General features: G+C 46.7%; 3 protein-coding genes across 3 annotated transcripts in view; 2 read left to right on the plus strand and 1 right to left on the minus strand.

Moving 5' to 3' along the window:
- The first annotated feature begins 18,172 nt into the window (after positions 1-18,172).
- PRNP (prion protein) lies at positions 18,173-33,716 on the plus strand. The gene is made up of 2 exons (XM_053269659.1): positions 18,173-18,377; positions 28,425-33,716. Exon 2 carries the CDS (start codon positions 28,435-28,437, stop codon positions 29,218-29,220), a length of 786 nt encoding a protein of 261 aa, XP_053125634.1. The 5' UTR covers positions 18,173-18,377; positions 28,425-28,434; the 3' UTR covers positions 29,221-33,716.
- Positions 33,717-39,494: 5,778 nt separating this feature from the next.
- Positions 39,495-52,867, minus strand: LOC128333888 (calcium-binding protein P-like). Its single transcript, XM_053269930.1, has 5 exons — positions 52,718-52,867; positions 49,362-49,601; positions 47,118-47,213; positions 46,955-47,028; positions 39,495-43,547 (listed from the first exon to the last, which is right to left on the minus strand). Exon 5 carries the CDS (start codon positions 43,535-43,537, stop codon positions 41,675-41,677), a length of 1,863 nt encoding a protein of 620 aa, XP_053125905.1. The 5' UTR covers positions 43,538-43,547; positions 46,955-47,028; positions 47,118-47,213; positions 49,362-49,601; positions 52,718-52,867; the 3' UTR covers positions 39,495-41,674.
- Positions 52,868-65,518: 12,651 nt separating this feature from the next.
- Positions 65,519-71,395, plus strand: part of LOC128333999 (prion-like protein doppel) — a 6,344-nt gene continuing 467 nt past the window's right edge. Inside the window, exons 1-2 of the mRNA XM_053270169.1 lie at positions 65,519-65,936; positions 71,111-71,395. The exon at positions 71,111-71,395 is cut by the window's right edge and continues 467 nt beyond it. Coding sequence (XP_053126144.1) covers positions 65,825-65,936; positions 71,111-71,395 — 397 coding nt within the window. The 5' untranslated portion in view covers positions 65,519-65,824. The remainder of the gene's footprint in view (positions 65,937-71,110) is intronic.

Consider the following 71,395-nt stretch of genomic DNA (forward strand, 5'->3'; position numbering starts at 1 on the left):
TTATTATTATTTCAATTTCTATACCGCCCTTCCAAAAATGGCTCAGGGCAGTTTACAGAGAGAAATAACAAATAAATAAGATGGATCCCTGTCCCCAAAGGGCTCACATTCTAAAAAGAAACATAGGATAGACACCAGCAACAGTCACTGGAGGTACTGTGCTGGGGGTGGGTAGGGCCAGTTACTCTCCCCCTGCTAAATAAAGAGAATCACCACGGTAAAAGGTGCCTCTTTGCCCAGTTAGCAGGGGCTAAGATAGATAGATAGATAGATAGATAGACAGATAGATAGACAGATATTTCACTATGCTTTTTGTTGCCACTATTCATCCTCATTTAAGATTTCTTTACTTCATGAGCTGAGCTTCAGTGAGGGGGGGCTCATTTTAAAATCTTGTCTCTGGGCCCACTCCAACCTTGCTACTCCCCTGCCTAGAAATGTGGGGCGGGGGGGGGATGGAGGAGAGGTTTGCAAGAGGATGTGTTCTTGCACTCTGAAATTGGAACATGTAAGTTGCTGACAATGCTTTGCACTGTCAAGGACCACTTGAAATGTGAAGGTTTTTAACATTAGACCTGAACAAAAGCAGGTTGCAACATCAAAATAATATGCACATCTAGAGAGATGCTATTGTTTTGTGTTTCCTCTTCAGCCACTAGCTGTGATTTTAATTGTGCTGGAGGATCTTCATTAGTATTTGCACATGGAGAGATTTCACAAAGCTGCTTCATTAGGTGGAGCAGGGACAGCTTAGCAGACAAGGTCTTTTTGCATGCAATGAGACTGTTAGCCTTAGAATGTCAGCTTTACAATGTCAGCCAACATTAATAATAATATTGGGAGGAAGCTGAGAACAGTCAATTAGTTTAGAATTATTAGGAGGAACAACACCAAAACTTAAGAATAGTAATATTATGACAGTATAAGACTTTTTGACACCGTCCTAAAAGTTGCTTCTCTGACAAGGGCATAGAATAAGATATACCATGCCAGTGGCTACCTTTGTGCTGTCTCAGAAGCATGATGTGATAGCAGCTGCATTTTGGGGACTTCGTAGATTAATAAATAATAATAATAATAATAATAATAATAATAATAATAATAATAATAATTCGATTTCTATACTGCCCTTCCAAAAATGGCTCAGGGCGGTTTACACAGAGAAATAATAAATAAATAAGATGGATCCCTGTCCCCAAAGGGCTCACAATCTAAAAAGAAACATAAGATAGACACCAGCAACAGTCACTGGAGGTCCTGTGCTGGGGGTGGGTAGGGCCAGTCACTCTCCCTCTGCTAAATAAAGAGAATCACCCATTAAAAGGTGCCTCTTTGCCAAGTCAGGGGTTAGGGTATATACCCCTGACAATACTCATTTACTTTATCCAGTAATGAAACATTACATTACTCCCCCACAAACGCCACACTTTCCCTTCTGCAAATAACGTTTAACAAGGAATCTTCTGAATCATTAAAGAAATCAAACGCTACCTCTCTCAATTCACTGGAAAGCAATCTATTGATTTTGGCTTCAATTAGCACTTTAAAATATAGTACACTGATGCCATCTGTAGTCCAAATCAAATGAGATTATTCTTTTAAGATAAATGGTAACTGTCTTTTGGTACCAACAGCTAGTATGGACAAACTAGTTCTACTAAGACACAGACAAACTTTTCATCTGAAAAATGCTTATTATAATATGATTTTAACATGCTTATTCAACAACAGCGCAGACAGCATGATGCCGTCCAATCCCCTCTGGCAATTGTTACCACAGAAGAGCAGTAACTCTTTTTAAAGTGTGATCATCTTGATTGCAGTCAAGATTCAGAAGTCTCTTATCTTATTTTAACCATTTTTTGAGCTGATATTATGGTAAAGTTGTCGGAAAGATGGGTGTCAGATGTTTGGACAGGGGGGTGGGGCAATTTCATTGCTTGTCCTAGGCACTATTTTCCCTAGATATGCCTCTGCCTCATAGTCTCCACATGGCTATGGGGAGGCACAGGCCTGGGGACAATTATGTGGAGGGAATTTGGTGCAGCCTTTATTAATTCTTGGTTAAGGCGGCTGAAGAATCCCAGCAATTTAAAATCACCTTTACTCTTTGCTTTCTCCTAGCCTTGTTATGAGAAGTTAGCCTAAGTATTCCCTCCTGATATTTTCTCTGCAAGGTTTTGTGACGGTGAAAAAGAGAAGTATGGCCGGCAGAGGGCCTCTTGAGCCTCCGCAGGAGGAAAGAGGGCTCTTGCTCCTTTACAGATTCCCAACTCTCCCTCCGACCACACCGAGAGCCACAGAGCTTCTTCCTCGCCCCGCTCCGCCTTCCTCTGCCTTTTAATAGCTTTCCAGCCATGTCCACTTATCTCTTTTGAGGACTGAAATGAGCCAGATTGAGATGAGCAACAGCTCTGTTTTTTCCACCAAAGTCTTTTGGGATACGAATCCCAGAGAGATGACATCATTTACAAGCTGATGTAAATCAAGTACCCAAAGGAGTGACAGGCTTCGCCGCCAGACGAAATTAAGAAACTGTTTAAAACACAAGAGCTTGGAGGGCGAGGGAAGAGAAGGAGATGGCAGGAAGATCTCCAATCAGGCATTAATGAGTGCCGGATAGATTTGGTAAATGTTGGGCTTCAGCCATGGTGATAGGACTTCACAGAATGAGGCTATTTTTACAACCAGCCGAACCCTGCTTAGGGAAGCCCTCCACTCCCATCCCCATCTGCCTAACCCTCTTAACTATCCTGGCTGTTAGCCATGACTAAGGGTGCATTTGAACCCTCACCCCAGCTACGTGGTATTGTATGTCTCCTCACTGGCAGGGGCGTAGCTATAATTGAGCAAAAGGGTTCAAAGAACACGGGCCCCCCAGCTCCTGAGGGCCCTCCAGCTCCATCCCTCCCTATATTCTTCATTATCTCCCTCACTCTGGGGGGCCGCCAGAGAGAAGGATGAACACGGGCCCCCTCTCCCCTAGCTACGTCCTCAGGTTGAAGAGCCTGAGCTCTTCAGAGCTCAGGGGATTCCCCTGTCAGAGTGTCCGTCCAACCGGAGAACCCCCAATGCAGTGCTTGTGTCACGCGTTGCATTGTGGGATGCCTGGAGCCCAGAACAACATGTTCCGGGCCCGGATCCCTCCACCCTGCTCCATGAAGCTCCAAGCAAGACTGCCCATGGAAGGCGTGCCAAGGACAACCTGCCTGGTCATCTGCGGGGAGGTCAGTGCAAGCAGCCTTCCTCCCTGCTCTCCCGCGAGCCTCTGTTGCCAGATTTGGCTTTTTTTAAGCCAAATTTTGGGTTACGGCCCATTTGACTCATGAGTATACCCCTGGGCGGGGCCCTTTCTCGCCGATCACACGAAAGGGCTTAATAGCTTGTGGCATTGACGTCCCATCTTTCATCCACAGGAAGCTGCTTCCTTCTGAGACTGTTGGTCCCTCTAGCTCAGTCCTTACTGTCTACTCTGACTAGCAGCATCTCTCCAGGTAGGCAGACGTGTCTCTCAACCCTACCTGGAGATGTTGAGGATTGAGCCTGGGACCCTCTGCATGCTAAGCAGACACTCCGAATGAGGGGCCATGAGAACAGGGCTGCTTCCCCCTGTTTTCCGGCCTTCTTTTCCACAAGGGTTCGCTCTATTCCAGGGCATCATAAAAAGGCCCACCAGCATTCCAAGCTGAGTCACACGCAAGATTCTTCCCCATGACACACCATCTGCAGAACCTGTATTTGTAAACTGGCCCTAAACGATTTGGAATCACAGAGACCCATTTCTTCCACAGTTGTCTGAAGTTGCTAAGGAACACTTCCGGCAGGCAGGAAGAATTCTGCTTTCTTTTCACCAAACAGCATGAATAAACTACTCCTCTCTCTCCAAACCCTTTCAGCACACCAAAATGCCAGACTAAATTGAAACATTTAACTGTTCCCTGCCCGGCTTTTTCACCCTGTGTAGGACTGAGTGCATTTCCCACATTATCTTCATTTATTATTCTGTGGGTTGGAAATAAATGACACAAGCCAGTCATGACTAATTAAGTCCCATTCATTTCGATAGGACTTAATCACAACTAAGATGGTTTTTAAAAAATAATAATAATAATCTTTATTTAAAATAATAAGTAACACTACTAAAATTGATGTATGATCAGGTGTGGGCTTTTTTAAGGGCAAAAAATGAAATACACACACGGACATAATCCCTCCCTCCTGGTCTTCAAATTTAAAATTAACTATTGATGTCAATATCCCCCCAAAAGCAGGAGTCAAACAAAAAGAAAAAAACAAATGGAGGGAACAAAAAAGTGTTTTTAAACCCTTGTTTTAAATATATAATATTCAAAATCCATATAATTCCTTTAAATTAGACCAAATGGGAGGGGGGAATCCTCTTCTTTTCCATTTTGTTAAAAAAAAAACAACCTGTTCAAACTATGCTTTGAAATACATATCCATAACTGCATATCAGGCCTAAACATGTCCTTTCCAGTGTTGTATAGCTAATCTGGGAGAAAATCCCATTGAATCCAGCGGGACCTCCTTTTGAGTAGAAATGCATAGAATGGTACAGTTCAACATGTGGTTGCAGCAGGAGCAGAGGTGGTCCTTTTATGCAGCAAGGTGAGATGGTGTCATGAACTACTAGCCCGGCTATCCCTACAGAATTTACAACCCCCCAGAGAGAGTGAGAGAGAGTAAACAAAGCAGCAACGAAACTGGATGAAGGAAAATAAAAGGCTCGCAAAGAAAACATTAAATGAATTAAGTCCCCCTGAACTAAAACTAGGTACCCCCCTCTAACAATAACTGAGTAATAAGTGGAAGAAAAGACAAAACAAGGAATGAAACAAGCGAAGGACACAGAACAAGGAATTAAGGGAACAATACAGGGAAGTACAGAGAAGACAAACTGGAACACGGAAAAGATATAATTCCAAGAGCATAGTATCTGCTGCCAGCGAAGTTGCAAACAGCAACTCAGCCATGAGAGACTGCTAAATATATATGACTCAACAGAACCAGGAACCAATCAGGCTTCCCTGAGTGAGCAGTTTGGCTTTCTTCCCTGTTATCTCCTGCACCTGCGTGAGTCCCTCTGAGCCTGACTCTTGATACTTCGTCTCACTATAGGTGGAATCCCAGGCTCTTCCACATCAGAATTCAAGTCTGGCAGCTGTTGAGAATCCTCAGGTCCCGAGTCTGGTTTCTCTGCCAAATCTTGCTGCTGTGGCTCACTAGCAGGCGAGTCTTCCTGTTCTGAGTCTTCTGATTCTGAAGTCTGAGCCATGGCAGATGGTCACATCAGGTGGCAGGTTTTGGGGGTGGCATCAGGGCAAAGAATTTCCTCCTGCTGACACCATTGGAGCAGCTCTTCAGAACCCATCTGATCCTTGCAGGCTTTGGGAGGCGCCTCACATTCCTTGCAAAGCTTGCAAGAAGCACAAGGGGGGGAAGAAGAGGCTGTTGGCAGCCATCCTTCCTCCAAATGCTGCTTTGCCCCATGACCCTGGTGGGGCCAGCCCCCTTTCAAAACCGACCTTTGCAAGCTCCACCTTTGCAAGCCATCCCTTTGCTCGCAGTTCCCCATGTAGTTTAAGTGGGCAAGAGAAGACATCAATTATCTAGTATGGAGCAAGTTGCATCTTTCACTATTTGATAACGAAATAACATTGTAGGACAATTCTGTCATTTTAATCTCAAACATGGAAGATTTTGAAGAACAGAAGCTTTAAATTCATGAAAATCCATGTGTCGGTTCTGTCTTGCTTATTCCAACGCAAATTGCTTGACATGATGGGTGTGAACAGGGGCATCCCATAACTTGCAAGTTCCAGCTGTCTGAAGGCACCAACTGTATTATAGTTATACTATAAGGAGCCGGGGGGGGGGGGGGGCAGTTATTGTTTGCATGGTAAACATGCCCCTAAAGCATTGTCTGGTAATTAAGCAATAAATTAATAAGGCCATTATAAGACCATTCCACTGTTTTCACTCCCCCCCCCCACTATAGATGCACCTGTCTGAGATTATACTTCATGTACCCAGTGATGTGGACTGTACTCCATTAAAACTTGTGCTATAATCCATGTGTTAGTCTTTAAGGTGTGTCACAAGACTCTTTGTTGTTTCTAGATAATAAAGAGGTCGTGGCAAAATAGCAACCTGGAATAAAGCTAATGTGGTCAGGAAATTCTCACCCAGCCAAGCCTCATTGAATCATGCAAATTAATTCATTCTCAGCCTTTGCTTCCTATCTGTAAAAGGGTGCAACACTAACCATAGACTGTAGACACATTGCAGCTCTAACTACATGAAGTTTGATGATTTATCCCTTAACAAACTCCCTAGCCCAGGTACGCTTCCTGCCATCCCTCTATTCTCCAGGCTCAACCCGTGCTCCGCTCTACCTGCTATTTTTCTCTTCTTGTCAAACAACTTCCTCAAACCAACCTCCCCTCTCACCAGTCTCTGGCACCCTCTGTACCAAATTCCTCCCTCCTTTGTTCCTTCTGCAATGGTCCACTTCTCTCTTCCTACTCTTAAAATAGCCAAGACCTCAGGGATGTTGCAACATATCCTTTGCTTTGGGGGGGCCAACACCCCTTCCAGTTAAAATACTAATAATTATGCAGTAGGGCTGGGAGAGGCCTCTGCCTAATTTAATATCAGCATTGAAAGCTAAATAAACTTCCTTGTATAGAGGCAGTATGCCTTGGAAAGCCAGAAGCTAGGGACAAACACCAGGGAGGGTTATTACTTTTGTGCCCAGCTTTTAAGTTCCACAGAAGCAACTGGCTAGCCCTGTAGGAAATTGAGTGTTGGGTCACAAGGACTGTTCATCTGTGCCCACAGTTTTCTTGTTATGATTTTTTTTTTTTTAAGAAAAAAGTCTGGAGTTACAGTTTTGCCTGTATCACACCGCTCTAATGTAGGTGCATTCCTCCTTAATTCCAGACCTGGGGGGTGAGGGGGTGGGATAGCCACAGTGAGGGAAGGAAAGCACTTTGCATATACATGGATCAGCTGTAATCTTTTCTTTTCATCTCATGTTCACGAGAACAGTTCCATGGGATTGTTGTTCTCCAGGGCTGAACATGTTCACCCCCATCCCGCCCCGCCCCGGTCTCTGATGCAGGAAAACAAAAGCAACTCTTGCAGAGGAGGAAGTGACCACAGTACTCTTAGCTCAATTAAGATTACTCTTGGCTCCAATTACAGTGATCGCAATTAAAATAATTTGACACCTGTGATGCCCCCTTCTCCCACCCCACTGCCCCAGATTTACTTCCTCCAAGAGTCCTGTTTGCTGCTGCCAATCCTACGTGGGATAAGGATTTCTGGAGAGTTTTCTCTCGCAACTTCGGAGTTTGCCAATAGCCACTAACGATGCAGGAGGGGAAGAGCAGCTCAAGCTGTGGAGTGTGGAGACTAAGACATCATGGCCCACCCTCACAGCAGTCCCTACCCTGCTTGCTCTGGAGCTTCTCCTCCTTGTCTCCTCCAGGACCTTCGTTCAAGGTTTTTTGGCAATGCCACTGGCCGGGTCGGCTGACCTTGCCGCTGCCTAGCTTCCCACGCACATCTCCCTGCTACTCGCGGCGCACACGAGGCAGGCAGGTGGCTGCTGACCCACCACGCTGCCCCGCCCTGTCCAGAACGGAAGAGAGAGGGTGCACTGGCACAGCTGCTCCGGTCTTGCCTTGAAAGCAACAGAAAGCCACCATCACCATCATCAGGTGGCCGCGGGGGTCACAGGTGTGCATGACTGGCCTCTGGGGGGCCCCTTGAGGCAGCAGGCCAGGAGACAACTGTCTCCCCTTGCCTAATGGAAGGTACACCCCTGGGTGTGAAGAACCCATGTGAAGAGGGGAGCTGGTCTTGTGGTAGCAAGCATGACTTGTCCCCTTAGCTAAGCAAGGTCCACCCTGGTTGCATATGAATGGGAGACTAGAAGTGTGAGCACTGTAAGAGATTCCCCTCAGGGGATGGAGCCACTCTGGGAAGAGCAGAAGGTTCCACATTCCCTCCCTGGCAGCATCTCCAAGATAGGGCTGAGAGAGATTCCTGCCTGCAACCTTGGAGAAGCCGCTGCTAGTCTGTGTAGACAATACTGAGCTAGATAGAGCAATGGTCTGACTCAGTATATGGCAGCTTCCTATGTTCCTAACCTTTGCATTGAAATAATAACTTATGAGTTAGTCATTCTTCTTCCCATGTTGCTGTGCCTTTTTCTAAAGCAGTTCCTGGAGAAATAGCAGCTATGAAGGTTTAGGCAGTCATTCTATAGGCATCTTGTTGCATCACTGTGCCTTGACCTAAATCAAGACTACTTTAGCTCTAACCTTAAGGAGCTTACCTTCTTTCCTGAAACAGCAACTGGCATATGGGCAGGATTGAAATTACTTGCAGCCATGATCAGAACACTGAACGCTGTAGATTTTGAATACCTCATGGAGAAAAAAGAGACAGGACCCCAAGCTTGGATTCAAAGAAATGCTGCCCATTTCTACAACATGCTGGCTCCCAGCATTGCTAATTGGATTGCTAATTGGGCCATTAACCCCAGTTAACCATGATAAATTATCCCAGGGGTTCTGAAATATGGGCCCCCAGATGTTTTGGGACTACAACTCCCATCATCCCCCACCAGCATGGCCGAACAACATCTTAAGAAAGCAAGTTTAAGAAAAGAGAGGAGAGCTGGTCTTGGGGTAGCAAGCATGACTTGTCCCCTTAACTAAGCAGGGTCCATCCTGGTTGCATATGAATGGGAGACTTGATGTGTGAACACTGTAAGATATTCCCCTCAGGGGATGGAGAAGATCATCTAGGTTCCAAGTTCCCTCCCTGGCATATCCAAGCTAGGGCTGAGAAAGATTCCTGCCTGCAACCTTGGAGAAGCCGCTGTCAGTCTGTGTAGACAATACTGAGCAAGATGGACCAATAGTCTGACTCAGTATATGGCAACTTCCTATGCTCCTACTGTAAGTTCCTAAGAATTGCTGGGTTAACCACTGCCAACAACTCCTGGCTAATTGGTCTAATAGGCACTTTTTAAAGTAATGGCTCTTTTAGTCATAGGAACATAGGAAGTTGCCTTATACTGAGTCAGACCATTGGTCCATACAGATCAGTATTGTCTACACAGACTGGCAGTGGCTTCTCCAAGGTTGCAGGCAGGAATCTCTCTCAGCCCTAGCTTAGAGATGCTGCCAGGGAGGGATCTTGGAACTGTCTGCATGCAAGCAGGCCGGTGCTCTCCCCAGAGCGGCTCCATCCCCTAAGGGGAATATCTTAGAGTACTCACATGCTATCTCCCATTCAAATGCAAACCAGGGCAGACCCTGCTTAGCAAATTTATGCTTGCTGCCACAAGACCCAGCAAGAGTTATAGCAGCTTTGGCAGCATCTAAAAATTTTGGCAACCCACCACCACTGGCCTTAGCAGCCCCCTCCCCACTGCAGGTAGCCTTTGTGGCCCCCACTGTTGCAAATGGCTTGCTTCCCTTTGTTGACTGTGATGCAGTACAGTGATGTCATCCCTTTGACACTGCTGGTTATTTCGGACAGACAAAAGGACATTCAGACAGTGCATAATTTATCTGTGGAATTCTCTGCCACTGGATGTCATGATGGTCACCAGCTTGGATGCTTTTAAAAGAGAATTAGACCAATTCATGGAGGACTGGTCAATCAGTGGCTAGTAGTTGTGATGGCTATAGGCTGTCTCCAGGCTCAGTGGCAGGAGGCCTCCAAATATCAGCTTTTGCGGTGAGCAGAGGTGGTGGCAGCGAGGGAAGGCAAGCAGACGTTCCCCATTACCCAGCCGCCTGCCCTCCCCAACTCCACCAAGCAGCAGGCAGAGGTGAGGTGTGCAGGCATGCTAACTGAGCAAAGAGGCACCTTTTTTAAAGTGGTGATTCTCTTGTATTTAGAAGGGGGAGAGCAACTGGCCCTATCCATCCCCAGCACAACATCCCTCCAGAGGCTGTTGTTGGTCTCTATCTTATGTTTCTTTTTTTAGATTGTGATCCCTTTGGGGACAGTGAGCCCTTTTATTTATAGTTATTTATTTATACCTATGTAAGCCACTTTGGGAACTTTGGCTGAAAAGCGGTATATAAATATCCATTGTATTTGTTGTTGTACTCTGCTGCCCACCACCTCCACTGCTGCCAACTGCGGTGGAGACTGTGGCCAGGTGGGTAATGGGGGGGCCGCCCATGGGGTGCCCGTGCAGGCTTTTCCCGGGGTGCCCCTGAGCCTTGGGCCAGCCCTGTAGTCTTGTATGGTATATCTCAGAGTGAGTCATGCATCTAAATATAAGCCATGCAACATATGGTATCTCTTCTCAATGTGATATACTGATGGAATTATTGATTAACGAGCACTGTGCAATTCCAGTAATGATTATTTGCTTGGAATCCCTGGCCCATCAAGAACAACCTGCTTTGTGGTGCTGAGAGTTCAATGATCCCCTGAATGAAGATTTCCTCCCCTCCGTACTTCTCATTTTCTGATGATGAATATGATACATTATCGCTCTCCATCAGTACCTTGCAAAGCTTTCTGTGGTTGACCTCCTTTCCTACGTCCTTTAATCACTGTTGGATTCCTGCTCTGAAATAAAAGATCTCTTACCACTCAGATTACGAACGGGCATTCGCTTGGCTGTTAAAGTGTTTCCATTATTTTGTCCATCAGCTCAAAACTTAAGAACTTAATTATTAAGAACACTCCTCTCTGGAAATTAAAATGAGCCTTTTTTCCCACTGACTCCAGTGAAATCAAGTGAAATGTTTCCTTAGGGGCTTTGATGACATTTCTGAAACAACTAGTGTGTGGGAGCAAAGGAGTGGGAAAGAACACTCTTCAGGGAGCAATGATTTTGCTATATGTTAAACTAATAGGTGAGGCCTGTTGACTGATGTGAGGAGAGCTGTTCTTGTGGTAAAAGTAAAGTGTGCCGTCAAGTCACTGTTGATTTCTGGTGACTACAGAGCCCTGTGGTTGGCTTTGGTCGAATTCAGGAGGGGTTGACCATTGCCATCTCCCACGCCATGTGAGATGATGCCTTTCAGCACCTTCCTGTATCGCTGCTGCACGATATAGGAGTTTCCCATAGTCTGGGAAACATACCAGCGGGGATTCGAACGAACCGGCAATCTCTGGCTTGCTAGTCAAGTTATTTCCCTCTGCACTATTAGGTGGCTTTTGGTCTTGTGGTAGCAAGCATGAATTGTCCCCTTTGCTAAGCAGGGTCCACCCTGGTTTGCATTTGAATGGGAAACATGTGTGAGTACTGTTAGATATCCCCCTCAGGGGATGGAGTCATTCTGGGAAGACCACCTGCGTGCTTGCATGCAGAAGGTTCCAAGTTCCTTCCCTGGAAGCATCTCCAAGACAGGGCTGAGCAAGACTCCTGATTGCAACCTTGGAGAAGCCGCTGCCAGTCTGTGTAGGCAATATTGAGCTATATAGACCAATGGTCGGACTCAGTATAAAGCAGCTTCCTATGCTACTATGCCTGGGCAAAGCTATTTGGTATAGATTACATTTATAGGAAAGTTCAAGAAAATAAATATATGTACTATATTTTTTAAAAAATTATGTTCTTGCAAAGGGGAAGTAAAAGAACAGTTGGAAACACGTAGGACTTTTAAGTTCAAACGTTAATGACCATTTATGGTAAATTTGAATCTGAGAAAGATCCTCTGCTTCTCTGGGGTATGATGTTGTTTTGGAATTATTTATCTGATAATTGAGTGTTAAGCATCTGTTGAGAACAACGCCAGTTAAAATATGATAATTATATTCAGAATTTCTTCTTTAAAATCCCCCCAAAAATATTTAAACCTTTCCCCAAGCATATTCTGGTGTAAAAAGCCATGCATTCAGGTAATTTCAGTGGCAGGATTGTGTATGCAAAATTTGGTATCTGTGAGTCATCACTTTATTTCACACAAGCATACAAACAAATTCTTCAAAATATGTAATAGATACCTATAGAATTAATGTTAGATTATTTACCTTATTAATGAAGCTGAACACACCTGTTGTTGTGACAAGAAGTGAATCTATCTGCAACATTCTTCAACTCAAGAGGACTTTGACTATGTTTTTTTCAATACCCATGATAGCCAAGTCTTAACTGACCATTTGCTATGCAGTGCAGAAAATGGATCGATTCCTAGAAAATAGTAGCTCTATGGATGTGGAAACTGGACTTTGAAGAAGCAGGATAGGAAAGGGATTGGTGCTTTTGAACTTTTGAAAGGGAGAGCTGGTCTTGTGGCAGCAAGCATGACTTGTCCCCTTAGCTAAGCAGGGTCTGCCCTGGTTGCATTTGAATGGGAGACAAGAAGTGTGAGCACTGTGAGATATTCCCCTCAGGGGATGGAGCCGCTCTAGGAAGAGCACAGGGGCGTAACTACTATTAGGCAAGGGGAGGCGGCTGCCTGGGGGCCCCCACGCTTCGTGGGGCTCCCCAGAGGCAAGTCACATGACTATATATTGTGGTGTGTGTGTGTATCAGCGGGGTGCCCATTTTAAAATTTTGTCTCTGGGCCCACTCCAGCCTTGTTACACCCCTGGAAGAGCAGAAGGTTCCAAGTTCCCTCCCTGGCAGCATCTCCAAGATAGGGCTGGGAGGGACTCCTGCCTGTAACCTTGGAGAAGCTGCTGCCAGTCTGTGTAGACAATACTGAGCTAGATAGACCAATGGTGCGACTCAGTATATAGTCGCTTCCTACATTCCTAACTTTGGTGCTGGAGAAGACTTTTGAGGAGACCATGGACAGTCAGGAAAACAAACAATTGATCCTAGGACAAACCAATCTAGAACTTTCACTTGAGGCACAAATGACCAGGCTCAAACTATCATACTTTGGACACATGATGCGAAAACCCAGCTCCCTTGAGAAGTCCATCATGCTGGGGAAAGTGGAAGGAAAGAGAAGAAGAGGACGACCAGCAGCAAGGTGGATGGACTCGATTACGACAGCAATGAATGCACCACTGCAAGACCATAAAGGCCAAGCTGAAGACAGATCATCCCTGGGAGATTCTATCTATGTGGTCGCTAAGAGTCAGCACTGACCTGACAGCACTTAATCAATCAATCAATAATCAATACAGATGTAGAGCACAGCAGTACTCATGCTTGCAATGGGGAAAGCAGGGAGGAAATTCCACCTCCTCACTGTCATTCACCGCCTTCTGCTGGGTGCAAATGCTTACAATGCCGTTTGTTTGAAAGGGAAGGTGTTGTAAGCATATTCTCCGGTTATTCTGCTTGTCAGATGGGAAGAGGCGACTGACAACAGTGTGGGTCGTCTCTGTATGTCTAGCAGAGAAACACGGAACCTCTGCTCGTATGTTGGGAACTGAGTGTGGGCTCATCTCTCCCCCACAAACCACCCCACAGATGGTGTGTGACTTTATGGACTTCTTGGAAGTGTACTTCTTCCCCGCACTTTCCCCTCAGAGCTAAAGCACTGGGGCTTGAGAGGGCTCCATTTCCCTTAAAGAAACCCAACCAGTGCTGAAAAAAAGGCAGTACTGTACAGTGGGAATGGTTGTCTCCACATAGAGTGGGGGTGGCTGGTGGGGGGTAGTATTCGGCTTTGGATGAAGCTTCGCACAAGCCCTTAGGGTCAATGGGAGCTGCCACTGGCAGGCCAGTCCGGTTCACGATCGAACCGCTCCAACCGACCTGGTTCACAGAGGACCGGCTTGCTTCAAACCGTTCAAGCACACCCCTAGTTATTTATTTGTTTGTTTATTTGATTTCTATGCCACCCTTCCAAAAATGGCTCAAGGCAGTTTACACAGAGAAATAATGAATAAATAAGATGGATCCCTGTCCCCAAAGGGCTCACAATCTAAAAAAGAAACATAAGATGGACACCAGCAAGAAACATAAGATAGACACCATAGTTCCGATGCCGTGAGGGGCTTTAACCCTACCTCCTACCAGATCGGTGCTCCCCACGGCTGCTGTTTGATGTGCCTCACAGATCACAAGAAAGGAGCGCCTCCCGGGTAGTAGTTTTCCTCCTGCCAGGCTCACAGGTGGGACAAAACGTTCTAATAAATACATACATTTATGTCAGCCTGCCACAGGCCCGACAAGCTCTTTGTTTTTGCAGTTTCAATAGGCAGCAAACAATGCATTCGACTTGATTCAGCCTGCAAGTTCTGCAGGTCTCCTCTAGAAACATGCAGAATCTAGTCTTGAACCTCTGGCTTACTTGAAGAAGCAAGCATCAATGGCAGGCAGTGAAGAAATGGCGTAGGAGGACTTCAGCATCTGCCCTGAATTGCCCAGCTTACTGGCAGGCCTCCCCCTGCTCTTTCATTACTAGCCGTTTCACTGGATTCTGGCAGAGTTCCAGTGAATGTCAATAAAGAACTCTTGGCCTGCGCAGCATGTGACTCATCCAAGTGATGTTGCCGTTCTAGATACATGATGGGCAACTCCAGGGAGCACTGCACACACAATTCAGGTGTTTCATTAGAATTGGAATGTAGTCCAATATATGTCTGGGGTAAAATCCACTATTTGTTCAGTTGCGGGGGGGGGGGCGTAACTTCAAACTTGCAGTAAAGGCTCACAGTAAATGTGTAGTAAACAGGGGCGGAGCCACCACTGGGCAAACGGGTTCAAAGAACCCGGGCCGTCACCCCCAGGGGCCGCGCCTCACGGCCCTGGACACACACTCCACGTCTGACGTCAGATGTGGGGGGGAACGTTATTTTGCTCTCAAACAAGGCCATGTGGCCCCGTTTGGGACCAAAATCGGTGGCCGGAGTGACTCTCCCTGCTTTTTAAAGGCAGGGAGAGCTGCTCTTGGCCTCGCTGCCAAAGTAGTGGGGCTGATCTCCCTCCAAAATGGAGCCTCACGGCCCCATTTGGGAGGCCCCTTTAAAGGCAGGGAGAGTCACTCCAGCCTGCTGAAATCAGAGCCTCCCCATCAATCACAACTTTTAAAAGGGCAGTCAAGACACATTTTTCACCCAGGCTTTTAAACAGATACTGTTTTAATTGTGTTTTAATAGTTTTAACTTTTTAAATTTTAATTGTTGAAAAGTTTTGATCTTTTATTGGTAGTTTTTATTTTCTTGTAAACCTCCCAGAGAACTTGTGTTTTGGGAGGTATAAAAATATGTTAAATAAATGAATACATACATACAGGTATTGTTGTTGACATGGCCTCGAGTCGGTGTCGACTCCTGGCACCCACAGAACCCTGTGGTTATCTTTCGGTAGAATGCAGGAGAAGTTTACCATTGCCATCTCCCATGCAGTAGGAGATGATGCCTTTCCTCATCTTCCTATATCGCTGCTGCTGGGAAACATACCAGTGGGGATTCGCACCAGCAACCTCTTGCTCCCTAGGCAAGTCATTTCCCTGCTGTGCCATTAGGTGGCTTAAATATCCTGTAGTTAACCTCTATTTTTTAAAGGGATTGTCTTCCATTCAGAGTTGTCTTCTATTCAGGTGAATACAGTACACCCACCCAAAAGGCTTACATTGACCAGGTCCCTCCCACCAGCCTGTGGTCATGCCCTGATTTCAGCAAGTGGGTCACTCACCCACACTAATATGGCATGAGAACTTCCCCCTCCCAATTAATGTTGAGGGGTCATACAGGACCAATCGAGTAATATTCTCCGAGGGCGGGTGTGTGAGTGTGTGTGGCCCCAGTGATGAGCTTAGCAGGCTTAATTGGGCTCTAACTGGTGGCAAGCGCAACTTCACTGACGCATAATCTCCACCGATTTAGAATCGGTGTCATTTTTCTGCCGGAAGAGGGAATCTAACAGCAATGTCGCCTTTAACATGTTGGTGTCTTGCACCCCCCTTCTCAAAAGTATTTTGGTAAACACAAGGTGCAAGACAGTCAAAAGTCACATTCAGAGCTGTAAGCTTCAGGAGACGACAGGCTTCCTTCGGGCTCTTCAGCCCTGCCAACTGGGCAAAGACTAAGAGCCACCTTGCCAAGTGGTGGGTCTCTTATATTTAGCAGAGGGAGAACAACGGTCTTTAATCAACCCAGCACAGCAACCCACCCAGTGGGCCTGATCTGGACCCTCGTAGGGGGTGGGATTCCAGACTTTTAAGGCAGGGCCAGGGTTCTCAAACCTGGTTTCCTAGAAGCTGTGGAGCTACAGAGCTCATCATCCCCAGTCACAATGGGCTCCTTGGAGGAAAAGTGGGATAGAAATGCAAATAAAATAAATAAAATAAAAATATCCAGTCCCAGCACAGCATCCCTCCATATCTGCCTTATGTTTCTTTTTAGATCGTGAATTCCCAGCATCCTCTGACTTCACCAGCAGGCTATAGGTTATTACATTTTGTGCGGGTTCTTTGTTAAATTATTGCAATCCATTGTAAGTCGTCTTGAGAACCATTTTGGTGGAAAGGCGGGCTACAAATCCAGTAAGTAAGTAAATAAATAAATAAATGTTCCTAAGCCTCCCCTGGCTTAGGAACGTAGGAAGCTGCCATATACTGAGTCAGACCATTGGTCCCTTCTAGCTCAGTATTGTCTTCACAGACTGGCAGCAGCTTTTCCAAGGTTGCAGACAGGAATCTCTCTCTGCCCTATCTTGGAGATGCTGCCAGGCAGGGAACTTGGGACCAGTAGATGCTCTTCCCAGAGCGGCTGCATCCCCTAAAGGGAATATCTTCCAGTGCTCACACTTCTAGTCTCGCATTCATATGCAACCAGGGCAGACTCTGCTTAGCTAAGGGGACAAGTCGTGCTTGCTACCACAAGACTAGCTCTCCTCTCTTCATCACTTTGTTCTTTTTGACACCAGGTAAAGACCCCTTTGTTCACTCTAGCCTTTAAAATTTGATTTTAAACTGATTTTTAAAGAGTTTAAAAATTGCTTTGTATTCTATTTTGTATTTTCTTGTTTCCCTCTGAATACCTTCTCTTCAAACCATTGTTATTGGGGTTTGTCTCCAATAATCCTGTGAGGATTTCTACCTGTTGCTGATATGACCTGTACTCAAGTTGACTGTTCCTTTTGTACAAAGCAGTATAACTGTACCCTGTACATATCTGGCCTAAGGCCTAGTATAGGGGGCATTCATACAATACAAAGGTTTAACTTGTCTGTTATGGTTTAATGTGTCATCTGTTTTTATTTCATGTTTTAATCTTGTGTTGTGAGCCGCCCAGAGAACAATTTGTTATGGGGCGGCTAACAAAAAAAGTTGTTTAGGAACATAGGAGGCTGCCTTCTATGGAGACCATTGGTCCATCTCGCTGAGTATTGTCTACCCAGACTGGCAGCAGCTTCTCCAAGGTTGGAGGCAGGAATCTCTCTCAGCCCTATCTTGGAGAAGCCAGGGAGGGAACTTGGAACTTGGATGCTCTTCCCAGTTTGCTTATTTATTATTTATTATTAAATAATCCAAAGTAGGCTTACACTGATTGATTAATGGGATCAGATTGTGCACTACTGCAAATGCTCTCTGTATTGACTTGGACAGAGTGCTTTCAGATTTATGCCCAAATAAATGATTTGTGCGTATAATTTGTGGAGTGAGAGAGAGAGAGAGAGTGCATGCCCGTTTAATTATTTTAAATATCCTCAAAATAGCTTTCAAATAAATAATAACAATGTATAACTTCTACAGGATATAAACATTCTGGTAGTAATTACAATGGATAATTAAAAGGAGATCCACCCAGTTTTTAAAATATCTGATAAACAATGCAACACAGTCTTGGCATGTTTACTCATATTTGCAGGGGTCTGTGTTCTATGGGGGGGGGGTCTATGTTTTGAGTGAGTGAGAGAGTTGCTTGTCTGCTTGGGGTTGTGTTGTTGTTGTTGTGTTGTTGTTGTTGTTTTTAAACGGCCATAGAACCTGGCCCATCCCCACTTTTGTTATCCCCTCCCCAAGACTTTTAGGCTGGCTACAGGCCTGCTGGGGGTGGGGGGCTTTGATCCCCCACTTCCATTCTATGCCCCCCTCCCTCCCTTTACCCCAAGCTGCCTAGGAGGGCAGGGGTCAGGGCAGGGGTCCCCCCCCCTACGCAACCCCTCGAGGCTCGCGGCCCTTGTAAATGTGCTGCTGCTGGGTGGGGCCCCCTGGCGGCCGGGAGCGGAGCCTGGCGGGGGAGGGCGGAGGCGAGCGCTGGGCCGGAGCTCCTCCTCCTCGCCTGTCCGCCCCGCCTCCCCTCCGGCCGGGCAGCAGCGAGCGCAGGGCAGCGGCGCCTGGTAGAGCCGAGTCCGGTCATTCGAGCTGAGAGCCGGCGCGCGGAAGCCGAGAGTGCCCCCCCGCATCAGAAGGCGCCAACCGCTCCAGGAGGACCGCGCAGGGGAGGCAAGCAAGGCGCAGGTGGGTGCAGCGCCCGCCGCTCCCGCAGACCCAGGGGCGGCCAGCGGGGAGGAGGAGCAGGAGGCTGCGGGGAGGGGGGGGCATGGAACCGGGCGGCCGCAGAGGGGCCGGGGGGGGGGCGGTGGAGGACAGGAGGCCGCCAGGCAAGATGGCGCATCGGAGACAGAGGATGCCGCCCGGGCTGGGCGGGGGGGGGGGGCGGGTGTAGATCCAGCGGTGTGCAAGCCTGCGGGGAGAGACAGAGAGCTTCGTTGCTGGTGCGCGGTGGGATGCGGCGCTGGGCGCTTTCCAGAAGGAGCCGCCGCTGCGTCGCTTCTTCAATCGCAGTCTCAAATTCGACCCGGAGGAAAGGGAAGGGCACGGGGTGGGGGGAGGGAGGGAGGGAGGGCGGGGGCGAGAGAGAAGAGAGCCTGCCTTTGTCCCAGTGGCATCATGCATTTGGTTGCGGGAAGGCAGAGGGGTTCCCAGCCTTGTTCCAGCCCAGCAAGGTCGGGAGGGGACGGCAGAGAGCAAGCTGCCCCCTCCTTCAGGGATAGCTGGCCCCCGCCCCCCACTCGCCCCATTCAGTTGTAGCCACGCCCCTGATCCTCGGAGGTCCTTAGACTACAGCTCCCATCATCCCAAGGGCATTGTGGTTGGGCAGTGATGGGAGTTATAGTCCAACAACATTGGGGGGTCTCATGGGCTGCAGAACTTTGTCCGGTGGAGAGGGCAAAGCCAGCCATCGAATACCTGCTCCCTGTGAGTCTCCCCCATTGAATTCAATGGGAACACTCTCAGTGGGGAGGGGGCAACTGCCCACTTCCCCCCCCCCCATGCCCATGGCTGTGCCAAAACGGCTTAAGGGGGTGTGCTGGCCCATATCAGGGCTGGTGGTATATGACCCCTCCATGAAGGATGCTGCCCTCACACCAGCTCCCCACTCTCACTGTTGGCAAATGACAACTGGAATCTTCCTTTGGGCCACCAATGATTTAGGCTATTTAACACTTCTATTTTGGATAACATACAAAAGAATTACCTCTTGTGTACAACCAGGGTGGCTGCATTCTGGGATAATTTGAGACACCTCCTTTCTGCCTTGAAGGAAGGCAAGGGAGCATTTCTTGGTTGCAAAAATCCTGCCATGCTGCTTTTAATTATATAACAACCCTTGATGGCAGAAAACCCCATTCTCCGTACATCCTGTCTCTGAAAGGCAAAATGGTGCTTGTGAGGGCAAGGCGTGTTGCTTTTTTGCTGCTTGCATCCTGAGATCACTTGTATGAGGAACTGGAGAGATGCTCACGGGATGTACAGGACAAAAGGCAATGTCACAATGCGATAGCTTTATCTCTGTGCTGCTAAATCATGATAGATTTAGTGGGAACTCAGGCTCATGAGCCGCAATTTGCATTGATTCAGATGAAGTGAGGAAATGCATCTGTAAAAAAATGTACCAGTTTTTGCCCAGACCTGTGCCCAGGTCTTTCTGGGCGCAGAAAGCAAGCCCCACTTCTCAGCAAGCAAAAGGAGACGCCTAGTTCTAACTCAGCAGTCTTGTGCTCGTCCATAACCTGGTTCGTAAATAGCGCTCCTCCCCTCTCTTTGCCAACATGTGATGCTTCCCTAAAGAACATCTCCCAGTGTTTTGCTGGAACGCTCTCGTTGGTGATCTCAAACGTACTGCACTTAAAAATAGGGTCAACCGCATTAATGAAACTGATCCCTTGTTGCCTGCGTTTCATCTCCAAACACAAACACAGGCATTAATCAGAGCTGTGCACCTCGGAGGCCTGCTGATGCTGTGCATCGTCGGCTTTATGCAGCGTTTCCAAAGAACGGATCATTTTTTGGAGGAAGGCTGGATGCTTGGATAGATCAACTGGTACTCCTAAAGCTTTGATCACAAATTTAAAAAATTTCCCCAGTTTATCAGAGAGCAAAGATTTGCAGAAGCAGAGACCCTTGGAAGGTCATCTTTATACACAGATGCATCACCTCTGCTCTGCCTCTGATCCAAATCTGATACAGATAAAAGTCCCTGTATTGCACCACCCAGAGCCGTTTGGATGGGGCGGTATATAAATGTAATAAATAAATAATATAATGCCAGTTCATAGACTGCATACAGGATGACTGTATTGTGGTCCCTTTAAAGCTATAAAGGGCCCTGCTAACTTGGCAAAGAGGCACCTTTTAACATGGTGATTCTCTTTATTGAGCAGGGGGAGAGTAACTGGCCCTATCCACCCCCAGCACAGGACCTCCAGTGACTGTTGCTGGTGTCTATCTTGTGTTTCTTTTTAGATTGTGAGCCCTTTGGGGACAGGGATCCATCATATTTATTATTTATTATTTCTCTATATAAACCACCCTGAGCCATTTTTGGAAGGGCGGTATAGAAATCAAAATAAATAAATAAATAAAATAATGCCAAAATTTATTATTTTAAAATAAATAAATAAAATAAAAGTTTCCTTAAAAGAGTTTTATTTAAAAACACCAGACACCATTACAATACATTTATAGCTACCATCATTAAAAAAGAGAAGAAAGAAGAAGCCCAAGCCTATGACTACAAAACATTAAACATATAACACTCTACAACATCATTCTTGGTCATTCTTAAACAAATATATCTTTCCAAACTTCTCAGCACAGCTGAGAAGAACCAATGTGGTGTAGTGATTAGAGTGTCAAGACTAGGAGTAGGGGACTTGTGTCCCCCATTTAGTCATGAAACTCACTGTGGGGCTTTAGCTGAGACACTCTCTCTCCCCTCTCCAACCTGCCCCACAGGATTGTTGTGAGGATAAAAGTGGGGAGGAAAAACATGTACACTACCCTGACCTCCTCTTTGGAGGAAGAACACACACACATTAATTAGACTTTTAGCCATATGTACTCCAATTGTAAGCAAGCATGTAAACTCAAGCAAATTCAAATAGCCTTTTTTACACCAATCACAGCAACATGCAATCCAGTTTGATCTCTTTTATTGACTACATTTCATTTAAGCAAAAACTCATATGCAACAATAGTATATGTCTATATACTACAGTATATATACAATATATAGTGTGTGTCTATACATTACAGAAAGAAAAGCTACCATTTTGATTTCACATAGGACAGCAGAATATCATATATGGAGTTACCCCACTTTTGCAGAATTTAAAGACAAAGAATTTAAAGGCAAGGGAGTTTTAAAAATGTGTTTCTTGTGAACTGATTTGCAAAGCCTTATTTTGAAGCAAGTGTACAAAAATAGACTTTTGGTGGGGGAGCATGTTACAAGCACAAAGCAAAATAAAATAATAATGTTTAAAAGGGAAAACATGTTAAGAGAACCATTTTCTTATATGTTGCTATCTAAGCCATTTTGAGAACTCTTGCTAAAAAAGCAGCATATAAATATTTTTAAGGGTGTGGGGGAGAAAAAGAAACCCAAACACAGAGACCAGATTAGAGCTATAAGCAGTGTATCTTCAGGAACAAGAACAAAACCAGATCCATTTTGTCAGAGCATCCCCCCCCCTTCTTTTCAAACCTTTTAATACTTTTGCACTGACTAATTTCCTCACAAGAAGGCAATGCATACTGTTGGGATAGGAAGGGTTTTTCTTACAAGTTTGCACTAGAACAGTTGTGGCATATTTGGAACTGGGCTTTTTTTTTTTTTTTTTAAAGCTTAAAACTCACTTTCACATGTACAACACACACACAGTTGGTAGCGTGGGTGGGAGAGAGCAACATGGTAGCTTGACCAAGGGGAACAAATCACACACAAACCAAACAAACAGCAAAGGGTTGGTTTTTACAAAATGTTTGACTTTCCTCCTTGGAGGGAGCCCAACAGCCAGCTTCCTTGGCTCTGCAGTTACATACAAATTCCAAGCAGGGGAGGGGAACAAGACCCCAGGAGAACCAATAGGGCTGGGAGAAAAGTTAACCCTTTTTTTGCTCTCTGCTACTGCTGATCTCCAAGAGACTCAACATTAATTCACAGGGGGTGCAATTAATCCACCCCACCCCACCCGGATCCGCCCCTGATGGGAGGGAAGAGTTAAAGGAGACCATGAACTATATTGCCTATTAAGGAGTATGTAATGAAGGAATGAGTCACCTTAAGTGGTGCAGTGGGGAAATGCTTGACTAACAAGCAGAAAGTTGCCGGTTCGAATCCCCACTGCTACTATATTGGGCAGCAGCGATCTAGGAAGATGCTGAAAGGCATCATCTCAGACTGCGCGGGAGGAGGCAATGGTAAACTCCTCCTGTACTCTACCAAACACAACCACAGGGCTCTGTGTTCGCCAGGAGTCGACACCGACTAGATGGCACACTTTACCTTTAATGAAGGAATACAGAAACACAGCTCCCTTGGTTCTTGGTTGCCTTGGTTCCCTTTATCCTGTTTACCTCATTTGTTTGATTGAAATTACTGCCAGTGTGTGTATAATTAAAGCTGTGAACATTATAAGCAGGTGATCCACAGAAGATAAAGGGACAACATTGAGGCTGGCGTTTGACACCAAAATGTTTGTTTGTTCTTCACATGCTTTTAACAACATTTTTACAAGAGACCTTTTTTTACGTAATAAATTTGAAGGACTTAAAGGAGCATCTGTGCTCTATAAAATGTTATTTTATTTGATCAAATGTCTTACGTTCACCTTTATGGTATACATCTAATGCCCATTTGAGACCGCTCACCTGGAATGCAGTTTATTACACCATTCAAATATTTATCTCTCATAATACCAATGGGCTTTAAGTTTGCACGATTTGCTTCGATTTTAAGTTTGCACGATTCTGCCGTGCCAAAGTAAACTGCCGCTGAACAATCTGGAAAGCACCCAGCCATTTTCTCTAAAGGAGCCTTTTTGTGTCTTGTTTCTGGAAAAAATCTGGCTTTTTCCTGCAATTTTTTGCATTTGGCGGGGGGGGGCATTCCTGGGCACATGCAGGGGATTCCTGGACATATGCAGACCCCCGCGGAGCATGCCACAGTAAGTTTTTTGGCTGGTTTTGGACTTTTTTTGCCCTTTCCCTACACTCTGGAACCTAACCCCACTTCCCCCATAGGCCTAATGCCTCGTTTCTCGCAGTTCCATTACTTGTGGTAGTAGGCAAGGAACAGAACCACCGTGAGTAACGGGGTTTTCCTGTATTCCCTGATATAAAGACAAAGCAGGCAATGGGCAATATTTTTCTGTAACACTTACCGGTAGTAGTTGCTTAGTTTATTAAGTTATTGTTATTCTTCTGGGAAATTTTCCATTGCAGTCCTCAGGAAGACCCCCTTGTTGAGGCTTTGCATTATGATTACTTTCATCACAGTTAATAGATTGGTTTTATTCCATTTAAAAACTCTTAGTTTGTCAGAGGAGGAGACCTGGTCTTGTGGTAGCAAGCATGACTTGTCCCCTTAGCTAAGCAGGGTCTGCCCTGGTTGCATATGAATGGGAGACTAGAAGTGTGAGCACTATAAGATATTCCCCTTAAGGGAACAGAGCCGATCTGGGAAGAGCAGAAGGTTCCAAGTTCCCTCCCTGGCATTTCTAAAATTGGGCTGGTAGAGATTCCTGCCTGCAATCTTGGAGAAGCTGCTGCCAGTCTGTGAAGACAATACTGAGCTAGATGGACCAAGGGTCTAACTCAGTATATGGCAGCTTCCTATGTTCCTATGTTAACACCCTTAATAAAAGAAATGTGTCACCATTAAAACCTTCCTTGCATCTCCTCACCCACAACACCACGACTGCCTGGCTGCAATGTCAGCCCGTCTTTGCATCCCATGCCCTAATCTCTGACTTTCCCCACCACACCTAGGACTTCACTTGCCCCTCTATTGTAGATTATAAACATTCCAACATGGGATCACTTTGCTTCTAAATTCTGCACAGCACTGAGCACTTTGTTAGCCTGAAATGAATGCTAAGTGGTTGTAGAAGCAATAAACGTATTCAGAATACAGTTTGCCTTTACCCCCTGCCAACTGAACAAAAGAGGCACCTTTTTCAAAGTGGTGATTCTCTTTATTTAGCAGGGGGAGAGCAACTGGCCCTATCCATCCCCAGCACAACATCCATTTTATTTATTTATATCTATGTAAACCGCTTTGGGGACTTTTGTTGAAAAGCTCTATGTAAATATTCATCATATTCGTATAAATGTTTGTCGTATTCGTACCACTACTGAAATCAATAAGTTAAAAGTGGCATTGTTAATCAAGTAAAGAAGATCATATTTAATCAATTCTGGCATCCCTTTCCCTAGTCCTTCTTTTAAAAAGAGCTTATACAGCATTTTTGTCTCTAAACTTTATAAGTTGCTTACCAACTCTTTGTTTCATGCTTTTTATGATTCAGTCACAATAATATTAGTATGTATGTTTTGGATTCCACTGTTTTGATTTTGTCTTTTGCCGGCTTCTGTTGTCCTAATTCGCAAATTGCTTTGGTGGTTTGGTTTTCTTGAGCTGAGAAGTGATATTTCAGTGTTTGATATTTCGATGCTTTTCGGTATACAACTGCTCGATGCTGTGATTGCCACAGCAGAAGGAAGAATCTTCCCTGTTACTCAGTCAAGGAAATGGCACCATTAGCCTTGCATAAGCAGTACTGGTTGAGGGGCCCAAATACTCCATTGTGACATGGTGTATCTTTAAGTGCCTGTGACCTAAATGGATCACACAGAAATTCAAAATTTTAAAAGTATGGATTTTTAGCATGCTTTAGAACAGGAGTGGGCAACCTTGGTTCTCCAGTTGGTTTTGAACCACAATTTCCATAAATTGTGCCTGGGGATGATGGGATTTGTAGTTCAAGAAGAGCTGGAGCGCCAAGGTTGCCTTCCCCTGCTTTAGAATGTTCAAAGTGCTTCCCAGCTGTTGTTGGACTACAACTCCCATCATCCCCAGCTACAGTGGCCAAAGGCCATTGTGGTGGGGGTGATGGGGATTGTAGTCCAGCATCTGGGTGCTCAAGTTTGAGAGCCTCTGCTTTGAAAGACTCTGTTGCAGGATGCTGTAAACATCAAGGATAGGTTTCTACATGTTCAGCTGTAGGTTTGCAAGCAGGGTTAATTTCTGTGCGAGATCCCTGCTCAGTTATGTAACCATACAGAGCCAACCCACAGAAGACGGAAATCCCATTTGGAAGGTGTATCTGGCGATCCATTTAGGAGCACAGGAAGCTGACTATTGGTCCATCTCGCTCAGTATTGTCTACCCAGACTGGCAGCGGCTTCTTGCTACCACAAGACCAGCTCTCCTCTCCTAAAGTGCCTCTAACCTTAGGTTACAGGCACTGAAAAAGACACCATGATACAATGGAGTATTTGGGACCCTCAACCAGTGCTGCTTATGCAAGGCTAATGGTGCCATTTCCTTGACTGAGTAACGGGGAAGATTTCTCCTTGTGCTGTGGCAATCACAGCATTGGGCTGTTGTATATTCAAAAACACAAGGCTCTCTTGAAAAACACTACTGTATATGAAAAACACAAGGCCCTTTCATTGTGGAAAGGTCAAGGCCTGCAGAGGAGAAGGAGCTTTTTTCTAAAATCCAACATATTCTTTTGCATGCTTTTCAACATCCACTTTGCCCTTCTCCAATCAAATCTTGCAAAATGGCAGGGGGGGGGAATTAGATGGGGGCAGACGTGCACCTAGGTAATTTTGGAGCCTGGGCCTAAAGGCCTTTGTGGGGGGCCCACACCCAGAGAAGTTGCAATGCAGTGTTTTTTACACTAGAACATGCTCAGGGAAAGCTGAAAATGCTTTTTTTTTAAGAGAAAGAGAGAGAGATTCTGAATAAGAGATTTCCCACTGACTTTATTTATTGTATTTATTTTATTATTTATTTAACATATTTGTATACCGCCCAAAATGCAAGTCTCTGGGCGGTTTACAACAAAACAATAAAAACATCAAGTAAAAAGGTTAAAACATTACAACTATTTGAAATTTAAAACTTTAAAACCATTAAAAATCAAACAATTAAAACAGTATCTAATTAAAAGCCTGGGTGAACAAATGTTTCTTGGCTGCCTTTTTTTAAGAGATGGGGAGGCTCTTATTTCAACATGGAGCGCGTTCCAAAGCCTCAGGGCAGCAACGGAGAAGGCCCATCCCTGAGTAGCCACCAGGCCCATCCCTGAGTAGCTACTCCCTGAGTAGCCACCATCTGCAATTGCAGATGAACCTCTCCTGATGATCGTAAAGGGCAGTGTGATTCATAGCAAAGAAGACGTTCTCTTAAATACCCCGGGCTGAAGCTGTTTAGGGTTTTGTAGGATATAACTAGCACATTGTATTTTGCCTGGAAACTTATTGGCAGCTCGCGTAGCTCTCTCAATACTGGAGTGATATTGTCTCACCTTTTCCAGTTCTGTACCTTTTGTAGAACTGGAAAAGGTACAGAAGAGGGCAACCAAGATGATCAGGGGCCTAGAGCACCTTCCTTATGAGGCAGGGCTACAACACCTGGGGCTATTTAGTTGAGAAAAAAGACGACTGCGGGGAGACATGATAGAGGTCTATAAAATCATGCATGGTGTGGAGAAAGTGGATAGAGAGAAATTCTTCTCCCTCTCACATCACACTAGAACCAAGGGTCATCCCATGAAATTGATTGCCAGGAAATCTAGGACCAACCAATGGAAGTACTTTTTCACACAACGCGTAATCAACTTGTGGAATTCTCTGCCACAAGATGTAGTGACAACCAACGACCTGGATGGCTTGAAGAGGGGTTTGAATAACTTCATGGAGGAGAGGTCTGTCATTGGCTACTGGTCGGAGGGCTACAGGCCACCTCCAGCCTCAAAGGCAGGATGCCTCTGAGTACCAGTTGCGGGGGAGTAACAGCAGGAGAGAGGGCATACCCTCAACTCCTGCCTGTGGCTTCCAGCAGCATCTGGTGGGCCACTGTGCGAAACGGGATGCTGGACTAGATGGGCCTTCGGCCTGATCCAGCAGGGCTGTTCTTATATTCTTATGTTCACTCTTAAGATCTAGTTTCAGACCATTTTTGTGGCTCAGATCCAAAACCGAATCCCTTTGTCACTTTGAATGCTGGCAAAAGATAGTGCTGAGCTTAGTAGTATTGAAGTGAAATGATGATGCGTGCCAAGTTCACACTCCCTTCTAGCACTTCAGGCCCTGGCAGTTGCTTACCCAGAGCAGAGCAAAATCCAGCTAGCAGAGACACGCCTGGGATACATAAGATCTGTTTTGCAGGCAACCCAGAGTGAAGGGACTTTCAGTGGAACACAGGATCATGTCGGCAGGAGGGCAAAGATTAAAACAAAGAGAAGTGTAGTCGGAAATAGAAAATGAAAGCAAAGGCACAGAGAGAAAGGAACAATGCAGACTCAACAGAGGAGTTGGGCTAATTTGGAGAACTAAATATGGACTATTCAGCAGGATTCCCTCTTGCCCTCCCCTCTTCCCCAAGAGCCATGAGTAAAGGGACTATTCTCTGTTCTGCCTGCCCATCATTTCTAATAAGAGCCAATGGCAACTGGCATTGATCCCTAAGGATTATCTAAACCAGAGATTTTCGACCCGAGTAGGGCTGGAGCTTCCCTGCCAGTTTGGGAAGTGATATTACAACTGTATCCACAGAGCAAAGTAGAGCTTCTCTCCTAGCTGGTGCTCCAGGTTGAGTGATGGCATAGTGGTTAGAGCGTTGGACTAGGACCGGGGAGACCTGAGTTCAAATCCTGATCAGCCATGAAACTCACTGGGCAGTTATCTCTTGGCATAACCGACTTTACAGGACAAACATAACCCCGGACATCAATCTGGGCTCCTCATCCTCCTCTTTAGCCTGGCTTTTAATAATATTTAAATGGTTTTAATGGCTTTCGATGAGTGTTATGCTACTATTTTAAAAGGTCTCATTTCCGATGGTGTGCTGCCCTTAGCTATTTTTGGATGGGTGATATATAAATGAAATTAAGAATAAGAATCATCATGCACCTCCAGTGCCACATTTAGTCTGACCTACTGACTTTTCCTTATTTAACAAGATTTTGTCCCCATTGTCTCTTGCAGAATAACTGCCATGGGGAAGTATCTGATGACCAGCTGGATCGCAATCCTCTTGATCTTACTGCAGAGCGATGTCTCCCTTTCCAAAAAGGGGAAGAATAAACCTGGTGGGGGCTGGAATACAGGTAGTCAGCGTCAGCCAGGCTACCCTCCACAAAACCCTGGCTACCCACAAAACCCTGCCTACCCTCCACGCAATCCTGGCTATCCGCAGCAAAATCCTGGGTATCCACAGCACAATCCTGGCTACCCCCAACGTCCTGGGTACCCCCAAAACCCTGGGTATCCCCAACGCCCTGGGTACCCACAGAACCCTGGTTATGGCGGAGGTGGCAACTGGGGCCAGTACAATTCGAAGCCATGGAAGCCCAAGCCGGCCAAACCCAAGATGAAGCACGTGGCCGGAGCAGCTGTGGCCGGCGTCGCAGCGGGAGCCCTCGGCGGCTACCTCTTAGGCAGCGCCATGTCGAATATGAATTTCCGTTTCAACAACCACGACGAGGAGCGGTGGTGGCACCAAAACCGCGACCGTTACTCTGACCAAGTGTACTACCAGAAGTACGGCGAACCTGTTTCCAGGGACGTCTTTGTGAGAGACTGCGTGAACATGACGGTGAGAGAGTATATCGAGCCCACTGGGAACCAAACGGCCGACGAGATGGAAACAAAAGTGGTGACCAAAGTGGTGCGTGAAATGTGCACCGAACAGTACCGCTTGGTGTCGGGCGTCGCCCTCCTCCTCGCCAACCCCTCCGTGCTTGTGATCATCACGTTTCTCTTGTGTTTCCTGATACACTGAAGTGGTCCTCCTTTAGCCTCCCCCTTGTCGTTGACCTAGCAAATGTCCGGAAGGAATGAGAGCTCTATAAAGCAACGGTTTTGTGGAGAGCACCTTCTTGCTTCTGTCCTTCTTTGGTGGAGTCTCATCTGCTAAGTATTAGTGAACATACCAGTTGCCAAGCAGACAAATTCATCATTTGATTCTGCATCCAATGGTACAAAGTAATGTGTAGGGAAAGCGGCCAAGGGCATAGCTTGCAATGGAGGGAAACAACCAACCACAACCAACATAATATGCTTCTTCAGAGCTAGGGGCCCACGTAGCGCAAGATACACATGGAGCTCCATGAAATTTCACTCCTCAATGTCATGTATGTGGCTCATGCTCTGTTCTCCACATGCAAAATATATAAAGTCAAATTTGTGCATCCACCTCTGCACGAGATGTGAGGTCTTACCCCACATTTGGCACATAGGCATCTCACTGTGGTGGAGGAGGAAAGGTGTGAAAGGACGTGTGGGTCTGTGTATTTGCTACATTTCTATATCACCTTTCTGCATAGCATGCTGGGTGGTTGATAGCTCGAAAATAGGAAGCCAACCACAAAAGCCACATAAGATCCAACAGGGTTGTCTCAAGTGTGTTGGTGCCTTCAAGAGCTGACCAGCTTTGCTTTCCTGACCTGGACTCGCCCATAACAGGCAGATCTCCAGGTGGCCCTGGAAAGATGGGGAAAGGCTGGCCTAACAGGCTGTTGAGGGTCTTTTCAGGAGCTGATGGTATGAGCTGCTCTGGCCTGAGTACTCTTTTTTCCCCTTGGGGCACGTGGCTCTTGAGTCGTCCCTCAAAGAAAGGGGAAGGATTGTTCCAACAGCTTTCTCAGACCATTCCACTTAATTATGATGGAAAAGTCTGGAGAACAACAGAGGAGATACCTTGAGAGTCTGGTTTGGGCCCAAGAGCTAGATATTAAACAACCAGGAGCACAAGTGCACTCCCATAGGTCATGATGTGTGAAGCCATTCTGATGTCCATCTTTGTAAAAAAAAATTCCAGGAGCAAAGTCATGTGGCCCTAGTGACAAAAGATAAAAAGTAGTTGGGAGTTCAGAGGCAGGGGATGAGGGGCATCTAGACAAAGAACTACCATGCTCTTTGGGCTTTATGGCTTAGCAGATGCAACTGTCTTGGGTATCCTTGAGGCCACAGGACCATGGTCGTTGTGGTGAGGAGGTACACTTGGACAGGGTATCTGAGATCCATACAAATCTTTAGGTGAGCACGTCCTACATCGGGGGTTCTCAACCTTCAGCCATTGTGGCTGGGGGTGGTGGTAGTTGTAGTCCAACCATATCTGGGTGCCCAAGGTTAAGAACCCCTGGCCAACATGATCCATTCTTGCATGAGTTTGGGCAGATTTTTGCCTCCTTAATAAATAAACTGGTGGCCACAACCGTTGGCTACTCAAGCAATGAGCCAGTTCGCCTCTGAGGTTGCCCAGCAACCTGTCTTGTCTGTTGAGGCAGAGTCAGTTACATGTTTTGGAAGCAGACCATGGTGAAAAAGAGCCTCATTTAGAGAGACGCTATGCCCCCAAAATTTGCTCTGTCTGCTTTTTGTGCATGAATGTGAATGTCCTTTCAATGGAGATGCAACTGATTATTGAAGTTGTTTAAGGAGAGGCAGGTCTACTAAAACCTTAAATTATTTACCTGTAACAGTAGCAGTTACTCATGTATTTAGAATATTGATATACCGCTTTTCCACAAAACAGTTCTCAAAGCAGTTTACATGGAGGGGAAACAAGATTGTTCCCCGTCCCAAAAAGGGCTCACAATCTAAAAAGAAATGCAAAGTAGAGTCCAGGAACAGTTGCTGGAAAGATGCTGCATTGGGCAGAATGGAAACATTCGCTCCTCCCTTAAATATGAGAGAGCAAAGCTATTCTCACAAGCCGCCTAACTCAGGCTAGGGCAGTCCTAGGTTAGGCTGCTTGTGTATAGTGCCAGGATCGGGGCCAATCCTGGCACTGCCACATCGCCCGACCCTACTTTTTACCCCATCCTTTAGGCAGGGTTAAGGGCCCGAGCGTGCACTTATGTGTCTGCTGCACACAGCCCGAGCATACACAGTCGGGCGCCTAGAGCGCTCAACTCCCGGGGGAATCCCCCAATTAACTGCACTCATCACGTGGGGCATTGTGGGATCCCTGGATGCCGAGACGAGTCTCCGCCTCCAGAGATCCGTGCTGCATAGAGCAGGTGGACCACACATCACACAGAAGAGGACCGGTCATTTGGGGGGAAGGGAAGCTTGCTCTTGCCTTCCCCCCACGCCCTCCCTGCCTGCCTCAATTGGTCGCTTAACACGACCTCCGTCACTGCTTTTGCCCAGTCGATGACTGAAATAAAGATCCCATTCCATTCCAGTCACTGCTTTAAAAGCAGCCTCTTAAGGTAGTTAGCAGGGGTTGTTTAGGATGTTCTTGGCAGTTCCAGGGGAAAAGCACTCCTGTTGATGAACGTTGGGGAAATGCAATGTTTGCATGGCACAGTTCTGATTCTACAGATGAGTGGATCAGGAAGGGTTCTGTTTTACCCCCTACGATGCGGCCATGTCAATATCTGATGATGTTATTAGCAATTGTGTATATATCCACATGGGAGCAGAATTCCAGCTCTGTGACTCTTAGGGACTTACATCAGCGTTTATGCCAGCGAATAAGTTGCTGCAAATGACCCAGCCTTCAACAAAGCACCCAGCTCACCTTCTCTTCCATCTAGTGACGTTGCTAGGGATCCATTTCACTGAGCTTGCTGAACGGCCGACTACAGGTACCAGGGTCATTCCAGAGGTTGCACATCTGACTAGGCTTCTTGCAGGAACTGGTAAGCAGACAGAGGTGATGCATTGTGGAATTCTGAACTCCAAGATGGGCTCTCAGTCCACTGGAGGTGCAAGTGGTGTGCTAGAATTCACACAACGTGTATGCGGGACTGAGAATGACTGCCATGCCCAGACCCCACATTGACCCTCCCTATGCCATCCTCCTAAAAACAGTTAAGCAGACGTCCTGCATTGTACCAAGTCAGTACAACGGTCCATCTAGCTCAGCATTGTCTATACCAGGGATTCTCAACGTTGGGTCCCCAGATGTTATTGGACTTCAACTCCCATAATCCTCAAACAGAGGCCACTGGGGCTGGGGATTATGGGAGTTGAAGTCCAATAACATCTGAGGACCCAGCGTTGAGAATCCCTGGTCTATACCAGAGCAGCACAACTTCTGCCATGCTGCAGATATTGGACTACAGCTCCCATCATCCTTTATTGGCCACTGTGACTGGGAATTATGGGAGTTGTAGTTCAGAAACAGCTAGAAGGCCAAAGTTGTGCAGCCCTGATTACACTGACTGGCAGGCAGTGACCCTTCAAGGTCCCAGGAAAGGGTCTCTCTCAGCCCTACCTGGAGATGCTACCAAGGATGCAGTCAGGTACTCTACCACCAGGCCATGGCTCCACCCTTTCTTATGGAGTAATCCCTTTGCCTTCAGTGGGATTCTGGAGTGTCATGAATGACACTTAACTGCTTTTAGGTAAATAGTTTGCGCAATGTACACCACAATCCAAAGCCTATCTTACTCCAGTCCCCCTGGGTTCAGTGGGGTTAGCTCCCAAGTTAAGCATGCGAAGGATTGGGGCCTTATCCTGTGGTTCTTGGCACAATAGGATTGCACTTCATTTTGTTGTCCCCCCCAATCTACTCTGTTCCCATTCCCAACACATGGCCCCTTTCTGCCCACACCAGGCTTTCTGTTTCCCCTGATATGCTTTCCTAGTATGCATATGCCCAGATAGGTACGACACTCCACCAATGCAACGCCACAGACTTCCATGCTCAAGAGAGCCCTTGCATCTGATCCGATCTTCATTTTGATTTGTGCAGCAGACGATAGGAACAGGCTGTTCAGAAGCACACCCAGGTTCTGGGTGATTTCTGCATTTCAGTAATGTAGCTGGCTTTGAGAATGCTGTATTTAACCTTAAGACCAACAGTCCCACCGAAGACGACGTTTTGGTCTGTCGTACCGCTTATGGCCTGTAGTATTTATACTGGGTACATTTTTGCTAATCTGTGTTTCAGCTGACTGGCTGGCGTTGATGCTGTGTCTGTATGAAAGTTCACTTTTTAAGTGTAGCCAAGCTGTAAAGACTGCACAGGTATCCTTCTGAATATATGTACCTAGACTGTATGCTGTGTGTGTTGCTAGAGTGCTACTATACAGAACCACTTTTAAAGATGGCCGCTTCCATGTAAGTGGGAGAGGTCTGTGTTCAACAGAAAAAGCACACCATAAAACAAACAAAAGTCACTGTATTCACCCGTTGATTGTCATGAGGGCATTTTGTAACTTTGTAATTTAGCATGTGCTTAATTTTGATCTTTGAAAGCTTTTTTAAAATCAGTGTTTGATATCTAGGAAATAATAAAACATGGCAAAGGCCCCAACATGATTTCTTTCTGGGTTCTTTTTAACATTGTTTGTTACATTTCTATACCGCCTCAAACACCCAATCTCGAGGCGATGAAGAACAATTTTAATCAGTTAAAATTAAACATTTAAAACATCATTTAGGCAGTTAGTACACAGATTAAACACCTCCAAATGCCTGGGTAGAGGTATTAGTTTTTAAGGCCCTCTTAAAGGGCCAAGTCAGACCCCAAATATCAGTGCTGAGTGCATTCCGGAGCTCAGGAGCAGCTGTTGAAAATACCAGATTCTGATATTAACAATGTAGCCTGTAGACCTGTTTACATCTAGGTTTAATGTGGGTTACCAACATTAGTGTGATCATGTGAACCCATGCCCAGGTGGGAATCTCGGGCCATAAACTACCTTGGCATGGGATCACACAAACATGCTAATGTTGGTAACCCACATTAAACCTAGATCAAAATGAGTGTGAACAGACCTGGGCCTTCAGGTCTGTTCAGGTCAAACAACTGAGGTTTAATGTGAGTTACCACCTTACTTGGAAGTGATTGAAGTGCTTCACACGTGCAGTGTGAAGCCATGTGGGCTGGTGCGGGGAGAACGGGCTTGATCCGCTCTCCCCGTACACGAGCAGGGAGCTCGCCCTGGGTGGCCGGATCAGCTGCCTACACAATTACCGGCTCCATCGCAGAACCAGTTGGGGCGGCGGGGGCCACCTGACACACACACACCCGGAAGTCCCAGGATGCACCACACGAGTGCACAAGGCATTCTGGGGAGCCCCAGAATGTAGCCTCCCGGCCAGGAGTCTCCTGAGTCACCGTGGAGTCACGCCGTGGCAATTCATGATCACAAATGGGGTTAGCAGAGTACTCGCTCCACTAACCTCATTTAAGGAAGGGGCATTTTAGAGGACTTGCCACTGGGAGCTGCACGGCTCCTGTGGTGGCACATGACCAGCCAAAACAGGACTGGACTCCCTTAGCCCAGTCTTGGCTGGTCATGGGAATGGACTTGTCATGTGAATGATTGCCAAGGTGAGACTCTTGGATCATAAACCACCTTGGTGTGGGTTCACACAATCGCTTCAATGCTGGTAACCCACGTTAAACCTAGAGGCGGGTCTCACGATCAATGAGACCCGCCTCCAGAGAGTTTGTGGGGAGAGAAGGCTAAGCCTGCTCTCCTCGCAGATGGTCAGCAAGCCCTGCCTGGGCGACCGCTGCGACCACCCACACGACAGCCGGCTCCGTCACAGAGCCAGCGGGGGCTGGGGAGTTCGGAGGCCGCGCGGCCCCGTCCAGCATGCCCTGCACGAGTGCGCAGGGCATGCTGGAGAGACCCCCGAGATAGGAGGCTGTTTTTCAGCCTCCCGGTCGGGGGTCTCCTCGTGAGTTGCCACGGCGCCGAGCTGCGCCACACCAACTCACGATCCGTTGACCCCGGTTAGCAGAGCGCTCACTCCACTAACCTGGGCTAAGGGGAGGGCTGCTCAAGTGGGCTAGCCACTTGTAAGCCACCAGGCTCGCCTGCTAGACTCGGCTAGACTCTCCTAGCCTGATTTTTGCTGGTCGTGAGAATAGCCTCCTAGACTCGAACCATCATGTAAACAAAGCCCTATTGGGGACTCTTGCACATGATCGGAAGGGGTGGGTTTGGAGCTTGGGAGAGTTCTTACCCTATACTGAGCGGATCCTCCATTGGGCTCTGCAAGCTCAGCATACATACAAGACGCAGCAAGCTCGGAGCCAGGAAGTCTGCCAAGAATTGGGAGGGTATTCCCATGATGCACCACAAGGTGGGGAACCCCATGGTGTCCGTAGCCATGCTCTGATTGGCCACAAGGCAGTCCCAGCCCTATTCAAGCCATTTCTAGCCTGGGACCGTAGAGAAGGTTGTGTGGAACGGCACATTCATAACTAGCTCCTCAAGCCGCAGTGCTCTCTCACAAACATGGCAGCTGGCCACTGGGACCTGAAAACAACAGGGAAACTGGATACACAATCAACAACCCTAGGTACCTGGGTTCCTGCTCTTCACTAACCTGGGTTAGAAGCAGGGTTCCCCAGATTTGGACTACCAGGCCTTGGGACATTTGCCCTGGTTCACACAAGCTGAGTTAGAAGCAGATAACCCAGGTTTAGCTACTCGTGTGACGAGGCTTATTAGGTTGTATCTGCATTCGGATATCGGTACACCCATATGTGGTTTTTGTATGTGAATGATTGTACTTGTGTTCAGTTTAAAGGTGAGCCCTGGATACAGGTCCCTCAAAAGCAGGGTACCAATAGGAAGTATTTGCTGCATCTGTGCTCAGTAGGAATTGTGAATGACTGTAGGTGTGTACGATATACTCCCATTGTGTGGATGTTGGACATAACCTGTGAATAGGGCTGAAATCCAACCCTGAGGAGGCGACATCAGTCCTAGACCCCAACATCAGGCCAGAGCCTGGCAAAGCTCCATAGACGAAGTCCCTCGAGACAGCAGGCTAAGACCTCCAAAGCAACACCATTGGAAACCGACCCCAGATGAGTTATAACCCTCACTGGCATCTACAAGTCAACAGAGGCAGGATCCCCTGGAGAAGAGAGTGCAGACTCCAGGCCAGAGGAATACCCCTCTAAGATTGCTAGGAGGGAGCCATTTGTCCTCATCAGTGAGGGCTAATGATGTCACTCTCCAGTGCCAGGCTGTGACATTATTAGCCCTTGCCAATGAGGCAGGGAGGCGGAGCCAAGTGAAGCAGACTGAACTGGGTGGTATTTAAGAGCTCAGTGAAGCTATAGAAGGAAGTGAAGCTATAGCTAAGGAAGCCCAGCCCAGTTTTGCCTATGCATGTGCACCACCAGGATCGGATCCTATCCCAGTGGCGCCTCGGTGGCAAACCCACCTTGGCAGTCACCCTCCAAAATGAGGATAGGAGAGAGAGCTCTCCTAACCCAGTTTCTGTCATCGACTGAGGAGATATTGGGGAGGGGGGTTCGCACAGTGCTTTGTTGGAGCTCCAGGGGACGGGGCAACCTGGGCATTGTGTCCTGGCCCCCAAGCTACCAGCAATAGTTGGTAGTCATCGGTGTGGGCGATCCGCCCGCTGAAGAGGACATCGGCACTCATCTGCAGGGAGGTAAGTTATTTGGAGCTTCTTCACTGCTCGTGAGAAAGGGCTTTGTATTTAAGAGAGCTCTGTCCTCTTCTGACTATTGTTGGGTTAGTGCGGCCATGGAGCTGTCCATGGTGCTGTATCCTGTCCAGCTTTTCTAATTGCTTTCCAGACTTCGTTGGCTCTGTTCCCTGAGGTAAAGGTAAAGTGTGCTGTCGAGTCGGAGTCGACTCCTGGAGACCACAGAGCACTGTGGTTGTCTTTGGTAGAATACAGAAGGGGTTTACTATTACCATCTTCCATGCAGTATGAGGTGATGCCTTTCGGTATCTTCCTATATGACTGCTGCCCAATATAGGTGTTTCCCATAGTCTGGGAAGCATACCAGCAGGAATTCGATCCGGCAACCTCTGGCTTGCTAGTCAGGTCATTTCCCTGCTGTGCCATTAGAGGAAATAATTCCCAATACAGGGCCAGGTCGTTATAAGAATTAGAATAACGCACTTTGTGACAAAAGCACAAAATCTGGTGAGTAAATCAGGTCCCCCTATAGAGCTCAGCTTCGAAGAGGAAGGTGTCCTTAATATTTTCAGAAGCCTCACTGAGTTCAGCGAGGTACATACCTAAAAGTAAGCCCTACTGAATTCAGTGGCCAACTGAGTTCAGTTGAGGAAAACTACTCAGCGTAGTCCCATTTAAATCAAAAGGACAACTTAGGTATGTCCTAACTTGTCATTTCTATTTCCGTGGGGCTTCTTTGAGTAATTTTCTTCCTGGTGGCCAGTGAGACTGACTTCTGAGAATATAAGGAACACCTCCCCACTTGAACCTGAGCCTTAAAGGCAGGGACATTGACAACACTGGACCACTGTGGCACTTGCCCTGGATCAAATCTGTAGTGCTCTGGTCCCCTGTACTGCCTGATATTGGTGGATGCCTGGGTGACAGTGGAATGACAAGGTCTGGAGGAACCTGTGTTTCATTGCTGAATACTGATCCCTTGTTTTTTGCCACTGAATTTAACTTATAATTTAACTTATTTTTTAAGGGAAATTGAGCACATTGAGCCCACTGCAGCCTATTCACATGCCAGTCTCCCTCCCCTCCTCACAAGGAACCAGCATGCATAGGGCCAAGACTGGAAGGAAGCCACCTGCCCTCATCAGTGAAGGCTAATGATGTCACTACCCGGTGCCCTGGCTCCCAGGTCCAGGCCCCATGCTGACACCGAGGAGGGGAGGTAGGTAGGTATGGAAGCAGGTGGGTGGGTGGCAGCTGCAACAGGTTATCCGGGTTGGGAGGCAGGGGAGGGTCCTTGGCAGTCCATCTTCTCAGGCAGGGCAGGAGCAGTGTTGCCGCTAACAAGGATTCCCAGATGTTGTTGACTACAACTCCCGTCATCCTCAAACAAATGCCATTGCAGCTGGGGATTCTGGGAGCCCAGAAGGAGGGCTAGTCTTGTGGTAGCAAGTATGACTTGGCCCCTTAGCTAACAGGGTCCACCCTGTTTGCATATGAATGGGAGACTAGAAGTGTGAGCACTGCAAAATATTCCCCTCAGGGGACGGCACCGCTTTGGGAAGAGCATCTAGGTTCCCAGTTCCCTCCCTAGTGGCATCTCCAAGAGAGACTCCTGCCTGCAACCTTGGAGAAGCCGCTGCCAGTCTGTGTAGACAATACTGAGCTAGATGGACCAATGGTCTGACTCAGTATATGGCAGCTTCCGATGTTCCTGTGAGTTGTAGTCAATGACATCTGGGAATCCCTGTTAGAGGGAAGACTAGGCAGGAGACTCATGTCCTTCGAATACATCTGCTCAGTTATAGATATGTGCAGGATTGGTAGCTAAGAGTCTCAAAAACTTGAAGAGAGCTTTGGATTCCTTTAAAAATCAAGAATGGTTTAATTCTCAAAAGCGAGGTCTGTTTGCCTGGGCTCCAGATACCTTATGTACATCCAGTGCCTGTTTATAAGATGCTCTTTAAGAACATAAGAACAGCCCTGCTGGATCAGGCCCAAGGCCTATCTAGTCCAGCATCCTGTTTGAAACAGTGGCCCACCAGATGCCTCAGAGAAGCCCACAGGCAAGAGGCTAGGGTAGGCCTTCTCTCCTGCTGTTGCTCTCCTGCAACTGGTATTTAAAGCCATCTTGTTTCTGAGGCTGGAGGTGGCCTATAGCCACCAGACTAGTAGCCGCTGGCAGACCTATCCTCCACAAATGTGTCTAAGCCCAGCTTAAAGCCATTCAAACTAGTAGCCATCACCATATCCTGTGGCAGAGAATTCCATAGGTTATTTATGCTCTGTGTGAAAAAGTACTTCCTTTTGTTGGTCCTAAATTTCCTGGCCATCAGTTTCATGGGATGACCCATGGTTCTAGTGTTGTGAGAGGGATTTTCTCTCTACTTCATGCACAATTTTATACACCGCTATCATGTCTCCCCATAGTTGCCTCTTTTCCAAGCTAAAAAGCCCCAGATGCTGTAGCCTTGCCACATAAGGAAAGGGCTCCAGGCCCCTGATCATTTTGGTTACCCTCTTCGACAGTTTTACAATGTCCTTCTTAAGAGACAGTGACCAGAACTGTACACAATACTCCAGATATGGCCACTCCATAGGTTTGTATAAAGGCATTATAAACCGCCCTGAGCCTTTTGGAAGGGCGGTATAAAAGTTTTAATAATAATAAATAAATAAATTATAATATTAGCATTTTTATTTCCAATCCCCAAGCATAGAAATTGCCTTTTTCATAGCTGCTGCACACTTAGATACTTTCAATTCATTGTTCACCATGACCCCAAGATCTCTCTTCTCGTCAGTCACTGAGAACTCAAAATCCAGTGTATAGGTGAAGCTGGGGTTTTTTGTTTGTTTGTTTGTTTGTTTTTGCCCCAATGTGCATCACTTTATACTTGCTTACACTGAATCACATTTGCCATTTTGTTTAGTTGGATCTTTTGGAAAGATCCCAAACAATCTGTTTTGTATTTCACTACACTAGATAGTTAATGTTATCTGCAAATTTGGCTATCTCTCGGCTTACCCCAACTTCTAGATCATTTATGAATAAATTAAAAAGCACAGCTGCCAGTACAGATCTGCGGGGAACCTCACTTCTTACTTCCCTGCATTGTGAAACCTGTCCATTTATTTTTACTCTGTTCCCTGTTCTTTAACCAGTTATCAATCCACAACTGAATCTGTCCCTTTAGTCCACGACTGCTAAATTTGCTTTGATGAGGAACTTTATCAAAAGCTTTTTTAAAGTTCAAACTTTTTAAAAGTTGACATTGATCCTATGTCAGCTGGATCACCTTTATCCACATGCCTGATGACACTCTCAAAATACTCCAAAGCTTAGTAAGGCAAGACTTACTCTTGCAGAAGTCATACTGGTTCTTCTTCAGCAGGCCCTGATCTTCAGTGTTTAACAATTTTATCCTTAAGTATAAGGATAATGTACGTCTGTCCCAACATACCTGGGACAGACTTTAAGCCAACCAGCCTGTAATTTCCTGGATCCCCTCTGGATTCCTTTTTTAAAATTGATATTAATCTGGTATAGAGCCTTGTTGTAGGGACAAGTTACATATTTTTACTAAGAAACCAGCAACTTCACATTTGAGTTATTTTAGAACTCTTGCGTGGATGCTATCTGGCCCTGTCAATTTGTTAATTTTTAATTTTTCAAGACAGTTTAGAATATCATCTCTCATCACCTCTATTTAACTGAGTTCTTTGGCCTCTGTTCCCAAGAAGCTCAGTTCAGGAGCAGGTATACGCTCAGTATCCTCTGCCATTTATTTTATTTATTTATTTTAACATTTTATATCCCGCTCTTCCTCCAAGGAGCCCAGAGCGGTGTACTACATACTTGAGTTTCTCCTCACAACAACCCTGTGAAGTAGGTTAGGCTGAGAGAGAAGTGACTGGCCCAGAGTCACCCAGCTAGTATCATGGCTGAATGGGGATTTGAACTCGGGTCTCCCCGGTCCTAGTCCAGCATTCTAACCACTACACCACGCTGGCTCTGGGTGAAAACCGTGAAAACAGATGCAAATAACTTTTTCAGCTTCTCTGCATTCTCCACATCCTCCTTAATCATCCCTTTCACTCCCTCGTCATCTAATAGTCCAACCACCTCCTTGACAGGTTTCCTGTTTCTGATGTATTTAAAGAAGATTTTTTATTCCTTTTGATGCCTTTAGCTCTAAGTTCCTCAAACTCTCTTTTCTCATCCCTTATTGTCTCCTTGCATTTCTTTTGCCAGAGTTTGTGTTCCTTTCTATTCTCTTCATTTGGGCAGGACTTCCATTTTCCGCCTACCCTGATTTGCATTGTGAGAATAAGCCCACTATTTTGTACCAATAGATGCAGGGCGTGTTCAGATGAGCACTGGCTGGATTGTAAGTTGGTAGCAAGTCTGAAAAATGCTGGGATGTAAGAGTGTGCACTCCTGTAAGGCATGACATCTGAACCCATCAAAGTGTGGTTCCAATGCCACGTTACAAGCATTCATCCGACATTCTCTGCCCTGTTTCAACCCAACATTTGAAGCTGAGTGAAGACTGTTGGTTGGATATTGGTCATGTGGCACAGGAACTGGATTTGGGCATGGGCTATCATGTCCCAGTTTCCTGACTTGTTACCAGTTAACAGACCGGCTGGCGGTCATCTGAACCTGCCCACAGAATCAAAGCTAGCTCTAAAACAAGTAAGTCTACTTGGCAACCATCACTAATATTTAGAAGACCCTTGAAGATAATCCACCAAAGAAGGACAGAAGCAAGAAGGCGTTCTCCGCAAAACTGTTGCTTTATAAAGCCCCCCTTCCTTCTGGCCATTGGCCAGGTCAACTACAAGGGGCAGGCTTAAGGAGGAGCACTTCCGTGTATCAGGAAACACAAGGCAAATGTGACAGTCACAAGCATTGAAGGATTGGCAAGGAGGAGAGCAACACTTGACGCCAAGCGGTATTGCTTGGTGCATATTGTATCTAGCGCTTGCCTCACGACCTTGGTTTCCATCTCATCTGCTGTCTGGTTCCCACCAGGTTTAACATACATTTTAAAGGTGGCATCCACACAGTCTCCTACAAAGACATTCTGTGAAACAGGCTGGCTGTACTTCTGGTAGCAAACTGGGTAGGAAGAATGATTGTGGTGTTCATACCACCACTGTTGCTCGAAGAAGTTGTTAAAATGGAAATCCATATCAGATACAGTACCGCATGGGATGTTGTTGCTGACGGCTGCCTTTTCAGCCCCCGTTCCTGCCCGGTTCCTGTAAAAGTTCTCGCTGTCGGGCGGCCTATGCTCCTGGGGCTTACTATAAGATTGCTCAAAGTGTTCTCCTCCTGAGTAGAGGCGGTACTGTTCAGTGCACATTTCATGCACAACTCTGGTCACAACTCTGGTTTCCATCTCATCTGACGTTTCGTTCCCCGTTTGGTTCCCAGTGGGCTCGATATATTCTCTCACTGTGATGTTCACACAGTCTCTCACAAAGACATCCCTGGAAACAGGCTCACTGTACTTCTGGAAGTAGACTTGGTCGGAATAACGGTCGCGGTTTTGGTACCACCACCGCTCCTCATCGTAGTTGTTAAAACGGAAACGCATATTCGACATGGCGCTGCCTAAGAGGTAGCCGCCCAGAACTCCCGCAGCGGCACCGCCCAGGGCTGCTCCGGCTACATGCTTCATCTTGGGTTTGGGATGCTTGGGTTTCCATGGCTTAGCAAAGGAATCACCACCATGGTTAGGGTAGCCAGGGTTGAGTGGGTAGCTGGGATTTTGTCGGGGGTAGCCAGGATTCTGTGGATTGCCAGGGTTTTGTGGGTAATTAGGGTTATGAGGGGGGTAGCCAGGATTTGGGTTTCGAGGGGGGTAGGCAGGATTTTGCGGGTAATTTGGGTTGTGAGGGGGGTAAGCCGGATTTTGTGGGTAATTTGGGTTGTGAGGGGGGTAGGCAGGATTTTGCGGGTAATTTGGGTTGTGAGGGGGGTAGGCAGGATTTTGCGGGTAATTTGGGTTTTGAGGGGGGTAGGCAGGATTTTGCGGGTAATTTGGGTTGTGAGGGGGGTAAGCCGGATTTTGCGGGTAATTTGGGTTGTGAGGGGGGTAGGCAGGATTTTGCGGATTGCCAGGATTCTGTGGGTAATTTGGGTTGTGAGGCGGGTAGGCAGGATTTTGAGGGTAATTTGGGTTTTGAGGGGGATAACCAGGATTTTGTGGATTGCCAGGATTTTGTGGGTAGCTAGGGTTGTGGGGGAGGCCAGGATTGTTTGGGGGGTAAACTGGGTTGTGTTGTGACTGGCCAGGATTTTGGACAGGTGGGTTAGGCTGGGGCACAGAATGAACAGGCTTGTGAGGGTCCTCAGCAGGCTTGATAGGCCTCTCATGTGGCTTGACAGGTGGTTGGGCGGGGTTGACAGGCGGCTGGGGGGGCCTGACTGGCGGCTGGGGGGGCCTGACTGGTGGCTGGGGGGGCCTGACTGGCGGCTGGGGGGGCCTGACTGGCGGCTTGGGGGGCCTGACTGGCGGCTTGGGGGGCCTGACAGGCTTGGAGGGTTTGTGAGGTCGGCTAGACTGGCGATGGCCCCCTGAAATACTGCCTCTACTTCTACTGCTGCTGCTGCTGCTGCTGCTTTTTCCTTTTCGGGAAAGAGAAAGATCGGTCTGCACCAAGATAAAGAGAATTGCAATGCAGCAAGTCACCAGATACTTTCCCATGATGGCAATTCTGCAAAAAAGAAAGAAAGAAAGGGGGGAGGGGAAGGAATCTTGTTTATTTTTTTTTTTAAAAAAAGGAGTCTGATACAAAAGTCGAAAAGACATATTTGCAAACGGAGGCTGACAGGTTTTCCAGAACAGTTCTTCTGTACCTCAGGTTATCCTAACGATGCTGCAACCAAAGAGGCAGCAAACACCACACATGCCACCCGAGAGCAGGCTGTTAGCATCTCTTCTGACAAAACGGGCCCAGATATGTGTTCTGTGCATGATAACCGCGGTTCGGTTCCCTTAGATGTCCCCCTCCCCGGACATATCACACATGGGCAAAGTGGGATCATGTGTGCTGGCCCTAACCCCTTTTGGTACCGTATCTGCAAGGGGAGCCCACCCATGCGCATGTGTGCATTTGTGCATAGACTCCTCTTTCCAACCTTGCACTAAACACACAGTCTTGGGGCAGGGCTGATGGGCATGTGGATAGCAGCCGCGGAGCCAACGGGCACAATCCTGCACACACCCCCTCCATCCGTTGCTATATGTTTGGAGGGTGGAATGTGAAGGGGGCCCCTACCATATATGCATAATTATGTGGTAATTGTAAGGGAGAATTTGAATCAACCCCCTTATTTAGCAGAGAAACCCAGCTTGATGAGAACAGAGCTCAGGAAGGAGATCTGGGGACAAGTCCTGAAGGTCTAAAACAAGTAAAAGCTTCATTTAAGATGTTACAAAGTTAGAGGCGGGTCTCACGGTCAAAGAGACCCCCCTGGGGAGGGTGAGTGGGGAGGGCGGGTTTAGCCTGCTCTCCCCACAGATGACCAGCCAGTCTGCTCTAGGCAGCCACAGCGGCCACCCACACAACTGCCGGCTCCATCACGGAGCCGGCCAAGGCTGGGGAGTTTGGGAGCCATGTGGCCCACGGAAGCTCCAGTATGCCCTGCATGAGTGCGTAGGGCATACTGGAGAGACCCCCGAGCCAGGAGGAGGCTTTTCGCCTCCCCTCCGGGGGTCTCCTCATGAGTTGCTGCGGCGTGGAGCTGCGTAGCAGCAACTCACGATGGCTTAAACTGGGTTTGCGGAGCGCTCACTCCGCAAACCCAGTTTAAGCACTGGGCTACTTAAGCGGGTGACCAGCTAAAGAACCACCTGGCTTGCAGCCGAGCCTGCTGGTTCTCACAGTTGTAGAGAATTGGGCTAGCGGAGGCTAGCCCGATTTTCTACAAGCGTGTGAATAGCCTCTCAGATAGAAAGCCTGCACCCTGTGCTAGCTGCCATGTGGTGGAAGGAAGAAGAAAAGAACAGGAGGAGCACAGAAGAAGGGAGTGCCTGATGATCTTAGGACACTCCATCCTTCTGTGTTCTTCCTGTTCTTTCCTTCTTCCTAGAGCCACCTAATGGTGCAGCGGAGAAATGACTTGACTAGCAAGCCAGAGGTTGTCGGTTCGAATCCCTACTGGTATGTTTCCCAGACAATGAGAAACACCTCTATCGGGCAGCAGCGATATAGGAAGGTATCTCATGGGAGGAGGCAATGCTCAACCCCTCCTACCAAAGACAGCCACAGGGCTCTGTGGATGCCCGGAGTTGACACCGACTTGACAGCACACTTTACTCTACCAGTCATAAGAGACTTAGAGCAGAGATACAAGAGCAAAGAGAGATCAAGGGGGCAGTCCTATACTATTATTTATACTATTACACCTAATGTCACTAGTGGTGAATTGGTCAATAGGAGTTACTGGTGCGTGTTAGTTAGTTAGTTAGTTAGTTAGTTAATTATTCTATTTCTATAGCGCCCTTCCAAAAATGGCTCAGGATGGTTTACACAGAGAAATAATACATAAAAATAAGATGGATCCCTGTCCCCAAAGGGCTCACAATCTCACAATCTGTTAAGAGAAGATGCCTATGGAGTCACATTTCAAGCAGTAATAACTGCAGATAACTTCATTCATTTATTCACCTAACACCTAAATCTCAAGTACACAACTCAAAAATGGGAATTTTAAACTTTAAAATGGGGATTAGACATGTTCAAGACCCCTGCTAATGGAGAAAAAAGAGGCGCCTTTTTTAAAGTGGGGATTCTCTTGATTGAGCAGGGGGAGAGCAACTGGCCCTGTTCACCCCCAGCACAGCATCCCTCCAGTGGCTGCTGCTGGTATCTATTTTAGGTTTCTTTTTTTGGATTGTGAGCTCTTAGGGGACAGGGAGCCATTTTATTTATGTGTGTGTTTGTTTATATCTATGTAAACTGCTTTGGGGAATTTTTTGTTGTAGTATATAGCAATGAAAGAGGCGGGTCTCACGATCAGGCTAAGCCCGCTCTCCCCGCACACAATCCTGGAGGGAGCCCTGGGCCGCCCACTCGATTGCCGGCTCCGTAACGGAGTTGGTGGGGGCTGGGGAGCTTGGGGACCGTGTTTTAGACCCTGAGCCCTGAAAGCAAAGAAGTCCCTAAGCGCCCTCCATAAAGAACCCCATCCTGGAGCTGGCTGAAATGAGAAAGAAGTAGGGGTCCTACCAGATGGAGAAATCCTACATTGGGAAATGGAAGTTATTTTTGGTGATCCACCCTGAATCCAAGTGATGTGCTTTTTCATCGTGTAATTTCACAGTTCCATCTGCTGGCCATTTGTTGCTAATTGGTGGTGAAAATTGACGTGGTTTTCATCATGGATTGGCAGCAAATGACCAGCGGATGGCGCTGTGAAATTACACGCCAGGGAAGTGCATCATCTGGATATGCAGTGGATAACCAAAAAGAACTTCCACTTCCAAATGCAGTATTCCTCCACCAGGAAGAACCTCAGATGGGAAAAGGGATTTTATCTGCTTATCAGCCTTAACAAAGAAACAATACCTGCAACAAAGTGAAAGCTTTTACTGAACAGCATCAGGACAGAGTGGGTGAAAGACACACATATGGTGTTATCAGCCTTTGAAAGATGCACGGCAGATGGCAGGGGAACAAGTATTGTTTACTTTATTGATCCATCCCTGTGCTTTACCCATCCCTGTGCTTTTTACTTTATTGATCCATCCCTTCTGCAGGTACAACATGGTCAAGCTTGATAAAAATGCAAGAGTCCATTGGAACCAGAAGGCTGGCAACCTTACTGAGAGACAGCTAAAATCACACTGGTCACTGCTGTTGGTCTTCTGTAACCCTCTTGCTTATGGTCTGCATGGTGCTGCAAGTGAAGAACACCCTTGCCTCTCCACCTGTTGGAGGGCTGTCTGTGGAGAGCCAAGAGCAACAATAAGCACCGCAATGCTGCACTGAGCCTCAGAGCGGGTGTTTATGAGCACACGATTGAGAGAAGGTGCTGCCACCTGGGGGTATTTCAGTGTCCTTGCCTCAACCTCTTGGAGGAGACATGGTAGTGAGTGACTGAGACAGACAATGCTTACCTTTATCCTGAAGAACGTTACAGTGGATCAGTGTGATGACTGCTTCTTCTGCTCCGTGTAGCCAGGCTGTGCTCCTGCAAGGCAAAAGAGCTTGTGAGTGTTTGGCCAGCAATAGCAATGGTTAGAGTGGAGTATCCGACATTCACTAACAGAGAAAACTTACCTGAATGGGAGGGGGGCATTCAGGCCTCCAGGGACCCACTTCCTGCAGAGTGCACACCTGTCCACATGTCTCCTGTGCGGGAGACTTCACTACTAGCTGTTGAGGAAGGAGAGATGGTGTATACAGTTTAGCAAAGACAAGTTCTTGATACGGTAGGGGCGGGATGCAGCAGTCTACTCAGAGGCATGGTTCTCCTCCCAGCAATTGCTTACCAGAACCCTCCATTTCCAGGAGTGGAGTGGGAGTTCCTATTGGATGTTTGTAGTCTTGAGGCAAGGTATTTATAAGAGCTCTGCGGACATAGGAAGCTGCCATATCCTTGAGTTGGTCCATCATTGGTCCATCTAGTTTAGGGTTGTCTGCACTATCTGGCAGCAGCTCCCCAAGGTTTCAGGTAGGGGTCTCTCCCAGCCCTACCTGGAGATGCCAGAGAGGGAACCTGGGACCTTCTGCATGCAAGCCTGCAGACTGTCTTCCACTGAGCTATAGCCCCATCCCCTAAGGGGAATATCTCACAGCACTCACATGTAATCACCCATCCCAATTCAAACCAAAGCATACCCTGCTTAGCAAAGGGGGACAATTCATGCTCGCTACCAGAAGACCAGCTTACCTCCCACAAGTGTAAGCAACATAGACCAACATCTGTTGGTCCTTTTGGATCTCTCGGCGGCTTTCGATACTATTGACCACAGTATCCTTCTGGAACGTCTGAGGGGGTTGGGGTGGGAGGCACTGTTCTACACTGGTTCCACTCCTACCTCTCGGATAGATTCCAGATGGTGTCAATTGGAGACTGTTGCTCTTCAAAATCTGAGCTTAAGTATGGTGTCCCTCAAGGCTCCATACTTTCTCCAATGCTTTTTACACATCTACATGAAACTGCTGGGAGAGATCATCAGGAGATTTGGAGCTGGGTGTTCCCAGTACGCTGATGACACCCAGATCTACTTCTCCATGCCAACTTCTTCAGGAGCTGGCATATCCTCTCTAAATGCCTGCCTGGAAGCAGTAATGGCTGGATGAGGGAGAATAAACTGAAGCTGAATCCAGATAAGACGGAGGTACTTATTGTGCGGGGTCAGAACTTTAGAGACGATTTTGATCTCCCTGTTCTAGATGGGGTCACACTTCCCCAAAAGGAACAGGTTCGCAGTCTGGGAGTACTTCTGGATTCACACCTCTCCCTGGTTTCTCAGGTTGAGGCGGTGGCCAGGGGTGCTTTCTATCAACTTCGGCGAGATGGACCTATGGTGTGACTCAGTATATGGCAGCTTCCTATGTTCCTATGGAGGCCGGTGGCGGGGAACCTCTGGGTACCCCCCCCCGTGGCCTTGGAGAAGCCCCCCCGGAAGGGGGTATGGGAAAAAAAGTTTAAACTTCAAACTGTTTGGGGGGTTCTGTTCAACGTCAAATCAACACCCTCCCAACCAGGGGGTGTTCAGCTTGATGTCAAGCCTTCGAACAGAACCGGTTCAATATTGCTGGTATTGCAAATTATGTTTTGAATGTTTTTTTCTCAGGGTGCAGAACCAGTTTGCACATGTCTACCTCAAATGTTCATGCATCTCCCCTCTTGAATTGGACAGATGACATCATCACAAACTACACCCTTGATGTGTCCCTTTTTGTCCCTACAACTGCACCCGATTTGATTCATATTGGTCCAGGCATTGTGAAGTTGATAAGGGGACACACAGACAGACACAAGGACAGACACACATACACACAAATGCAATATCGGGTAATCTCATAAGCCTACTGGAAAGTAGGCTAAAAATGAATTATACAAGCTCTGCAAAATGCAAAAGGGACAATAATATTCATGTAGGACGAGCAGCGAATTATTCCTTGAATGTTTTTTTCTCAGGGTGCAGGTTACAGCATAAATGAATGTGAGCCAAAATTCTAATGTGCTAACTGCAGGCAGAATCAAAGCCGCCAATATGAATATCTGGAACCAGCTCAAATTTTCAAATCGGCCCCACCCGTCGCCTCTCAGTGAGCGTTCCCCTTGTTGACAGTTCTGAGCTCTTGAAGCAATAACAGAATCAACAAGGCAGTGCAGTGCTGTGCAGAGAGGTCTGTGGGTCCTTCTTTAAGGAAACTACGGCCCAAACAGAACAGAGATCACAGAGAAAGGCCCGAAGCCGGGCTTCTTTAAAAAGCAGCCTGAAGAAAAAGGGATATTTAAGCAAAGCACACCTTCCTTTTTACTCAAAGAACCAGTCTGGTGTTTTTTACCTCAGTTGTGGAAACCTCAATTGGCTTTCTGGATGCAAATTATAGGCAAAAGACGACAGACTAGAAAGCTGACGATTTTGTTTAGCCTTTATGAGTCATGCGAGAGTGTTTTGTTTCCAGAAAATGCCAGCCCTCTCTTCAGAGTATTTCTTTTCCAGCTCTGGAGTCAACCTTTCCTAGCATCCACAAGAAAAAGCACTTTCTGTTCCTCCAAGTGTTTTCTTAATGAAGATCCTTTTCCTGCCCAAACAAAACAAAACAAAACAAAAAGAACTTATTCCAATGTGGTGTAGTGGTTAGAGCAGGCCTGCTCAACTTAGGCACCCCCAGCTGTTTTTGAACTACAATTCCCATAATCCCCAACCACACTGGCCAATAGCCAGGGATATGGGCATTGTAGGCCAGCATCTGCAGGAGGGCAGAAATTGAGCAGCCCTAGATTAGAGTTTTGGACTAGGACCAGGCAGACCTGAGTTCAAATCCCCATTACGCCATGAAACTCACCGGGTGACTCTGGGCCAGTCATGTATCTCTCCGCCTAACCTACCTCGCAGGGTTGTTGTGGAGAATAAACACAACCTTGGGCTCCTTGGAGGAAGAGCGGGATATAAATGTAAATAAATAAATACATACATACATTTCTGATGGCCCTTCTGACACTGATGTTTGTCTGAGGCTCTAGCTTTGCCAACCCCCATAAATTGTGTCCAGTCTAATTACTTAGATGCATTTGATGATGACGCTGAACCAAAAGCCTCAGCACAATACAACTAATGAAATTTGCTGATACTGATCTCATAAACCCTCCCATCACTCTGTCTTCTCCCCCTCATGGCTCTTCCTGTTCTCTTCCGTATGCTGTGAAGTCAGACTGCAAATTTCCCAGAGAAGAGATCTCTCTCTTTTCTTTTCTTTTATTTTTTTTTTGCATGTATTACTTTTCCTTCCTTTCCTGAGTATGTTATGTTACTGCTTATGTAACATGTCATTTATTTATCTATCTGTTTGTTTGTTTATTTGAATGTTTTGTATTTACAGATACATCTATATCTGTTATGCTGTATTATTGTTGTTAAAACAATGGCACAAACAGAATAATTGCAGCTTCCGGAAAAGCAAACCAAGCCTACCAAGGAATATTGGGGATCAGAATTGACCATCAGACGATTTCAGAGCAAATCTTCATCGCAAATTGCCCTCCACGGGCCCCCTTCTATTGGGTGGCGACCCACAAGCAAACTGCCTCGCCCAGATCACACGAAGGCTCTGGGCACAGAGCAGGGCTTCAACGGCTGCCCCAAAAAGCCTATGCATGACACCAGCCCCGATCAGCAGTGCCGTGTGAATCTTACATGGCAAAGGGCTGCATTGAGATCAGTTAACTGCTGTGACTGATTCAGTATGGCCAAAATATAATTCCCCAATAACAAGTGAATCAACCAGGGAGACCTTGAAAACCCATTTGCTGTAATATGGAAATTAAGGGTTTTAATTGTTTGTTTGATATTGTAACCTGTATTATGTATGTACACCGCCTAAAGGTAAAGTTGTCCCATAGTCTGGGGAACATACCAGCAGGGATTCGAACCAGCAACCTCTTGCTCCCTAGGCAAGTTACTTCCCTAGAGAGGTATATGTCAGGTGGCATATAAATATGCTTGAGATAGATAGATAGATAGATAGATAGATAGATAGATAGATAGATAGATAGATGTTTTGAAGAGCTGAAGACAAGACAGGGTGTGGTCATTTTCTCTCTGGGGAAAGCCTCAGAAAAGAGTCTGTGCCTCTTAGCGTTAGAACCCGAGCCTACAGGGTTAAATCTACCACCATGTCATACCAGTGTCCTGTACACAACCAGCAGTCAAATAACTAGATTATACTTGGAACATTCTCATGCCAAACAATACAAGATGCCACAAAACCCGTGCAATACAACCCCTGCTAACTAGGCAAAGAGGCACCTTTTTAACATGGTGATTTTCTTTACTTAGCAGGGGGAGAGCACCTGGCCCTACCCACCCCAGCACAGTACCCCTCCGGTGGCTGTTGCTAGTGTCTACCTTATGTTTCTTTTTAGATTGTGAGCCCTTCAGGGACAGGGAGCCATCTTATTTGTTTGTTTGTTTGTTATTTCTCTACGTAAACTGCTTAGGACACTTTTAGGAACAGAGGAAGCTGCCATATACTGAGTCAGACCATTGGTCTATCTAGCTCAGTATTGTCTTCACAGACTGGCAGTGGCTTCTCCAAGGTTGCAGGCAGGAAGCCCTATCTTGGAAAAGCCAGGGAGGGAACTTGGAGGTAGGTAGTAAATTTATTACGGTCCTTAGACCAGCTTAACCTTAAAAATAATACATTTATAATTACAGAATAGGAACTTGGAACCTTCTGCTCTTCCCAGAGCGACTCCATCCCCTAAGGGTGCTCACACTTCTAGTCTACCATTCATATGCAACCAGGGCAGACCCTGCTTAGCTTAAGGGGACAAGTCATGCTTGCTACCACAAGACCAGCTCTTTTGTTGAAAAGCAGTATATAAATATTTGTTGTTTTAATATCATCTCCAGAATTCTGCCTTGTCTGAGAAGTCATTTCTTCCCCATATAATTTGGCCATTTCTACTCCCATGCAGTACAATCTGAAGAGCTATTCATGAGGCTTTTAAAGGCAACTCATAGATTTTAACCAACTGTTGCAGCCGGTTTAAAATACTGGCACGAGGTATATCTGTCAATGCCAAAAACTTGCAGAAGAAGCCTCATGTGGTTTATCTGTTGTGATATGCTGTGTTGCCCTGCTCCCTGGGCAAAGAGACACTTTTAAAAGTGGCAGTTCTCCTATATTTAGCAGGGAGAGAGCAAGTATTTCAATTCAGCCAGACATTGCATCTCTCCACTGGCTGTTGTGGGCAGCCGAGGTCTCCTTTATGTTGTTTTGACTGTCTTTCTTTTTAGACTCTGAGCCCTTTGGGGACAGTAAACTAGCCCTCTTCTCATACCACCTGGGATGTACACCACTCTGAGAACCTTTTCTGTTGAAAAAAACCCAGAATGTAAACATGTATAATCACAATAATAGCAAACTATGCAAGAAAACAGGGCCACCCCAAAGGGGAAGCCACTGCAATCCAACCAGCCTCCATGGCTCATTTGGATTCTGTGCAATGTTCAGCTGGCTTCGAATCGGGAACTCTGATCTGACCCTTAGCACGGGATGCGAAAGGAAATTCCATGCAGCAGAGTGGGGGTTTCCAGCCCACAATGCATTCAGCCAGCCTAGCTTAAAAATAAGTGGGAACTGATTGCCATAGCAAAGCAGTTACTAGCACTACAAAGGATGTGGGAATCACTTACCCTGCCTTCCTTAGGTGGTTCCCAGAAGTCTTCTCTCCTTCTCCCTCTCTTTGGAAAGGGTGGTGTCTGTGTACTTCAAAATCTGTCTCTCTAAAAGTATATAGCAGTAGGTGGAGCATGCTCAATGTCGCTTTGGCCAATCGTCTATGTCAGAGCAGACGCAATCTGAGAGCATATTCTGGCTGTGTGCCCAACCCACCATTCTAAATGAGTTAGGAGGAGAGGAAACTTTCCCAGGAGCCATTTCTAGATTGTGTGGGAAACTGTCCAGACCTCCCCAGTCAGCCACAGGCTTCAGGAAAAGAGTGTGCTCCTTTCAGCCCCAGCTTCTGAGTTTTTCAACTATGCGGAAGATACATCTTGAATTTGATCTATCCATCCAGGCGCATGTTGAATTTTCTACTGAATTTTAAGACTAGGTTGGCAAGCACAACCATTGATTGTTGCCCTCTTACCGAAGAAGGTTGTAGATTAAATCGTTTGCACCCACTTTGTAGAAATTTGTTGATTGTAGAGTAAATCTTTTGCACCCTCTTTAGGCTCCTGGCACTGGCAAAATGCTAGATGTCTCAGAATGCTTCCTCAGCTATTCACAGATCAGGAGTGTTCTTTTCCCGGATGGCAGATCTGAAACAGCTGCACAGTTTTGAGAATTATTTCGCTATTTTAGCTTCCAGTGAACTCAGCAGGGTGGGTAGGGAAGGCTTTTACTTTTGTTCTCTATCAAACCATGCCCCTCCCACAAGAAAGGCCTTTTCTGTTGTGGTGGGTGGGGGGACAGAGGTCTGATTGATGTTCTTTAGTTCCATCCATTCCCTTTGTTCGAGTTCCTTGCATTGCTGGATGCCTAATTTGTAGCTATTGTCAGATGCGGCATAATATGGTAGATATGCATATTACTTATACACGAGTGATAACTGGCCTTTAGGCACTGTTCCCGGGCCGTAGAGTACAGTTTCGCTTTTTCTCTGCACATTGGAGACCAGAGATCAAACTCATTTACTCACTTATGTTTTGGGGCCTACAAATAGGGGTTCACCTCAAACCGGGCTGATTCGAGAATTTGATTGTGAACTGGACTAGAGGCAGTACAGTCTGCGATCGAACCAAGCATGGTCCGTGGCGGACTGATTCAGAATTGAGGGGCCATGCTTGTAAAGGGGAATCTAGTGAGGATTCCCCTTTAGGAGCAAAAGGGTGGGGGGAATCCCTGAAAAGTCTTCTAAGGGACTGGCGTGTGGGGGGTGAGATGGCACTGTTAAAAGTAGATTAAGGTTCTTATTGGCCCAGCGGCCGCCACTGACCCCTCCACAAAGCCCCCTTAGCGCAGTCCAAGCACATGGCACTCCCTCCAGTAACGCGCCCACAGAGTGGTAGCACGGTTTCAGCCTCCGCAGATGCGCAGAAGTCACGGAAATGGCCTTTGTGCATCCGTGGAGGGCGTCACAATGCCACCACCATTGGGCGGGTTGCTGGAAGGAGCGCTGAGCACTTGGGCTGTGCCAGAGGGGCTTTGAGGGGTGGCCACTGTTGGGCCGGTAAGAACCTTAATCTACTTTTTAAAGTGCTCTCTCGCCACCGCCCTTTATAAGACGTTTCAAGGATTCTCCCACCCCTTTGCTTGTAAAGGGGAATCCTCACTGGATTCCCCTTTACAAGCATAGCCCCTCGAACCCCTGAATTGGTTCGGTCGAATGGACCAGCTGGTCGATTTGACCCGCTCTTTGTTCCTAATTCGGTCCAAACTCAAACCAAACTGCAAATTTTGGTTTGGGCACACCCCTTCCTACATATCTTATGAGCACCAACTCCTGTTATCCGTAAGATTACAAATTACCCCAGTGATTCTGGTGCTTGTTCTGCTCTCCTTCTCCCAGTCAGAGACCTCGTCCCGTTGTCTCCCCCTGTCTGTGCACAGGAAGGAAATGCCAGCAAATCAAATCCAAATCTTTATTACGGTCAATGACCAGTAAGGAATGCCAGCAAAAATTTAGGGTGACACACTTCTCTCTGTCCCTCATACGAGTCCTCGGGTTGGGCCAGAAGCTCACTGTTCAAAATGTTTCTAGTTTGGCTGCAGAAATTCTCATAACAACTCACAAGACCTGGCCCTACCATGTCGATACAAGGATCGTCAAGCGTGACCTCCAATTTAGCCTTCATTTTTCTGCACGGTAAGAGCATAGATATGCACAGGTAGTTCGCTGTGTCGATGTGTACAAATGAAAAGATACAGGATATATTCGCTCAAGTCCATCTCTGCTCAGAAGGGTTTACGAAGTTCCTACCTCTCCTTCCTCCTCCTCCCCAAATCTTATCTTCATCAATAGGCTGTTAGGAACAGGGTGTCTCCCTCAGGCCTCAAAATTACCTCAGTGTCCTCCTGCCCACCCCACACCGTCAGAATGCTGGCAGGAGGACTGCACTTGACTTCTGTGGTAGGAAAGTCCCATTGACTTCCATGGGCCACGTAACACCTCAGAAAGCCCAGTCGAGTGTGTACTGTGTGTACTGCCGGGAACCGCATTTCTTACTGGTCACTGACTGTAATAAAGATGTAGGGTGTGTGTACTGCCAGGAGCCGTGCTGCTCCTGGCAGCGGCGTGGCAACAAACCCACTTAGGAAGCCCCCACCACTTTGCACGAGCTTGGGGTGAGAGGGTGCCCAGAAAGCAGGCTAAATGATTGTGTGTCGGTGCTTCTTGTGGCACCTACACACAAGTAGCCTCGCGGCCTGTGTCAGGAGGCTCCCCATAATGCACCGTGTGTTCGCGTGATGCATTATGGAATTTCCGGGATCCGTGGCTTCCTCCCCTTGCCCCTTGAGAGCCCTTTCTCTGATCGTGAGAAAGGTCTCATTGACTGCCTGTTCACAATACCCTATTCAAGTATTTCCAGCTCTCTGACTTCTCTCTCCTGACTCCGAAACCATGGGCAGGGGGCAGCCTCTGCTTTTGCAATGGGAGACTTGATAGGACAGTGATGTTCACTAATGCAGCCGGTCAACAAAGACATGAGACAAATTGTGTGGATTCAAATAGGGCCACAACTTTATTAACTGGTAACGAAAGGAGAGGATTGGCGATCCATAGGAACATAGAAAGCTGCCATATACTGAGTCAGACCATTGGTCTATCTAGCTCAGTATTGTCTTCACAGACTGGCAGTGACTTCTCCGAGGTTGCAGGCAGGAATCTCTCTCTGCCTGATCTTGGAGATGCTGCCAGGGAGGGAACTTGAAACCTAGATGCTCTTCCCAGAGCGGCTCCATCCCCTGAGGGGAATATCTTGCAGTGCTCACACATCAAGTCCCCCATTCATATGCAACCAGGGCAGATCCTGCTTAGCTAAGGGGACAAGTCATGCTTGCTACCACAAGACCAGCTCTCCTCTCCCACAAGACCAGCTCTCAAGCATCTAGGGACAAGCAATGATCTCTCCTTACACCAGATGCATGCCTGAAAAGGTGCTTACCAGAAGCCAAATAACCAAGAAACCACACTGTACCTGTCATTGTGACCAAGGGAATCAACCAAACTTAAACAACTAAGGCATATAGTGTGAGGTAGGCAAAAAAAGACCCCTGAACAAAGCCAATCCATCAGAGGCCAAAAAATTCCTACCCAGTCCCCCAAATGGGACCACCGACATAAGCCCTCTCAATCCCGGGACTGAGTTTGAGGCAGGCACAAGCTGCAACGGCAGCTCGCGCCCCGCCCCCAGCCAGTCCTCCAGCCAATGGCTGGCCAGCATCTGCCTCGTGCCATCTCAAAGACAGGCTGAGGGAGTGGACAATTTTTCAAGTGGGGGCCACTTTGGGAAAAAGAATTCCAACATGAGAGCTATATACTAGGGATGTGCAAATCGATTGGGGTACAAAATGATTTGTACCCGAATGTAGCTGATTTGTAGACAAAACAAATCGCCTCTGCTCTCAATTGCCCAGATTTGGGTACAAAACAAATCACCCTGATTCGTACCTGAAAAATTCAGGGATTCAGACCTCCATTTTGTGGCCACTGTGACTTGGGTGGTAGTGCCCAATGAGTGGAAGCTACCACCCAAATTTCATAGAATTTGGGCAAGGGGGTGATTTTTTTAAAAAAATTGAAGTTGGCGTGTCTTTAAGCTTTTTCCCATAGGGAATAATGATTTCAACAACCTTATAACTCCACGTGGGGGGTGGGGGCACCAGGGAGGCCCTGAACAGGTTGTGGTGGGTGGTCATGGCCAATGGGTGCAAGGAAGCTACCACCCAGATTTCAAAGAAACCACCCACTTTTTTGTCCTCGGAACCCATCTTTTTGCCCCGAATCGATTTGGATTCAGAAAATTCAGGTACAAATGGAATCTGGGGTGATTTGGGGGTAGGGCAGAATTGGACCCAAAACAAATCCAGGGTGATTTGGTTTGGGTACAAATTGAATCAAAAAAATGACTTTGTGCACATCCCTACTATTTACAACCTCCACGCAGTGCTATGCTTTCCCCAGTGCTGAAGGGCAGAGGACTTTAAGAAAATGAAGCCCTCTCAAGCCCCAGAGCCATCTTGGAAGGCTCGCACAGAGCAGTGTAACGTGGAGTCTTCCAAGTGCTTTCCCCATAGAGCTCTATGGGGGAAATGCTGAGAAGGAGTACACTTCCCCGCGTCCTGTGTATACCTTCTGAGATACTGGAGTATGTCACAGACTGTAAGACTCTCCTATCACACAGCGTATATTGCAACTGTTTAAGAAACAGATAAAATATAATGCAATTCTAATGTCTCATTAGAATCAACACTAAATGTTAGATTGGGAAGGGGACTGGATTGCCAACACTGTCATGATACATTTCCGTTTCACAAACCATAAACATCTGATCTGTCGCTTTTAGACCAGAGTGAAGGCTATCTCGTTTTGGCTCAAGCTCCACAAAGCCCGGAAACTGGAACCCAAGGCTCATGCCTTAACCCATGTGTCGAGTGATCAAAGATGATGTTGTGCTATGTCACCAATTGTGCTCATTTACAGCTTGCCCTCCATGCACCCACACTTCTGCTTGGTCTTTGAGGCCCGTATCAAGATGGGGAGGATCCTGGCGCCAGCAAAGATGTCCCACCTGCATGGCCCTGGTCCTGTGAAGCAAGAGCCTTACTGTCTTGCTAGAAGAATTCTCCAGTGAGTTGACTCATGCCTGTTTATTGCATGCATCATTAGCTTGCAGGATGGGTTCTATGGTTGGGAGTGGACCTGGCCCTCTCCTAGTACCCTTCATCATAATCAATGATTAACCAGCCCTCACAGCTCTACCTGACAAATAGCCGCCTGCAGGCAGTGCAGCTTCCATTAATGCCAGGGCAGGGTGGATTGGGAGAGAGAGGCAGAACCAGAGCTGCTGGGAAGCAAAGACAGATGTACCTTGTTAGGTGCCCCCCTGGCTCGTTAGGGTGCACCACTACTGCATCAGCCTTATCCTCTTAACACAAAGGAGGTTTTATGGGGCAATCCAGTAGAAGCTAAATGAGCACCTTCCCAAGTTTGTCCTAATTTCAGGGTGAAAGGTTTTCTGACAACTCTCTATCCCTGGCTTGCCTCTCTTCCGCGGGAGACCATAGACACAAGACTGCAAAAACTGTCCATGGTTCCATAGACTATAGAAGATGCAAGAGTCACAAATGTCTTATATAGTCTATGGTCCCTTCTGGTTCTGTTTCTAAAGCCCCAATCAGCTCACAAAGGATGCTGCAGGTATAGAGGGTGTCATGTCCCAGTGCCGTTAGAAGGCTTTTATTTTATTTTATTTTTACATTTATATCCCGCTCTTCCTCTTTGGAGCTCAAAGTGGTGTACGTGCTTATTTTTATCCTCACAACAACCCTTTGAGGTAGGTTAGGCTGAGAGATACATGACTGGCCCAGTCACCAAGTGAGTTCCATGGCTGAATGGGGATTCAAACTCAGGTCTTCCAGAGTTATATTTCAGTGTTATTTATTATTTTAATGTTCCTGAAGATTTCACGTAGACTTCATACTCACTGCCACTTTAGAATTCACTTCACCCTGCCTAATATGGTTTCGCTGTTGTTCCAGTTGTCCTCTCACTCCCTCTAATGGAGCATTTTTTAAGGCAGCTTTGCTCATAGACCAGAATCTAGCAGCCATGGTGCTTTCCAGACTGCACGCTACCACAGTGTCATGCCGTATCCCTTAAGTGTCCTTCCGTACTGCCTGCGTCTTCACAGGCAATCCCTGCTCAGTCAGCAAGGTGCCGCACACATTTCCAGTGCCTTCTTCTGTGTTTTATTGCTGCGTTGCAGCCCTATGACGTCGCGTCTGCATTGCAAAACAATAGTTGTGTTTTATTATTTTGTTTATAATGTATTTATTTGTTTGTTTCATTTATATCCCGCCTGATCCAAACAGCTCTGAGCCCATTGCAGGAGGCAACGGATTTCAACGGCGGTTTTAAATCGGCACCACAAAGAAATCTCCGTTTACACCACGTTTTGCCGTGTAAAGCTCGCTATCTGGAAACCACTCATCTCAGAGGAGAGTAGGTCTTGTGGTAGCAAGCATGAGTTGTCCCCTTAGCTAAGCAAGGTCTGCCCTGGTCACATATGAATGGGAGACTACATGTGAGCACTGTAAGATATTCTCCTTAAGGGATGGAGCCACTCTGGGAAGAGCATCTACTGTAGGTTCCAAGTTCCTTCCCTAGCAGCATCTCCAAGATAGGGCTGAGAGAGATTTCTGCCTGCAACCTTGGAGAAGCTGCTGCCAGTCTGGGTAGACAATACTGAGCTAGATGGACCTTTGGTCTGACTCAGTATATGGCAGCTTCCTATGTTCCTATGATCTTTTCCTTGCTTTTCTGCCTTCAAATATACTTTAAATAGCTATTTATTTCTCAGTTGTCAAGGATCCTTTTCCTTATCACTTTTACCTCAGAATTTTTTTTAATTCTCTCTGTGAACTGCCTCCCCTATAGTATTCAGATCCCATCATGACAGGGGGTTACAAAGTGCCCCAGGCAGGGAGACCTGGTGCTCCAAGGGGCTGATCCCATGGCTGAATGATGTGAGAAAGCAAATTCCTTACTCTGGTTCTGGGACTGCAACATAATGGGCTTCCCTGTAGCAATACAGAAAGCCCATGATAGGGATGTGCATGGAACCGGCCCTGCGCTCCTTTTCTTGAGCGCCGAACCGGTACCATCAACCGGTGTCTGAAATGGTTCGAACGTGGCGGGGGGACTTTAAGAGGCAGGGAAGGCGCTGCCTACCTGCCAATGCACATACACATCGGCCATTTGCGTGGCAATGCAGAATGGGGTGCAGGGAGGAACGCTGCAGTCTTGCATGCCTGCTTTTGGAGAGAGTGCCGGTGGGGGAAGAGGGGCAGGGTGGGGGGCTAGGCAACGCCTTCCCTCCCAGGAGTGCACGGAACTGGTTCCGTGTACATCCCTAGTCCATGATGGCTCAGATGCTTCATAAAGCAATACAGGACCAGAGACACAGGAAATAAAGGTAAAAGGTAAAGTGTGCCATCAAGTCAGTTTCGACGCCTGGTGACCACAGAGCCCTGTGGTTGTCTTTGGTAGAATGCATGAGTAAATTACCATTACCTTCTCCCACACAGTATGAGATGATGCTTTTCAGCACCTTCCTATATTGCTGTTGCTGCCCGATATAGGTATTTCCCATAGCCTGGGAAACATACCAGCGGGGATTCGAACCGGCAACCTCTGGCTTAATAATCAAGTCATTTCCTCGCTGCACCATTAAGTGGCATAGGAAATAAAACACCACTTTATTCCAAGTTAGACCATTGGTCAATCTACCTGAGTATTGCCTGCACAGGCTGGCAGAGGCTTCTCCAAGGTTACAGGCAGGAGTCTTTCACAGCCCTATCTTGGAGGTCCTGCCAGCGATTGAATGTGGGTCCTTCTGTATGAAGAGCAGAGGCTCTGCCTCTGGAGCGATGTGCCTACCAAGATATCAGACCTTCCTTCAGCCATTCTCAGGTCACTCCAAACTTATTCCAACAAGATAACAGGGGAGATGGTTTAGCAAGGGTTTCAAACATCAGCCCTCCAGGTATTGTTGCCATACAACTCCCCATCGCTCCTGGCTATTGGCCACTGTGACTGGGGTGGATGGAAGTTGTAGGTAAACAACAGCTGGAGGGCCATGGTTTGATACCCCTGGTTTAGGAGGCATCTGCTTCTGAGGTGTCTATTTTGCAAGGAGATTGACATGCAAGCAATCAGGCTCTTTTCAGTGAGGTTTGTTTAGGCCTCAGAAATATGGAACAGGCCAGGTTAGTTGGCCAAATTTTAGAAATCAAGATAATTTCCTTCATATTCTCGTTCTCTCTCTTTCACACACACACACACACACACACACACTGCACAAAACCATAGAGGTAGCTCTGAAAGAACTCTGTATGCACAGAGTTTTACAGAGGAATCTCTGTAAAGCAGTTCATTTATGGTTTTCTTCCCAGACTAATAATGCTTTCTGATCCCCTTAAAAGGAACTATTAGAGATTTCATTCCCAACCTTTCATTTTCAGCTTTTCTATTCCATTAACTACTGTTCATTTTTCTACTTAAAGAGACAAAGAGCAAATCTTTCTGCAGCAAGCTTGTGCAGTTGTGAATGTCGTAATTACAATTAAAAATGTAATTAGGCTTTTAAAAAAAATCAAACAGCAGTAGTTGTTATTGATCAACAAACAGGCAGGAGCTTCACAGGATTAGCCCTCCAACAGCTGTCACAGAACTGTCCAGAGGTGTCTCCTTGTTCAAGTGAATCACAACACTCCCCCATTCTTACAATGATCCTTAGAATATATATACTTTTTGTTGTATAGGATTTGTTTGTTTAGCTCAGAGGCTAAAATAAATTTGGGTAAGGAAAAAGTACATTTTCACAGTCCCAATCTGTAGGGACTTGTTCTGACTGCTTTTGGCAAAAGGAAACCTCAGCCCATCCGTTGGGGTTCACCTGGATTCCAACCCAGAGGAGACTGATCTGAAGAAGAGGAGGAGAATGCCCTAGCCTGGGTCGCCCCTGACCACAAGAGTTGGTCTTGTGGTAGCAAGCATGACTTGTCCCATTAGCTAAGCAGAGTCTGCCCGGGTTGCATTTGAATGGGAGACTACATGCATGAGCACTGTAAGATATTCCCCACAGGGGATAGAACTGCTCTGGGAAGAACATCTAGGATCCAAGTTCCCTCCCTGGCCAGAGGCGTATCTAGGGAAAATAGCGCCTAGGACAAACACTGAAATTGCGCCCCCTGTCCAGACATATGACACCCATCTTTCAGATAACTTTACCATAATATCAGCTCAAATATACAAGTCAAGCTCATTAATCTTTTAATATTTCAAAAACTATTTAGCAGTGGATGTAGCCAGACCAAAAAATGCTGGAAAACTACCAATTTCAGTATGCTGGAGGTCATGAAATACCCAAATACTATGTGGAGGTGTACTTGGAAAACTAAACAGAAGTGCCTGTCTAATTCTCTACTGTGCATTGTAGCATCACTATTACATAAGTTTTAAAAATAAATGGAGAATTTGACTTTTCCCAGATACTAGGGCCTTGCAGAGGCCATTTGAGCATGCAAAGTGGCCATTTTGTTTTCAGTGGCCATTTTTTTAGAAAAACTTCATTTTAAAAAATTGCGCCCCCCTTCAAGTGGCGCCCGGGGCACGTGCCCTGACTGCCCTACCCTAGATATGCCCCTGTCCCTGGCAGCATCTCCAAGACACGGCTGAGAGAGATTCCTGCCTGCAAGCTTGGAGAAGCCACTGCCAGTCTGTGTAGACAATACTGAGCTAGATAGACCAATGGTCTGACTCAGTATATGGCAGCTTCCTATGTTCCTAACCATCAGAACCAGAGGAACCAGGGTTAGCCACTCCCCCTAGGGAGTCCTGGAGCACTGGAGATCTGGAGCCCCCAGAGCACTGTGTTCTGGCCTCTTCTGTGGAGCCCTCTGAGTCTCCATCACCTCCGGGTCTCCGAGAGTAGAGGTGGAGCTCTGGAGAGTACAGGGTTGCAGACAGAGGGGTGATTCCTTGGAGGAAGTTGGGCCCTTTGCCAAATAGCAGAGTGAGGTCTCACTCACAGGAACCTGGGAAGCTGCCTAATACAGATTCAGACCCTTGGTCCATCTAGCTCGATCTTGTCTTCACAGACTGGCAGCGGCTTCTCCAAGGCTGCAGGCAGGAGTCTCTCTTAGATCTCTTATCTTGGAGATGTCAGGGAGGGAACTCGGAACCTTCTGCATGCAGGTACTCTTCCCAGAGCAGCCCCATCCCCTATTATTATTATTATTATTAGTAGTAGTAGTAGTAGTAGTAGTAACATTTATATCCCGCTCTTCCTCCAAGGAGCCCAGAGCGGTTACTACATACTTGAGTTTCTCTTTCACAACAACCCTGTGAAGTAGGTTAGGCTGAGAGAGAAGTGACTGGCCCAGAGTCACCCAGCTAGTTTTATGGCTGAATGGGGATTTGAACTCGGGTCTCCCTGGTCCTAGTCCGGCACTCTAGCCTAATACCTTACCATGATCACACATGGCGTCTTCCATCCTAATGCAAACCAGGGCAGAACCTGCTTAGTGAAGGGGACAATTCATTCTTGTTATTACAAGACTAGCTCTCACTGATTGTACCCCTGTTCTAGGTTTAAGAGATTGGGTTCAGTACCCATATACAGGAGGAACACGAGGGTGCCAGCTGTCTATACCCTCTGCACTGCATAGCCATGTTGTCTGATCTCCCTGGGTTCAGAATTTCTCTGCAGGCTCAGCTACTGAAGCCTTGAAGTGTTTCTCCCCTTGGGGTTTTTTTTTGTGTGTTTTTTTGTTTATTATTCAATTTATATACTCCTTTTCATTAAAATAATCTCAAAGTGGTTTACAATATAATTAAAATAATACATAATTAAAATACAAAGATACGGATGATCTCAAAAATTAAATACATAACACAAAAGTACAGATAATATGAATATAAAAATAATCTCTCTATAAAAAATTTTTAACAACCCATTAATAATAATAATAATAATAATAATAATAATAATACATAACACAAAGCAGCAGGAGTGAAAATAAAAATAAAAAACAATACTCTCATTCAAAAGCCTGGGTGAAGAGCCACGTCTTTACTTGATCCCTAAAAACTGTCAAGTAGACTGAGGAGCGGATTTCAGCCAGGAGAGCATTCCAAAACCTGGGGGCAATGACTGAGAAGGCCCTGTCCTGCGTGCTCGACAACCAAGCCTCTCTCACCGTCAGCACATGGAGCAGAGCCCACACATCATCTCTGATGATCTGGTCAAGTGGGCAGCAACCTTTGGGAGCAGGCGGTCCCTCAGGTATCCAGGGCCCAAACCGCTAAGGGCTTTGAAGGTCAAAAACAGCACCTTGAATTGGACCCAGAAACAAATTGGTAGCCAGTGCAGCTCTTTCAGAGTCTGTGTAATATGATCCCAATGGGCAACTCCGGATACAATCCTCGCTGCCACATTTTGCACTAGCTGCAGTTTCTGAATATTCTTCAAGGGCAGCCCCACGTAGAGTGCATTACAGTAATCCAGTTATGATATGACTAGGACGTGGGTAACTGTGTCCAATTCTGCCTTCTCGAGAAAGGGATGCAGCTGACGCACTGGCCGAAGCTGTGCAAAAGCCCCCCTGGCCACACCCTCCACCTGAGCTTCCAAAAGCAGAGCCGGGTCCAGCAGTACTCCAAGCTGTGCACTTGCTCTTTCTAGGGGAGTGCAACCCCATCCAGAACTGGTCGGATCCCTTCATCCCGATTGGCTCTCCTACTGACCAACAGCAACTCCATCTTGTCTGGATTCAGTCTCAGTTTCCTAGCCCACATCCAGCCCATCATAGCCTCCAAGCCCTGATTCAGGTCATGCAGTGCCTCCCTAGGATCAAGTGATGAGGAGAGATAGAGCTGAGTGTCATCTGCATATGGCTGACAAGGCAGTCCATATCCCTGGATGACCTCTCCCAGTGGCTTCATGTAGATGTTGAACACCATGGGGGACAGGACCAAACCCTGTGGGACCCCATAAGACAATGGCCAAGGAATCAAGCAGGAGTCTCCTAGCACCGCCTTCTGGACCCTCCTCCCAGGAAAGGACTGAAACCACTCATAGGAACATAGGAACCTGCCATATATGGTGTTGGACCATTGGTCTATCTAGCTCAGTATTGTCTTCACAGACTGGCAGCGACTTCTCTAAGGTTGCAGGCAGGAATCTCTTCAGCCCTATCTTGGAAAAGCCAGGAAGGTAATTTGAAACCTTCTGCTCTTCCCAAAGCATCTCCATTCCCTGAGGGAAATACCTTACAGTGCTCACACTTCTAGTCTCCCATTCATATCGTTCTATCTCACTCAGTATTGTCCACACAGACTGGCAGCAGCTTTTCCAAGGTTGCAGACAGGAATCTCTCTCTGCCCTATCTTGGAGATACTGCCAGGCAGGGAACTTGGGACCAGTAGATGCTCTTCCCAGAGCGGCTCCATCCCCTAAAGGAAATATCTTACAGTGCTCACACATCATGTCTCTCATTCAAATGCAACCAGAGTGGACCCTGCTTAACTAAGGGGACAAGTCGTGCTTGCTACCACAAGACCAGCTCCATTGTTCTTTAATGCACAGCTATGGAAATACTCTGGAGTTACTAGAACCTAAAAAGATTTCTCAAGCAATCTTCTGTTAAAACTGTGGCTCATTTTTGCTATTACCAGGAGCCCATAGACTTCAAAATAGCACTGAAGACACCACAGCTGGTAATAGTGCATTGCCCTTTGCTTTTATTCTAGTTGTAAAATTAGTTGGCAACTAGTACCTTTTCCTACATCTTTGAGACACAGATGCTCATGCTGAAAGCACAGCTTGTCTCTGGAGCCAGTGGTTGGCTGATGGCGCTCCTAGTGAGCCCACCCCACTCCAGCACTGTCTGGAAGCATCCTGTGAGACAGTTTGTTCTTCTAACTAATGTAGAAAAGTGGGCAGTAAGGTCAAAGGATCGTCCCAAATGGCAAATGCTCTGATAGAGATGATTGGACTTCACTGGCATTGAAAATGCCCCACCTACTGCTATATATTGCGGGAGACACAGATTTCGGAGCAGATAGAAACCCACACTTCAAAAGCCAAGAGACTCCAGAAGCCTACTTGAAACCGTCTAAAGAGGGTAGGTGACTCTCCCGTTCCTTACATCTTTGTAACGCTTCTAGGTGCACGGTTATAAAAATCGTAGCTATGCCAGTGGGTTTCCATTTCTTTTCTCAGCTGCTCTGAATGGCCACATTGTTTGGGAGAAGGTTCCATTGCAGTCTATGGAACTTCTTTTTGCATCTGCTAAAGGGTTTGCATCTACACAAGGGTAGCGAAGTTAGCACCCCTGCTAACTTGGCAAAGAGGCACCTTTTAATGTGGTGATTCTCTTTATTTAGCAGGGGGAGAGCAACTGGCCCTATCCACCCCCAGCACTGTACCTCCAGTGACTGTTGCTAGTGTATATCTTATGTTTTTTAGATTGTGAGCCCTCTGGGGACAGGGATCCATCTTATTTATTTATTTATTATTTCTCTGTGTAAACCTCCCTGAGCCATTTTTGGAAGGGTGGTATAGAAATCAAACAAATCATCATCATCATCATCATCATCATCATCATCATCATCTTACACTGACAATCAGGATGTCCAATGCAGAGCTCAGGTCCTGTAGGATCCAAATAAACAATGGCTGTGTTCATTTTCCTTTTGTTGTGGTCAAAAAGCTGCGTTTGTTTTCCTTTTGATATACTTCAAAACCAGCTGGTGGGAAATCAAAGAATCACAGAGTTGGGATTTAAGGCACATAGGTCCCACTGCCTTATACTGAGTCAGACCCATGGTCCAGCTAGCTGAGTGTGGTCTACACTGACTGCCAGCAGCTCTCCAAGGTTTCAGGCAGGAATCTGTCCCTGCCCTATCTGGAGATGTCTCGGCCAAGGGAAACTGCTTTTACATTATGTAGACTCAGAAGGGGTGATATTGCCAACAAAAATGTTTCCATGATATAAACATGGAAGAAGAGCTGGTACTGTGGTAGCAAGCATGCTAAGCAGGGTCAGCCCTAGTTTGTATTTGAATGGGAGACTACATGTGAGCACTGTAAGATATTCCCCTTAGGGAACAGGGCTGCTCTGGAAAGAGCACCTGCCTCCTTGTATGCAGAAGGCTCCAAGTTCCCTCCCTGGCATCTTCAGATCGGACTGAGAGAGTCTCCTGCCTGTAACCTTGGAGAAGCTGCTGCCAGTCTGTGAAGACAATACTGAGCTAGATAGACCAAGGGTCTGACTCAGTATATGGCAGCTTCCTATGTTCCTTACATGAGTGCTCTAAAATTCTTCTGTTTGGATTCTAAAGAGGTGCCCATCTGCCAGCAAAAGCCAACAATTTTTATTTTCTCTCATGTACATTGATGAAAAAGTCCCAGTAAGTTTAATTTCCACTATTAACCCTAGAATCAGCCCATGCATAATCGAGCTTTTTGCTGCCAATTCTGTGCTCGGCCTATACAGAGGACACCCATATGACATCGTAGTTTTATCCCTGTGGGCAAAATGCTGTGAGGCACACGATCTTTTTGAAGGATGTCTCCTCGAATCAACAGCCACACACTTTCGGTCTTCATACTACCTGAAATGGGTTTCAATTACTGTCTGGTCAATTCACTTGGTGCTTGTGAATTACCATTCTCATATTATTGAGCCAGTCACTACCTACAGTTATCCAGCAGGTAACCAGTCAGAACAGCAGTCAAGGGGAAATGTGATCTCTCTGCAGCCTCTTGGCATCTATGCAGCACTGACTATTGGGGGTTAATGTCAAGGACTGGCTTTGCTAGGCAGCTGCCAAACGTCCAGGGCTGATAAATAAGTCAGATGTTTGAAATGGCATGTCAGGGCAGCTGCTTGTAATCCTATCCATGAGTCAGAAGAGCAATAAGCTCCCTTTGCAAGTAACATGATGGATGAACGATGATCCTGTGCAGGTGAGAGGAGTCGGAACAAGGAAGAGAAAGATGAAATCACTTAGCCCACGAAAGACCTATCAAAATGCACACACAAGGGCGCTTTCCAGATTACACCTTGCCACAGGGTCACAACGTATCTTGGAAGTGTGCTTCGGCACTTCCTATGTTGTGACACCGCAGTCCCGACGCTGACAGCAGGGTCCCGTTCACATTGCCAATGCCTTATTTTGAATGTGATTGCTGCAACATAGCGCTGTGACATTGTATGTCCAGCTTTTAGAAGTTGCTGGTTTTTTCAGGTTGTTGGTTTTCACAAGACTGCTCCCCCTGCTGGGCGCTTTGCTATTTACATTTTGAATGTGATTTGCCTGAACGGAAGCATTTTGCTGCTGTTGAGCGGTTAACTGGAAAGCGCCAAGGAGAGTTTAAACAGGAGAAAGACATTTTTTTAAAAAACAGCTCCTCAAGATTGCTTTTAATTGTGTTACAATGCTCCCCAAGCCCCCAAATGGTGAGATGTTTCAGGGGCAGTGCTACCAGAGTTAGGTCTGTGCTGGAGACATTTCTCTGCTTTATTTACAAATATGCAAGCAGAGCATAAGGGGAGGCAAGGAGGCAGATTTCTACAAGAAAGGAATCTTCTGCTTCCCATCAGATCCCCAGAGACCAATCCTGCATTCCAGAGTGTTTCTTTTCCCGCCAACTCACAGCTTTCTCACTTTCTCTCGATCTCCGTTTCCTTACCATTGTCCAACTCAACGGGTTGGCTTCACACAGTCAGTGGGAAGTCCAGATCCTAGGAAGCACACACTCCTGGCACGTGTGTGTGAAACGACCGAAGTCCATTTCCCAAGCTGGACTCCCTGCTTCCACCCAACATGCACTTGACATTTGTAACTGACATTGGAACTTGGGTAGATAATGTTCAGCAAAGGTCGAGCAGAAGTAAACAGTCCAGCTCAGGAACCAGACTTTGGTGGATTCTGACAACACACCCACCCGCAGCTTGAGCTCACCAGAAAGCAGAAGTTCCAGGGAACCAGATTTCCTGGGTGTTTTTCACACCCAGCTTTTAGTTCACATCTCCTCCGGAAAGGTGTGTGCATTCACATATTGGCCAAATATACCCTGATGTCTCTGTGAGCTACTGGGGAGCATTTCACACTCAATTTTGTTTTTTCATTGAGCATTAAAGTGTAGTCTGATTTATATCCATGGTAAAAATTTCACTTTTTGTGTCGTTTTGGGGGGGCAACTTCAAACTCGCAGTAAAGCCACGGTAAAGCTGGCTGTCTGGGAAATCTCCTGGTGATCGTGTGAAGTCATCCAGAGTCTCCATTTGGTTCTCTGCTATTTACCTTTAGACACCAGATCTATCTCACTGCCCTTTTGCCCTTGGTGGAAACTGATGGTTGGTTTTGTTAATTGTATATAGTCTTGGTTTTCTTGCCTCTCCTCCTGAATTGGGTTGACTGGTTTTTGTCCCATGTTTAAGGAACAATCATCAAAAATACAATGTGGCAAATTAAAGATGTCACTGCAAAAGAAACAACAGTACTGATGGAATTGAGTGGATCTAGGTAAAATTCCCATTGAAATTACTGAGGACTCTGCCAACCGAGCAGATTACGAAGAGCAGAGTGGTTTGGGAACTTCACTAAAGAGATTTTGCTTTTTAAAACCTTTCAATTTCTGCAATTAATAAAACAATCATACAAAGTTTTCACGGGAAGAGGTTATAATGATCCATGGAGTACGGTAGTCCATTAGTGGTGCAGCTGGACACACTGTAGAATTCTGAAATGAGCAGTTTGGAAAACAAAACAAACTATATCCTATAAGTCCATGTTATACAAAGCTTTTGCCAAGTGCTGAGGGTGCTTCCCAAATATTATCTCAGTTATTCTTACGATAACCCTGTATAGTAGACAAGTATCATTAGCTTCATAATATTCAGGGGATGCTGAGGCTGGCTTCTATGGACCTGGTTTTCCTTTAAAAACAAAAAACCAATACCTGTGTTCTGTCCTGGTCTCCCATGGTGGCGCAGAAGGCAAGGCAAGCCTGGTCTTCAGGACCTTGGAGGTCTCCTATAGTGGCCCCTGATAACTTGGCAAAGAGGCACCTTTTAATGTGGTGATTCTCTTTATTTAGCAGAGGGAGAGTAACTGGCCCTATCCACCCCCAGCACAGAACCTCCAGCGACTGTTGCTGGTGTCTATCTGATGTTTCTTTTTAGACTGTGAGCCCTTTAGGGACAGGGATCCATCTCATTTATTTCTCTGTGTAAACCACCCTGAGCCATTTTTGGAAGGGCGGTATAGAAATCGAATAAATAAATAAATATAAATATAAGGCAAGGCTGCTCTTCAGGACCTTGGACAGCTCCAAGGAAGCAAATTGATCAGATGGTGTCCCAGCTCCCTTTTATATGTGTTCGCCCTGACTACCTTTCTCAGGGTCCATCGTTCTGTTGACATATTTGTCTTTAAAGGCACAGCCCTGAGCTGGAATCCACCACTCCACCATCTCTTAGACACCTCTCACCTGATGCATTTGTTGCATGGGCAAGCAGGCACTAATGGGCGAGAACATCCCGATACATTCTGACCAGCTCCCCTCAGGTGAATGTGTCTTGGAGGAATTATCCCTGAGCGTCCAGATTCAGATTCCTGGGCTCTTCATTACCCAGCTCATCCTTGCTGCCAGGGCCTGGGTTCTGCACTTCTGCAGCTGGTGTTGATACTGAGGTTTTGCCTGGCTCCTTCCCCCTTGAGTTCTGAGTCCTGACTTTCACCTGAAGTTGAGACCATGGCATCCTAGCAACATCCTAACAAAGCTGTTTTGCGCGTGCGCGCGCACACACACACACACACACACACACACACACACACACACACATACACCACCAGATGACACACCTTACCCAGTTCCTTACTGCAGTTATATCCATGCATGACAGTCATGCAGGATTTCTCTGAAATGGTGCACCTCACATGGGACAAAATGGCTTATCAGGCTGGAAGCAGTCAATGCCACCAGTAGACGATTGCTGGATACATCATTAAGGGACAAGGATTCAGAGACACTGAATGATCAAAGGCCATGGACAATCATATATCACAATACCGGTGCTGGAAGCTGGGAGGGTAAGGCTATGCGGGTGGGACTTTGGATGGATGGATGGATGGATGGATGGATGGATGGATGGATGGATGGATGGATTTGTGACATCTTGACGGAGATAAGGCTCAGTTTTTGAATGTCTCTTCTAGTTGAGAGGCAATTGAAGAGCTTTTGGAAGATCATACTTCAGCTGAGCATGCCTCTTTTCTTCTTTTTAAGGCTTCACTATGCAGAGAAATCTGGTCACAGCAATCCTCTTAGCAGCCCTGTTCATCAACCTTTGTCTTTGCCGGAGAGCCAGTACACCAGGGAAACGAAATAAAAAGGCTCCCCCCAGTAGCGGTACCAAGCTGCCAACCCCAACTTCGCCACCAACAGTCCAGGGAAATCTGTGCCGCAGTGGTCAGTTGATTGACAATGTGGCGCTACGGCTGGACGGTGACCTCCAATTTTACAGGGCGAATTGGAAAGATTTTCCAGATGGACTTTATTACCCCAACTGCT

The sequence above is a fragment of the Hemicordylus capensis genome, chromosome 8 (assembly GCF_027244095.1).
Source record: "Hemicordylus capensis ecotype Gifberg chromosome 8, rHemCap1.1.pri, whole genome shotgun sequence".
Classification (NCBI taxonomy): domain Eukaryota; kingdom Metazoa; phylum Chordata; class Lepidosauria; order Squamata; family Cordylidae; genus Hemicordylus; species Hemicordylus capensis.

Bases quoted from the DNA above. Each gene is read 5' to 3' on its own strand.
- LOC128333888 (XM_053269930.1), bottom strand. From the start codon at position 43,537: ATGGGAAAGTATCTGGTGACTTGCTGCATTGCAATTCTCTTTATCTTG.
- PRNP (XM_053269659.1), top strand. From the start codon at position 28,435: ATGGGGAAGTATCTGATGACCAGCTGGATCGCAATCCTCTTGATCTTA.